Genomic DNA, 66977 nt, shown 5'->3' with positions numbered 1-66977 from the left:
CAGGGAATTGCAAATCAAAACCACAATAAGTTATCACCTCACACCCGTCAGAATGGCTATCATCAAAAAGACAACAAATAAATGTTGGTGAGGATGTGGAGAAAAGGAAACCCTGTACACTGTTGGTAAGAAAGTAAATTGATCCATATGATCCAGCAATTCCACTCCTAGGTATATATCCAAAGAAAATTAAAAAAACACTAATTTGAAAAGATAAATTGTACCCTAATGTTCATGGCAGCGTTATTCACAATAGCCAAGATATGGAAGCAACTTAAGTGTCCATCAACTGATGAATGGATAAAGAAGCTGTGGCATTTTACTCAGCCATAAAAAAGAATGAAAATTTTCCATTTGTAACAACATAGATGGACCCAGAGAGTATTATGCTTGGTGACAAAAGTCAGACAGAGAAAGACAAATACTGTATGTTTTCACTTATAAGTGGAATCTTGAAAATAAAACGAATGAATATAACAAAACAGAAGCAGCATCAGAGATACAGTGAACAAACTAGTGGTTACCAGTGGGGAGAGAGGTGAGAGGAGGGGCAAGATAGGGGAAGGGGATTAAGACATACAAACTAGTAGGTATAAAATAAATAAGCAATGTGGATATATTATTCAGCACAGGGAATATAGCCAATATGTTATAATAACTTTAAATGGGGTATAAGCTATAAAAATATTGAATCACTGTGTTGTACACTTGAAACTAATGTTGTAAATCAACTATACTTCAATTTAAAAAATAACTAAATTAAGAAACTATACTATGTCAATGAGAAGTCTGCTTAGAGTAAGTCTCTGTACTATTAAAAAGGGCAATTTGAGGTTACACCACTTTGAAGCTGTCCCAGGGTAACATGATATTTCATAAGTGCTGTCTTGACCTAGTCTTGCTGTCATGACTAAAATTTTCTCTTCCCCTTAACTTGCAATTTGTCAAACCCCCATCCCAACTACTTCCCTTATCAGGCTCTTAACACTCCTGAGTTACAATACATACATACCCAACTGCCAGAGGCCCCTAGATAACCACACCCAGGGACAGATCCTTCTTTCTTAGGCCTGAAGAATGATTCAAAATACCCAATCCCAAAGCAGCCTATGAAATCTAGCTAACTCAATACTGTTTGCCATATATAAGCATTTCCTGCAGTTCCAGCTTACTGTTATCTATCCTCAGGTGCAAACCCCTTTGTGACCCTGTGTGACAGCCTTCTCTGGTTTGAAACAAAGAGTTCTGCCTTCCCTCTGTCTCTAAGTTGTGTCCCACCATCAAAAAAAAAAAAAAAACAAAAAACAAAAAAACAAAAAAAAAAACTTTAAATCTTATAAAACATCTAGTCTTACCCTGATTGCAACACCAGCTGTCACCAACTGCCAGCTGCCAGCACTTGAGCCACTATTTGCACTGACTACAGATTACTTCTGCCAAGTAATGCCAATTGCCAACATCTTGCCTTTCAATAGTGCTTTATAAGTTTTACACCATATGCCTATATTTTTACTTAATTTAGTCCTCACAACAGCTTTTAAGGAAAAGAATTATACCAACTCGATAGATGATGTTAAGGCTCTGATCTGTCACCAGGAAGCACAGCCAGAAATAAAGACAAATCTTTTGGTTCTTAGTTTAGTGCTATTTCTAGCACAACTTTGTGGCCACCCTACAATTTAGCACTGTCTTTTAAATTAAAATTTTCTTACTTAAAGAGTACACAAGAAACTGTTACCTCCTTTTGAGGCCAGTCCTTCCCACACCTTCAATATCAAGGACAATAGGATTTAAGGGAAAGTCACAGAATTCCTTAAGCCTTGACACCATCACCACCATTGCCATGTAAAGATAGCCCTTCTAGTCTTAACTCTGTCCACAATAGAATTGAAAAAGTGTCTAAGAGCTCAGCACATCTCTAGTGAGATCCTCATTCTACCACACACACTTCATCTACTCATGCTAACCAACCTTTACACCTCATCTCACCACTGACAAGCTGACTAGACCAGTCCCAAGAAGGGGGCTATAATTAGAACTGATTATTCACCTCCCCCTGAGAGTACTAATCCCATCACGTCCTATGTCTCTGTTTACAACACTCACCACAAGAATCCTTGGCCTCCAGATCATCCCTCATCATAGATATTCTTACCCTATCACAGTTTTCTACACTGCCTAATTTGAATCAGACTCTAAAACCACCCCTAGAATTCAGGATCTGTCATCAACAAATTCCTTCACTATAGATTGAATGCTTGTGCCCTCCCAAAATTCATATGTTGAAACCTAATCCCAATGTGATGGTATTTGGAGGTGGCCTTCAGGGCAGTGATTAGGTCATGAGGGAAGAGCCCTCATAAATAGGATTAATGCCCTTATAAAGCCCCCTCACCCCTCCCGTCATGTGAAGACAAGAAAGAAGACACCAGAAAGCAGTTTCCCACCAGACACTGAATCTATCAGTGCCTTGATCTTAGACTTCTCAACCTCTAGAACTGTGAAAAATAAATGTTTGTTCTTTATAAGCCACCCAGTCAATGGCATTTTGTTACAACAGCCCGAACAGACTAAGACACCTCTATATCCTTCAAACTCTTTGCTAGATGTTTCTTTAACCTCCTTTTTCTAATTGAAACCTGGCTACTCCTTGAGGAAAAAGGATGCTTCCCTTGCAAGTCCTCTCAATAGGTAGCTGTTTTTTCTCCTACAACTTATATAGCAATGCTTTTCAAATGGTTAATTGCACCCCATGAGTGGTTTATGAAATCAGTTTAGTGGATAGCAAATAGAAAACTTTTAAAATAAAGTAATGGAATATTAAACATATCATTCCATGAAAGTTTTATTTCAGTTATATAAATGATAGCTTTCAAATATGTGTATTTTTTCAAATTTTTTTGTATACAATATATACAATTTGAAAGCCACCGTTTACGCCCTCTAGGGTTAGAAGTGGAGTAAATATTCTCTTTGCTCTTCATTGCTGCCTCAAGTACCACTTTCCTCCTTCCTCCCTAAATAATGTCCTGCTCCTTTGAAGCACATGCCATCAAGCCATTCCACACACTACCTTTCCTTGTGATTATCACCGACCACAGTCCTGATCATTCTTTCATTAAGGACTCCATCAACTGGCTTGCTATCTCACTCCCTGTAACCCCATCATCATTCCTAAGGACTTCGCTATCCACGTGGACAATCCATCTTACGCTGTGGGTTAGATTGCACAAGTATGATCATTAAACTACTGAAATATTTTCATAGCCACTGGTGCCCTCAGAACTCTGCACAGCGCTATAGGCTAAATTCATCTTGATGGATCCATGCCCATGCTAGTACTGGTAGTTAAATATTTCTATTACTATCCCTGCTAATACCCAGCCTCTCAGCTCCTTGACTTTCTCTTACCTTGAATGATATTGTCCACAACATCAGCTACTCACTCTCACAGTCATACCTTATATCTAGTTATTACCAACAACTGCAAGCCCCACGCTAATCTCCAGTTAAAGCATCTCACTCTGCTATCCACACCTTCAGCTAACTCCAATCCAACCAAATTTGTCTATCGCAGTGAAACTCAGGAATAAAATTTATTTTTCATCCCATATTTGCTCTGTCCATCACCCCACTAAAGTCCTTTTTTCACCCAGTATCCAGCTTTAATTTCGAGGTCTTATCACTGATTGACTTCTCACTATGTATTAAGCTATTTATTTTGACAACTGAAAAAAATGCACAATGTGAGAGTTGTAAGTTAATTTTTATTTGGGGCAAAATGAGGACTATAGCCCAGGAGACAGCCCCTCAGAGAGCTCTGAGGAACTGCTCTGAAGAGGTAGAGGGGAGGTCAGCATATATGTGATTTTGGTGAAGGGGAATATATGCAATCAAGCACACATTTTGGCAGAAGTTTGCTGCTAGTCACAAAAAGGCTGCTGCTAGTCACAAGGAGCAGGTGTCTCCTTTAACGATTTTAGTGCTTTTCTAGATATGAAAAGATGCAAGAAATTAGGCTCATAAAATCTTCTCCTGAAAATACCTAACTATCTGAAGGCCTGTTCTGCCAGTTTTTTCCAGAGCAGAGTATTCCTGATCTCTGCCCTGAACTCCTTTCCGGGTGTGTTGAAAGTCAGCGACTGCAGTGGCTCATGACCTAATCCTTATAGTGTCAGGTGGCGAGGGATAATTTTTAGTTGGCAATTTACATCTACCTCATTTATTCTTCACAACAACACTACAAAATAGGTATAATGACATTCATCTTATTGATTAGGAAACAGGTATATATACATAAATCTGCCCAGGATTACAGAAATAAAAAGAAAGAAATTTTAAATGTCTGAACCACTATTTCCTTAGATGTAAACCAGGGATAAAGATGATTTATCTATCTCCCTGAGTTGTGAAGATCACATGTACACAAAAGCACTTTGCCAACTGTAAAGTGCTCTACAAGTACCAGTTACAATTATTAACTACTGACTAGGGGACCCTTACCTTTTCTCTCCACAGGAGTCCTAACCTGACAGTTCCCTCAACCTTCCTCTTTTCTATATAGTCATGGACACAGAGGAAGCAAACAACTCCACTGCCCTGCTGGTAGAAAATTCATCTCTGACATCAAGCTTCAAAATTTTGAATAGAAGAACAGCAGTGTCATAAATGGTGATTAGCTCCTAATTAGCAATTGAAAATATGGTTTATTATAGCTGAACTGGCTTTTTATAAGCCAAGCTGACAATTCATTACAATCAACTGACTAATAAAGAAACTTTTATAAAATAATCCGAAACTGGTAAACACCTGCATTATACTTTCTTATTCAAACCATGGCAGAACAAGAGTTCAGAAATGAAGGAGCCAAGGCTGAGAGGCAACAGATTGAGTCTCTTAAGGACTTTTGAAGTCCTACAGAGAACTTGGAACCTTAAATGTCTGGGACCTCTCCCTGAGTCCCAGGAAGAACACTGCTGTGTCCTAAGGAGCTCTGTACTCCACACACTAGAATCTGGCTTTGGACTCAACTCATCCCACTCTGTTGTTCTGAACTCTATCAACGGGGCAGCCCTGGATGGCCAAGTCTCCTTAGAATGATATAATTAGACCCATCAGGTATATCACTTCTTTATAACACTAAGTACAGTGACTCTCTATTACTTGACATGGTAAATTAAAAATCCTTGACCCACTATTCTAATCTTTCTATCAATTTCCCCATTTCATTTCTTCTCTACTCTAGATAAGCACCTCCACATCTGTGTGTTCTTCATCCCAAAGCATATGTTACTGTCTTCTGATTCTATCCAAGATGCTCTTCCTTCATTTCGCTTTCAAAGATGATCTTGAAACTCTTCCACGAGAAAGTCTTAAAAAGATGGAATCATCTACCTGCTACTCACTGCATATTTAGTTACTCCACCTTGTAACATTACGTAGGAGTTTGGAATTATCCATATATTACTGTAAAAGGTAAAGTACCACTCTGGTGACAGGTGCACCAGATTATAAGTCTAAGGCCAGAGCCCAATACCTAATTTTGCCTTTTGGCTCACTGAATGCCTCTAAACCTATGCTGAGATCATATCTACACCTCACAGTTTGTTCACTGATAGCTAAAGAGATGGCACATTATAGCTAATAAGCTAAATATAAAGGTATTCTACATTTTCCTCTGTGATGTTTAAGACAAAGTTCTGGCATAAAGTAGATGTTTATTAAATATTAATGACCCACTATTGTGCCGTCAGGCCAAAGACTACTATTTTACCTCCTTTTTCTTTTCTTTTTTGATATAATCTGCCAGCTTTCCCCAAATATCTCTTTCAAGTAAAATCAGGTTTATGTGCTTGGTTTACTTGAATTTAGTTTAATGATATGTGTGACAGAGGCAATGCTAATTGTTCATTAAACCCCATTTCCTTTTCTACTAGAGTGCACACACTTTCCTTTCCAGCCACCTCTGCAGTTGGGTGGGGCCATATGACCATGCACCTGAATTCTGGCTAAGGAAATGGGGTGAAAATAATGTACACACTTCCAGGGCTGGCCCCTGGTATCTCCAACAAGTCAGCCGCAAATTTCCTCCCTTCTCTGAGGCCCACAGATTGCATGACTCCAAAGTAACAGGAGATGGTGGAGCCACAAGATAGAAGAAGCCTGGTCCTTCTATGATGTCAAGGAGCAGACACCTACTCACTGGCCCCAATCAACCTGCTACACACTGTCACTTATATGAAACATAAGCCTTTATTAAGTTAAACCACTGAGATACTGGTATTTTTAGCCTATCCAGATGAACACACCTTTATATTTCTCACCTATGGTAACATCAGTGAAAAGAACCCCGGAATTTAGTTCCAGGACCTGAGATACAAATCCTGGCTCTCACTTCCTCTACATACCCCATGATCTGATCCAGAATATGGTCTATGCCCTGTCCCAACTGCATGCCTAGCACGTTCTTCTCTTTCTCATTAATTGAGTCCTCTCCATTCTTCTCTACTTCAAGATTTCTGTGAGGCCTTCTCTGACCTCCCTCCCATGCATGGTTCACTTCTTTGCTCCCAGTACAGAGTATATTCCTCCATTTTAGCATCTGTTACATTTTATTGCAAATATGTGTTGAGATGTGTTTCTACAGACTGAGTCCTTGAATCCACAAACAATTCCTTTGGGATCTCTGACTTTCAGGATTTAGTTACATCGTGTGGCACATAGCAAAAAATAAATACATATTAAAGGAGTGTTTTCACCTATGACATTAAGTGAGTCACTTATTTCTTAAGTCTATAAAATAAAATTTTACAGAATTGTTGTGATGACAAAATAACAAGTGTGATTTGTAGATTATAAACAGATTCTAATGGTAATGTGTTTATTCTGTTTTGTAGGCCCTTTCTAATCTTTCCAGTCGAATCCAACTTAATGCTCTGAGGTAGTTCTGTCCAGTAGAAATATAATGCAAGCCACATACATTATTTAAACACTTCAGTAGCCATATTAAAAAGTTAAAAGAAGTAGGAGAAATAAATTTTAATAATACATTTGGCCCAATATATCTAAAATAATTGTTTATTAGCTATTTTACATCTTGCTAATTAAGTCCTCTAAATCTGGTGTGTATGTTACAACACCCCTCCATTTGGACTGTGACTGGTGGCTCACGCAAATTGGACAATGCAGCCTCAAGGCCTAATTCAGTCTTGGTGAAGTCAACCTGACTACCCCTCATTTAGAATTAGTGACGCCTCCTCAGCACTCTCTCCAGACCCTTATCAACACCCTCGCTATCTTGAAACCTAGAAGGTGAACTCCTTGAGGAATTCCAGACCTTTGTCTCAAGAAATCGCTCTCACAACGACTGTCGGGGATGTAACGAGCGGTTATTAAATGTCCAGGTAACTAACGAACCGGGTGCAAAGGGCCCCACGGGAGGCCGAGGGGCCTGGACAGGAAAATGGTCAATCAGGGAGAGGGCGCGGGCAGGCGGCCGCGGCAATCCTGACGGCTGGGCCCGCGGCGTTCCGCGGCGGCGGGCGCCGAGGTGCGGGGCTGGGCTGGCCCGGGCTCCGGAGCCGCGGCCCCCCGTCCCCGCCCCCTCCCCCACTTCGCGGCCGCGGCTGCGGCCGCCGCCGCCGCCGCCGAGCCCCGGAAGCGGGCGGGGATTTCCTGTGCCCGCCCCGCCCGCGCCCGCGCCCGCGCCCGCCGGCCGCCGTCTCCGCCTGTCGCTAGCTCCGCGGCCGCCCGGCTCCGACGAAGCGAAGGGCGGAGGGGAGGGGCAGGCAGCGCCCGGGAGGGAGGCACCCGGACGCAGGCCAAGCCGACCCGGGTGAGTGGGGCCGGGCCGGAGGGAGTCATGGCTCGAGGGAGGGACGCCCGGCTTCCTGGGGCGGCGAGTGGGGTTGGTCACCCGTGGGGGCAGGGGGGAGGGTCGACGCGGCCTCCTGGTCGCTGCCTTTCCTGGGGTCGGCCCCACTGACATTCTGTGCCCGCCCCTCGCCTGTCTTCCCCGTCCCCAGCGTCGCTCTCAGGCCCCGCGGGTTCCCGCCGCTGTCACTGCGCGCAGGTTACCCTGTGGCTCCTTTTTCTTCATTTGCTCCTGCCCCAGTTCACGGGAAACCTGTTTTCTGACCTCACTTCCCCGCTCCAGCTCTGCCTCTCTCAGGTTCTCTGAAATCTGAGCCTCTCCAGGGGCACAGTGACTAGGAGGGAAGAAGCAACCTTACTCTAGAACGGGCGCCCGTCCCGCCCAAGCCCCGCCCGGGGCAGGGGCTAGGCTTCTCTGACAGCGCGACTGTCCCTGTGCCCTTGGGCTTCTCATTTCAACAGCATAGCCCTTTCTCTGTCCAACAGCACTCCTGCAGAAACCAACTTCTGCAGGTGCCATGCCCCCCTGAAGAAAAGGGGAAAATGAGAGCCCTAAAACCCTAACTCCTGTAGGCCTGGGATCATCCTGGAACCGGGAGAAACCAGGTTAGAGCTGACACCTTAACTGCCCAGGTGTTGGTTCTGAGAGAGCCAACATCTTAGCAGATACAGTCAGAGGACAACTACCTGCCGCTTCTTGTGCTGAGATTTCTGCTAGCACTTCCACAGGTTTTCTGTCAGTACTATGGACAGGCTCACATCTGGCCTGGGATAGAGGCTTCCTATCAAGGGATTCTGCTGCTAGGGAGATAAAGAAATGGGTTTGAGACAGGTGTCCAGATATTTAACTAGAGATAAAGCCCAGAGGGAGGACTTTTGAAGGGAGCTAGAGAATAAGGAAGACTACTGGTGAAGGGGGGAATCCATGCTTTACATTTTAAAAATGAAGTGAATACAGGGGCTGGAATTCAGAATAGAGAGCTAAAATGGAACTTCCCCTTTATTGCTTTATTGGGAATTTTCCTTTCTCACGAGAAATCTCTGAAAAGGAAACCTCCTAAGCTGGGAATCAGTCCAGAATGCTCCCATGAGGCCCTGAGACATCTTTGGACTTCCGAGATGAAAAGGGAATTTGTTCTCTTCCTGTGCATTGAGTTTAGGGTTTCTACCTAACTCTTTTGTCAAAGACAAATAGCCAAGAAAATAAACAACTTGACATCTGTCATTACCTATCCCGGGCTCCTGGGTTCTTGCAAATGTTATTGGATGGATGCAAGTGAGCCAAGATCATTACCAAGGTTCTGATCTATTGCTGGAAGCCTTTCACTGGCTCTGATTGCTTGCTACTGAATAAGAATCACAAATATATGAAGTTGCCAAGCAAACAGAGACTCTGCACACTTTCATCGACTGTTCCTCTGCTGTAAGGCAGGGAGACCCCTATCACAACACAGGTGAGACCTGTCCTGCTCCTAAGATGTCCAGACAAAAGAAGAGCCCTCAACCAGGTCCTGTGCACTGCAGGATTATTAAAAATTTTTTTCTTTATCTAATCTAGATTTCTTCTCTTGTTTGCAAGAGAAGAGATCTATATAGAAATACAAAACATCTCTCTTTTTATTCATAGTTTCATTCATCAGCCTTCTTCCCTAGGCAAGAGAAAACTATGTCCATTGTTTTGAACTTTTCCCTAATGGCCATAGTCCCCATCCCTTTCTTCACTTTTGTTTATTCTGATGGAATATACTCTGGCTTCATCATACCCTTCTTTAAAATTGAATACATTTTTCTAATGAGATCTGACTGGTGCTATCCTGTATCTGTGGTTTTTTCCTGTGTCTTAAATCACAGGGCTGTTAATTCACCTCAGGTCATGTTAGCAACAGCTGCTTCCCCTTTTACTACCTAGTCCAAACCCTTTCTGTTCTTTTTTTCTTTTCCTAATTAGACATCAGTTCCCCACTGACCAGCAGTTTCTCTTATCTGTTTGCACTGCTTTAGAATCTTACACCTACTTTCCAAGTTATTGATCTTTCTACCATATTTACTACCAGTTCTCATTTTCTACGAGAGTGACAGGTTATGTCTTTTTGTCAAGGCTTGCCCTAAGTGAGGCACCATTTGGTTCAGCCTCATAAAAAATACACTTTGTGACTAGGACTTCTACCTATAGTAATCATTTCATTCTAAACTAATTGATGAGAATGGGATTTGTGGCAGAAAATCTTATGTGTGAGTACATCCATTTTTGTGGAGTGCAAGTCTGTGTGTATTCCTTCCTGCATATTTCCAGATTTCTAACTTTACTGTACTTTCAGTGATTGAAATTAATTCATAGCTTTTGGATTTCCAGGATTGTTCTTTCTTTTTTTAATGAAGTTCTTCCAGCCTTCAGGGATATTTTGCTTCTACCATGAGGTCCCCAAAATAACCATTAGTGACTTTGCTATGTAGCACCTCCTCATTTCTGGCTCAGGTTCAGCTGACTGGAACACCTCAAACTTTTAAAGTTCATCTTCCATCGAGCTCCTCTTAACTAGTTTCACCTTTTATCCATGGGCTGTTCTCCATAACTCTCTTAGGAATATCACCCCTTTCCACTTTCACAGAAACTGAATGAAACTAATAACTGATATGAATTTGTTCCAGGTCACAATTTAGGTTTACAGCAAAAATGCTTTCAGAACAGACAGCATCCCTGGGGACAGGATGGGAGTCAATGAATGTCCAGATGGATGGAGCAGAGCCCCAGGTGGAAAGGGGAATCCAGGAAGAAGGGCCATGGAGAACAGTACCAGGGGCGCTGGAGCACCTGTGCTGTGACCTTGAAGAGGAGCCACAGTCCCTTCAGGAGAAGGGTGAGAGCCCAGAAGGGGTATGTGTGGGGAGCACAGTGCAGAGAGTAGTCTCCGAATTGCTAATGAAAAAGCAGAGTCAAAAATCCTCAAATTGCGATGGACTGAACAGCAGTCAGTACCAGAACTAGGCCACAGAAATATAAGGAACTTCTAGGTCCTAGTCACAGAAATATAAGAAGCACCTGGATTCTGCAAACCATGTAACAGGGATCTCCTGTTTCTTGCATAATCACTCCCTCCACATGCTACGTGGTTAGTGGTAGTGAATATGTGAGACAAAGAAAATGACAGAAACACTGATTACTGTTGGAAAACACACCCCGTAAAATGCACTTTACAAGATGAAAATTACATTCAAATAATAGGAATTCAAACCACAGCTGGTCTAGCAGAGATAGATGATATAAAGACTCTACTAAAAACCACTCAATACCCTTACAGGACATTTTGAGGGAAGGTATCTTCTACTACATTTATACATTTGAGTCTTATCAATGGATATAGATATATATATAGATATAGATACAGATGCAGATATAGATAGGGCCCAGGCTCTAACTGGGAAAGGGTGGATGCTCCATCTCTAATGGGTCCTCTCTCCCCTCACCAGCTCAGTCAGCTCCCTGGGTTCCTGCCATTCCCCAGGAAGGGAGCACTGGAGATTGGGAGATGGCAGCTGCACTTCTTGCGGCAGGATCACAGGTAGGCTATGTTCTTCCCTTGGCCTCTCTAAGGGTCTCACCACTGCTGCCTTTCTGTAGCATTAGCATAATTCCATTGATTAGTCATTTCACATGACCACTAGTATGTTCATCTTATATGTGAACACATTTTATCCCTTTCCAAGGGGCTCATAATATCCTTTAAAAAATGAATGAGGGCATGACAAGAAGAAGGGAATTCCTAAAGGTTAGGCTGGGTTGTTCGTTTTTTTTTTTTTTTTGTATTTTTTTTTTAATGGATGGCTGTGCTACCCACAGGGCGAGTTTAAGAACAACTCATTAATGTCCTTTAAGAAATAAATCTGGAAAGGTTGGGAAAAGAGGACCTGAAGAAAGCTTGGAAGAACATAAAGTTGTAGACAGGATTGGGTGGATGATGGAGCATTTATGGAAAAGAAGATAGAAAGATATAAAGAGGGGCAGAGCCAGAGAGAGAATACAGGTTTAGATTCAGAAGGCAGAGCCATGGGAAGATAATAATAATAGTAGTTGTATCCATATTCCCAGAGTGCTTACCATGCTTGCTGTTCACTGAGTGCTTTATGTAAAATTAACTCATTTAACCCTGAGAGAAACTCAATTATCCCCATTTTACAGATGAGAAAATTGGACAGGAAGAGATTAGGGCACTTGTGTAAGGTCATACTGCTAGTAAGAAGCAGGGCTAGGAGTCATTTGGGTCCAGAGTCTGGGCTCCTAACCACCAAACTATGCTGCCTTAAAAGATAAGGATATGACATATTAGGGGGAGGAGGCAAGAAAGAATGTTTTATCTACATTCATTTGTGCTGATAGGAAAGGAAAGGTCAGGTGGAGGAAGAGCTAGTACGTAATTTCTGCAATGAAAAGAGTAAGGAAGATGAGAAGAGACTGGGCAGACACCTATTACTAAACAGAGGTACTGATGAGTTTGTGGTGCCTCCAAATTATGGTCCTAACTTGGGAAACTCCTCTAGAAACATCATCCTCGATCATTCACTGACCACTAGCTACCCCTTTCCTCATTTCCTCTTCACCAAAGCCATGTGCCCTGCCCAGGGACCTTTGGGCAGTTCTTCTAGATCCTCTTTTGCCTTCTCTCCTCTACTACTACTTCAGCAATTTATACTGAGATCACATTGTCCTTAAGGAACAGCTACTGACAGATGATGCTGCATTTTGTTTCAGGGCCTGGTAACCATCAAGGATGTGTCACTGTGCTTCTCTCAGGAGGAGTGGCGGAGCCTGGACCCTTCTCAGACAGACTTTTACGGAGAATATGTCATGCAGGAAAACTGTGGGATAGTGGTCTCTCTAAGTAAGCATGACCTTCCCCAGCCACTAAATGCTTGTACTCTGGGAGGATGGAGCTATGCTGCTGGGCAGTGTCTATTTAGTGTTCTTTTCTCGGCAGGGTATCTGTCTAGGCTTCCATGAGAGAAAGAGCACCAGGGCTAATCCAAAGAGAATGGAAGTGAGGTGTGAATCAAATAAATAAATTAAATAAATAAATAAATAAATTAAATAAATAAATTAAATAAATAAATAAATAAATAAATAAATAAATAAATAAATAAATAAATAAAATGATGCTGAATTGTAGGGAAGAGAACTTTAGGCTCTTCTTGGTTGGGAATTGGGAGGTTTTTTCAAAGCAGAGAGAAGGACATCTAAGAGACAGAACTGAGTCCTTGGAAACTCAGAAACTATGTAGGGGAAGATGGGAACATTGCGGGTGAGACAGCCATAGTAGGGCTAATTAAGTGAAGTTATGACCAGAAAGGACAGTTGCATTGGAAGTATTTGAAATTTGAACGGAAGAGAACACTCATTGGGAAGAGAGTATGATTTTCTGTAAGAAAGAGGGATTTAACAGAAATGAGATGGGGGAACAGGGAAAGGCTTGTATCTGGCCTTCTTAATCTAGAGTTCTAAAGAATAATCTAGGAAACAAGCTTTTTCAGAAATGAGAATTATAGTTGAACTAATTGACATCTCTGTTTTCCTTTCCCATGGGCAGGATTTCCAATTCCCAAACTGGATATGCTTTCTCAACTAGAAGGAGGGGAGGAACAATGGGTCCCTGACCCCCAGGACTTAGAAGAGAGGGACATCCTGAGGGTCACATATACAGGTAATGACGTAGACTAGACTTTCAGCTATGGCCTTACCTACCCCCTTTTGGAGTTTCATCATTACATATTCCTCTAGTCCTTCCTCTGCCTCAGAGAGTTATAATGTTGACAGGTTTAGGGATCTTTTTCTTCAAAAGCAAGACAGTGTAACAGAATGGTTTAGAGGGCAGGCTCTGGAGCCAGACTTTGTGGATTTGAATCCAGGACTATACCTGTGGAAACTTGGAAACATAATTAACCTCTTTTTGGGTTCTTCATCTATAAATTATTGTGAGATTGAAATATGTTACCATAGTAGATCAGTACCAGGAACATAGTAAGCACTCAATAAATGTTAGTTGTTTTGTTGTTCAACCTAACACCCATGGTGGAAATGCCTTCCACAAAGTTTCTAGTATTGCTGACAGGTGGTCACCCAGCCAGTGATGATTGCAGCGCATTCTTTAACTCTCTCCATGTATACTTAGGCAGGAAGATGGTAATTAACAATTTTTTTAAAGTGCTAAATAAATAATAGTAATAAGTAACAACAGCATAGACCATTTACTAAGTGCTTACTATATGCAGGTACAATGCTATCTGTCTTATAACGTCTATCTTATAATTATTCCCATTTTACAGAAGAAGTGAAGGCCTACAGAAGTTAAGTGGGAAAGCTGAGACTCAAAATAGGGTATCTGCCTCCTAAGCCTAGGCTTTTAACCTCTATACCTCTTGCACTGTCTTGTACACATTAAAAATCTGTTCTCTCAGCCTTTACGGGGTGAGTGAGATTTAGGCCCTAACAGGCATCATACAACCTCACCTGTGAGTTGGGTCCTGGGGTACTCTCTTGTGACTCCCCTCTTGGGGTCGGTATTTTCCCTTCTCCACAGGAGATGGAAGTGAGCATGAGGGGGATACCCCTGAACTAGAAGCAGAACCTCCCAGAATGTTATCTAGTGTGTCTGAAGATACTGTTCTCTGGAACCCAGAGCAGGATGAGAGCTGGGATTCCATCCCCAGGAGCTCCAGAGGAATGCTCCTGGGCCCACCTTTTCTTCAGGAAGATAGCTTCTCAAACCTTCTGTGTAGCACAGAAATGGATTCCCTGTTAAGACCGCACACGTGCCCCCAATGTGGGAAACAGTTTGTGTGGGGCTCCCACCTTGCCAGGCACCAGCAAACACACACTGGGGAGAGGCCCTACAGCTGCCTCAAGTGTGAGAAGAGCTTTGGGCGAAGACATCACCTGATCCGACACCAGAAAACCCACCTACATGACAAGCCTAGCAGGTGCTCTGAGTGTGGCAAGAATTTCCGATGCAACTCCCATCTGGCCAGCCACCAGAGAGTGCATGCAGAAGGCAAATCCTGCAAGGGCCAAGAGGTTGGAGAGAGCCCAGGGGCTAGGAAACGGCAGCGCGCCCCACCAGTGCCAAAGTGCCACGTGTGCACAGAGTGTGGGAAGAGCTTTGGCCGACGGCACCACCTGGTGAGACACTGGCTGACCCATACCGGGGAGAAGCCCTTCCAGTGCCCTCGCTGTGAGAAGAGTTTCGGCCGTAAACATCACCTGGACAGGCACCTGCTGACCCACCAGGGACAGAGTCCCCGGAGCAGCTGGGACAGAGGGACATCTGTCTTTTGAAATCTGTTTCTGCTGCAGCTGTGGTCACATCTGTCAGCTGGTGCTACCAGGAGTCTCTGCCAGAGCTGCCCCTCTCCTATAGCCCAGTGGCCAGAATCATGAGCCCTGGCCCCATCCTTAGAAAGATGTGGTTCCACCATTGGCCAGAGCATTTCTCACCAGTTCTGTGAGATGCCACATGAAATAGAGTTCTTTGGGCAAAAACTTTTGGGAAACAGTGCTTCCTCCATGGGCTGATATTCAGCCTTAGCCCTCTCTCCAGGGTAGAGAAGAACCAGCAATTTGTGGCTAAGGCCCATTCTGATTGGTTGGAGCCTATGCCATATCCGTTGTTAAATATTTTGAGTATCAGTTTTGTATAACTATTCTCTTCTATATATGTAGAGAAAGACCATATGAACATATTAAAGGCTCTGAAAACATATGGAGTAGAGCAAATGGTTAAACCTCTTTTAATGCAGTGTTTCCTAAATTTACTTGACTCAGTATCTTTTTCATCTCACATCCCACAGAACTGGTGACTCCATTAAACACACTGGTGAACACTGAGTTGAAGAGTAATGAGGAAGCAGGAAAGAGATAGTGATCAGGCACCCAGAGCCTCCTTTTTTTATCCAAATGAAAGCTGAGGAGCAGACCTCATTCCTGTGTGGGCCCATCACCTTTATCCTGATCATCTGAATATACATCCACACCTCTCACCTGACCTGCTGAAAAATAGAAACAATAACTTTCTCACCCCCTTATTCTTGCCCTCTTCACCCTGCATATACATATAGCAGCTGAGAGATTACACTACGAGTGCTAAGAGATGGACCTTATACTCTTAAGTAACCCAGGCCCACACAGAAGAAAAATGCTTTATCCCCTTGAACAGACCCTTCTCCTCTTGACCGTGTCTTTATGTGTCTATGTGCATCTGTGTGCAGGGTCTTTGAAGAGAGCATGCAAAGTGCAAACTGTATAAGCTAGATTTTCTAGAGGCTGTGTTCTGGGGATGCGGGTAGTGGGGATTGTATGGGGTTTTCTGTTTTGTTTCAAGATAGTAAGCTGAGTGATTAAGGGAGCCCTAGTGGAAAGAGTTCAGTTGTGGGTGTTGACGTATAAAGCCTTCTCCAGTATCACTGAGATCAAGACAGCCATGGATATATATGTCTAGGTTTGAATCTCTGGGCCACAGATTCTTTTTGCCTGCGTCGGAGAGAGAAAGAGACATCCTCAGTGAGGTGAGCTGTTTCTTGTTGATTTCAGACAAGGTGCATATAGAAGCTTTGTGCTGAGTGGGTTTTTTGTTCTTATTTTAAGTGCTGGGAATTTATGGCAGCAGTCACAGTGCTTGCAGGTTGTCATCACTCTTGTTTGACCTTGATTGCCTCATCAAGGGGGCATAGTTATTCTTGAGGACTTCATTCTCCTAGAAACAGAACTTTAGGGGAAATGGCTGTGGCTTAGCTTTTTGGCTGATGCAGGGTAGTGAGCTTTCCAGCTGATTTTCCTCCAGTTCTGAAAAGGTGTCTACACTAAGACTCTTAACTACAGAACTTGCACAAGTATTCTAGCACCCACTAGTTAATGAGTTGGTCATTGTTTCTCTTTATTGATGATGTGTTAATACCAATCTTATAATTTATAAATTATCTTGTATGTAAGAGCAGTTTGTGGGTAGGGAGGGAGAGGCACAGAGGATGGAGGTGGGATATTTTCTCTTTAATACTTAGATACTGGTTTTCTCTTAACACACTTACTTCTCAGCTACAGTTGGTGGAACTAACCAGAGAGGCAAGAGAAAGTGAGCTGCAACAATCTAGTTTAATGACTCTTCCATTTGCTTAGGAAAAACTGGGTTAATCATAGTTCCTCAGAGTCCTGGGCTCAAATGGAGCCGAAAATAAGGTCATTTTGCTGACTGGGCTTCTTAGAGTGGATATGACTTGAGCAATCCTGCCCCCACCTCCTTTCTGCTCTAAGCAGCATTCCTTCTTGCCTGGAATGCACTTCTCTTGCTTATGTTCCTATGAATAGAGCAAAATGGCCAGCCCTTTGTAAGGCATCCTTTGTCCTAGGTCCTAAGAGATAGAAGCATTTTAGTAGAAGGATCAGTAACAGGAGATGCCCTAGGGAAATTGGACCCCATTGGTAAAACTGGACTTTATCATTTCTTTTACCTTCCCACTATGCCTCATTCACTAACACAAATCAGCTCTATGGGAGCAATGATTCAAAACCTTTTTTGGATCACAGACCCTTTTGAGAATCTGATGAAAACCAAAAACTCACTTTTGAGAAAAAAGATGTTAGTAATCCTTCTATTTTGCTTACACATTTAGCAGGTTCAGAGCCCATCCATGGAATCACTAAACTGAGGTCAAAGAAAGGGAGTTACCCTGACCCAGTATGGTCATTATATGTTTGTGACAAGAATTATAAGGCAAGGATCACTAAACATTTTAAGGACTAAGATACCAGAGTCAGTAGGATATAGGATATAAAGAGAAAGTCTGGTCTTTAATGACTTGAAATGTATTACTTACATTCTACTCTATGTCTATATCTATATCTATATCTGTATCTATATAGATATATGACATGCTGACAAATCGGCTCCTCACAAACCTTGTTTTAAAGACCCATAGGAGGTGACTTTCCATGCCATCAGATCTCACCTCTTAATAACCAAATGTTAACCTCCAGTCTTTGATTTCTTTTAGTAATTGTAAGGAGAGAAAGTGAAGCCCCCAAAGTCTAGATACAGTCATTGTACCCAACTGAAAGGCATTTTGGAATCCTAGGGCCTTCTACAGAAGGGGCATCTTTTAGGTCATTTCTGGTAAACCAGGGTCTTCTCTACCTCCATCCAGAACCAGTTCCCTTGGACGAAAAATAAAATAAAGCAACAGCCATCAGCTGGGTGAAGAGATTTGAGTGATTTTTTTTCCCACAGGGAAACTCCCATCTTCCTCCCAACTCTCTCTGCCACATATCTACCCTATCCTATTCCATTTAAATAAAAAATGTCTCTGTGTTCTCTCTGGGAAAAATGTAAAGTAGGAAAGACCATCTTCAGGAACCTGTCAGCTTTTTCCATCTGTGGTGCCTCTACCTTGTTCAGAGCTCAAGTATCCTTGCTTTTTTAAACCATCAGAGTATCTCTGCAAAGAATTCCTTACAATGGACAATGTAACCCAAAGGGTTAGCTTTCCCAGAGCGACTTACATTTTAAGCTGTAGCTCTGAGAGTGGAAGTGGAAAGAAAAGCTTTTCCCGTGTTAAAGTGATGTTATGTCTTCAGGGTTCAATCTGGGACAAAATCCTTTCCCTTTCCAGAACTTCTACAATCAAACCACTATTTCCTATTTCCATAAAGGGTAAAGTGAGCCCTGACTCAGAACCAGAGGTGCCAGAAGATAGGTTCTTTCCATCTGTCTACAGGTGGGTGTACTGGGTGGGGATGAGTGGGGATGAGCAACAACAAAAAAGTGAAATCTATTCCCTTAGATCCCCTGAGCTGGCAAAGTTTACTTCTATTCCTTGGAGTGCTATACTAGGCCATGGGTATCAAAATGCAGTCTTTGGACCAGCAGCATCAACATCACCTAGGAACTTGTCTTAAAAATGCAAATTCTTACCCCAGACCAAATTAATCAGAACCTCTGAGGATGGAACCCAACATTCCGTCTTTTAACATGCCTTCCAGGATATTTGATGTAGGCTAATGTTTGAGAACCACTGGCTAAGAGATTCAAATTCCATTTCAATCAGCGGTCTCTCGCCCTGTTCAAATAGGGAGAGATGGAATCTTCACACTTCTGTTATCAAAGATTTATTTTCTGCAAACTCCCTAGGCTAGTTGCTCCTCAGTTCTGTTCCTCTTGAGTCCCAAGGTTCTTCCTCACCCTCAAGTCAGTGAAGGAACTGAGTTAGTCACAAATTTCTGAAACTGGTGGGGTAACTACCAAGCTGTTGTAACTGGTTGGGGCTGGAGCTTCTAAAATGGGCACTGAGGATTTATGGGTTCAGAAATCTGAAGAGATAAAAAGGAACAGATACCTCAAAGAGGGTAAATGCAATGTAAAACTGAGAAACGGACATGCAAAGAAATGGTCCTCCTTTGCTAGTCCTTTTTCAGGCTTAATAAGTTGCCCTGGAGGCAGGTGGGGTGGGCATTCAGGTAGAGAGAAAGGCCAGCTGTCCCAAGCTGTTAAGGACCCAAGTTTTCTTACCTCACAATTGCACTGGAGACCAATGAGATGCCATGCAAGGGATTTCTAACCATGCTTTGGCCTACCATGTAGGACAAGGGCAGCAGGAGGATCAGAGAGCCCCGAGGACATAAGAGGAAACCAGGCACATTTAGTAAGATATGACACAAGCAAGATTTGAACCCAGACTCTGTTTAGTAGGTAGAGGTTGTAACCAATTAAGCCATTGTGCCTATGTCAAAAATGCATTCTACTGCTTTGAAGATTCTGTCCAATTTAGGCTACAGGAAGGGATCTGTCTTGCAGGCCTCTGTTACCTCCTCCACCTCCTCTCCTAGGCATACCCATGAGGACTGATGAACTGACAGTTGCCAACCTGCCACCTCTGTGGGGCTCTGGGTCAAAAGGTTAGAGTCCAAAACTCTAGGGAAGGGGATCAGCCCCTGTCCCCTAAGGCAGAAAAGCTTGGCTACTGCTTTCTTCAACCCCAGGCCTCCAGCTCTCTCCCTCTCTCCTTTCCTGTCACTGCCTCCATTTGCCTAATAAGCAGAGCTCTTCCTCCACTCTTTGCTCCTACTTCTCTTTTTCAGTTGGTTTTGTTTTGTTTTGCCTGCAGAATGCCACACCTTCCCAAGGGTATTTGTTCTACCCAATCTCTATCCTTCTTCCTTCGTAGTTTCTCTCTTCAAGCCTCTAGCCAGTTGCATTCCATCATGAGCCCACTGCCTACTTTAGCCACTAAGCAAGGTCCATTCCTCATACTTCCCACTTTCTTCCCTCAGATTCTTGGCTTGGCTGTACTAGCTCAGCTGCTGTCTCCCCACTCTACCTCTCTCTCTCATACATACCTCCCCATATCCGAACTTGGCCAGGGTTGCCTGTACTGCCAAATCCAGGCCCTTTACTCCATTCCCTACAGGCGCTTCTTCCCTTGATGTAGCTTCCAAAATGGCTTTCTACTTTTTGCGATTTTGATTTACTCATTCCCTTCCTAGCTCTTCCTGAGAATCAGTTTTAATTTGACGAGCCATTTTTTGTGTCCCTCCTATGTGCTGGGCATGAGAGATCAAGTACGACCGCGGTCCCCATACTCAGTATGTTCCTCAGCCGACCCCGCCACTGCCACCACTTTCCTGCCACACCTCATGACACTGTGCGCCAAGGCACCCTCTTATGGAGGCTTTGGGTATGTGTACCCACTTGCCATCCAGCCCAACTGCCCCTGTGCCTGCCAGATTTCTAGCTATTGTCTGAGTTGCTTCTCTCTAATGGACTGTGACCTGCCCACAGGTTACCCAATGAGGACTTACATCTGTATCCGTAAGGATCTATAATATGCTCTTATGGTCCCTGTCAGTTGAATAAAGGATGTATTGGCTGTGTCACTGATTTCCTCTGTCCTCTCTTCTCTCCATTCTCAGCTCTTCTCTTCTGATAAAGGGGCTGCAACAGAGTGGGGAACACCGGACAGCTCCAGGGCAGTCATGCAGCAATGCAGGAGTCCCCTTGCCGCCCCTCCCAAAACATAGACCTTAAGACACCACAAGTTAGGACTTCCCACGTCCTCCTGGAATCTTCGCTCCCAGAAGTCACTCCCTAGTCAGCTGGGGATGTAAATCATTCTGGAGACTAGAAGATGCAGAATGCTGAGCAGGCCCAGCCAAGGGTGAGGTGAGTGAGGGCCTAGGGTACAAATTTAAGGAGACCTTACATCTCAGCATTGTTTAAGTGCCAACCCACCCTTGCAAGACCTTTAGGGTGCTATGCCTGAGGTGGTGGTGGTGGTGACTGAATTGACTCCCTAAGGCAAACTGGCAGTAACTGGAAGTATGGGGGGTAGCCACAGAAGACCTGCATAAATGGGGTTAGACAGGAACTGGGTCCAACAGACACATTCAACTTTGAAGATGAAGAGGATCGCCATCTGGTAGAGGGTATCAAGAGGATAGGGTAAGAAATAGTGTGGAAGAAAACATGGAAAGCTGGTATGGGGGAACCACCAGCCTGTGACCCACTGACTTGGCCTCTTGCCCATAGAGGTTTGCTGGGATGGGGAGGGGGAACTTCTTTACAGGCACTGGGTGCAGCCCAAAGACTTTGCTCTCCTCCCGGGGAGCTGCGTTAAAGACCTTCCATCCTACTGCTTAGGGGGTGATCTTAAAGCCTCTGCAGCTTTCTGAATGCCAGCCAGGCCGTTTTGCCACCTGCCTCCGTGCTTCATGTGTTTCCCTTTTTTCTTGCATTTACTCCTACTTCCCCGCCAGTCACCTGGAGTAAAACTTTTGACAAGTCTGGTCTTTCCCCTAATGAAAAGGGGAGGAGGAAGGAACTGACAAAAGGGGGGAGAGAAACAGCTTTGATTGTTCTTTGAAGGGCCTGTTCTCTCAGCCAGCTCCAGTGGACTACTGAAATCCTCACTTCCTCCTTCTTATTCTCCTACCAATGTCTTTCCCAAATTGACAGGACTCATGCTGAGTCTTCAGTTTCTCTCTTCCAAATCCTTTGGCTTTTTTTTAAAAAGTCCTTTCCAGACATGATGTCTCTATTAATTCCCCAAATGACCTGTTCTCCCATCCTTGCTAGGCACTTAGGTTTTGGCTAGAGTGCTCCGCAGCCTGACCAGACAGCTTTGTCATGTTAGAGGCCCCCAGAGAAGGAAGAATAGGAGAAACCTACTGTTTTGAGACCACTGACAAATGGAGATGTTTGCATGTTCTGCAAACACACTCCCCCTCAATGTGTTTGAGAACACCTTCCCCTACAAGAAACCTCTGAGTTATTAAAACACTTAAGTGTATAAATTCTAAACTTCTGACCTTTCCCTATGTAAAAAAGATGTTTTGTAGAGGTAATGAGTAGATGGTGAGGCCCCATTCAACATCTCTAATTGTAGTGAAGAGAGCGCTGGATTTGCAGTTAAAAGTCAATTTCTAAATTGTACATATTGTAAACATTAGCTTTTTCTCTTAAAAGCTAAGAGATTGAGGTGAAGTAAAATAATGCACAGGGAAGTATAAACCACCTTATAAATGAAAAAAACTATAATTGACAATTACACAGAAATTTCTACCTCATTTTTGAAGAAGATACAATTTATATGATTCTGAAGACAAATACAAAAAAAAGACACAAGTGGTGTCCTCTACAATTCTTATCACCTTCCCCTCACAATACAGAACCACTTATATTTTTGTGTGCATCCTTCCAGAGTTTATACAATTACAGAGAGATATATTTTTCTTCATTTTACACAAAAGGTCATTTGGTATACTCAATGTCTTTCTTTTTTTTTTTTCACTTAATCTTGGGGAGTTTGTCATAACAATACATAGAGAATCTCCCTCTTTTTATAGCTGCATGCTGTTTCACTGTAGGGAAGCCTCACAGTTTAACCAATCCCCTAGTGATATAGATTATTTTTTTGTTTTGTTTTGTTACTGTAATGGTGCTTAAATATCTTAGACATAAGGCTTTTCACAAATGCATTAATATATAAAAGGTAAATTCCTTTATAGTGGTTCTGTTGGATCAAAGGATATTTGCATTTGTAATTTTGAAAGCCAAATTCCCTCCACTAGGATCGTGAAGATTTACACTACCACTAGCATTGTGAGTGCCTGTCTCGCCACAGCCTCACCAATGGAATAGATTTTCAAACATTTTGGATTCATTAAAAATGCTATCTTACTGTTTTAATGTGCATTTCTCTTATGAGTAAAATTACACTTTTTTCATATTTTTAAAGGCCATGTGTATTTCTGTTTTCTCAACAACCACTGAATATTTGATGCTAGAGGACATCTAAGGTTTGTTACAATGCTTAAGTCCAACAATTTTCTGATCATCATTGCACTAGACAGTTGAGATAAAAGGAAAACAAAGAACTGATGTCAGGGATGTTCCATTTGCTCTGACTAAAGTTAAATACTCAAATACACCACTAGAATGTAAGTACTGAAAAGTGGGGATTATGTTTTATCCATCTTTATTCCCAGCAAAGGGTTCAGAATCTTGCAGGCACTTAGTTATTTGCTAACACTAGGGATAAGATTAGCTATTCTTGGGAATTTCTTCCACATAAGTACCCAGTTAGCATTATGATCTGGATAATCTGGATAGCATATTACCTATGAGTTAAGGTCATTTCTTATGTTTCATGAGTACAAACACCCTAAAGCTCATCAATGAAAAATAATCTGAAATGATCATTGTTAACTATGTAAGTTCAGGGTCTGGTACTTATACTTTAGTTTACTGAGTGAATGAAGTTTGCTTAAATGAAGAACTCATTATAATACAAGCAGAAGCTTGATGGTTCTTAGGAAATTTAGAAAACAAATTGTTGCCAGTGTCCTTTCCATTCTAAATTAGGGGAAAAAACGTTCTAATTCTAGACCATCTAGTTCTTTAGGTTAAAAACATCGTGGGACTATAAAGGGGCAATATATCTGGCTATCATAAGGGCATTATATTAACTTTGTTCTGATTGTGTTCAATAGACAATGTTTCTAGTTGCCTATCTTAAGATGGCTATTTTCTGATTGTTTGCCTCATTCTGCCACTCTCAGACAATTCAAGTGCACAGTAAACCTAATTACATCAGGGGGAGATTTCAAAGTTCAAATCATCTATAGATGAGATACACTGCAAGCATTTTGCTGTTACTAAGCATAAGCTTAAAGCAGTGATTCTCACTTAAGGGTGTGAGAGTGAATATTAGCATCACTTAAGTTTGTTTTAAATACATATCCCATTCCCCCTTGTAGAAGATACCAGACTCTCCTGAGAAAAGCTTGGTCAAGTATACGCTGAAAAAGCTCCCAGGTTATTCTTATACCTCCCCACCTCTCACCTGCACTCACTTCTTTTCAAAAATAAAAAGCACCTCCCAGGTGCTTTCCTTTTCCCTACTCCTCCTGCTTCAGCTGGAAACAGTAAGTTATTTCCCTGAATCAACTACTCTGATGTTTACTTTCCTAGGAACCATTTCTGTGTCTTGCCATGGCCTATGGCATGAGAGCTATTGTCACATCCCTGCTTGCTGAACTGAAAGAAATCATACATTTACTCCATATTTGGTATTTAGTGCTTAATAGTTTTTTTTAAGAACAACAAAAGACCTAGCTATTCATTATTTAACATTTCCCATCTTGTATTTCTGAAAATGCATTCTGTAAATCTTAATAGTTTCCTCACTAGGAGCTAGTACTTTCCCAGTTGATAATTCCCTTAATGAATTTTGTCAATCAAAGCATATACCATAAGTTTAAGTCCCTCTTATCATTTTGCTGACACTTAAAATCATCTAAAATATTCCTCGTCCAATTCTACCTTTTTTTTTTAAACAGAGGAGGAAACCAAGACCAGGAATGGTTAAGTAAATAACTCAACTAAGGTCAGAGTGGCAGAACTTTGACTAGAATCCTGGTTTCATTAAGCACTGATCCAGTATAGTTCTCCACTGAAGCACATTATCATTCCATCGTGGAATTATTTATACTCGTTTTTAACTCTCAGTGATAAGCACCTACTGTGTGCCAAGCCCTGTGCTAGATGTTTTCACACACACACAGTCATTTAACTGAAGATTAACATATAAGGCGTATTTTCTAAGTTAAAATAATTATCAAATCAGGGCAAAAACTACAAACCTATTACAATCAATCTTGGAAGAAGGGACTTTTTCCTAAAAGGAATTTCAGGTAAGAACATGTTGGAGCAGTGGGACCACTGAACCTAAAGGCTGTCTATTCTTCTCATCCCAGTGATGCCCCCACTTCTCTCCTTACATGCCCTTCTCCCCAAAACTCAATTTGGATTTGCTAGGGTGTCTAACATTAATTCAACACTTTGCCTAACCCCATCAAGTTGCTGGCTTTCTTCTACCTATTTTCTTTCTTTCTGAGAGGCATTTTCCTGACTCCTGAAGCAAGAACAGAATCTCAACTCCGTTTTCTCGTTTCACTTCCACATGCTTCTGCTACAGGTCTTACCTCAAACACCCACTCCTTCCCTTCTACATGCTGCAAAGAGGAAACAGACACAATGTGGTGGAAAGGTCTTGTAAATAGTTTTGCCCATTTCAATGAGTGAGGAGATGCTCTCATTGGAGCTTATGGGGAAAGGCATCAGTGCCTGGAGGAAGGAAGGTTGTTCCCACTCTATAGATTCCGGGCTGCATTCCGAAGACCTTCAGATTTAGTGGAAGTCTTTGTGCGAGCAGCCCTTGGGTCATGGGTCTTCTCCTGCCCATTCGAAGTCCGGTCAGTTTTAACCGAGGTTGACTTCTGGATGGTCCGTTTTACCGGCTTCTCTGGGTCCTGCTTCTTCTCTTCCCTGAGCTTCGAGCTTGGCCTCTTCTCTTGAGTCCGAGGCCTGATGTCTTCCTTCCTGGTCCGTCCTCTCCTCTCATCCACCTCCTTGGCCCTCCCTTCCTCCTTAGCTCTGGAATCCACCGGGTCCTTGGCCCTTGGCCTTATTCTCCTCACCTTCGAGTTCGCCCTCGAGCTCCGTCTCCACACTTCCCTGGCCTTCCTGGCGGCCCTGCGACGCGGACAGCGCCTGCGTGGCCTCCGCGTCCTGGGAGGGGGCCTCCTTGGAGAGCGAACACTCTCCTCCAACCTCGGGCGTCCCGGCTTTCTCTTCGGTTTTGGAACCTTCCAGACCCTGAAGTAGCCAGCGGCGTTGCTGCCGCTGACCCGGAGGAGGGTGCCCTTCACATCAGACCTGGACGCTTCGCCCGAGCGGCGGCCGCACTTCCTGCGCACTTCGTAGCCAGCATTTCCGAGCTCCTTCTTGAGGGTGGCCAGAGTCAGCCCTTTGTGTGCAGCGATGGCTCGGAGCAACAGCTGGGACACTTTGAGCACGGAGCGCCGGCCCCGCCTCGGCGGGCCCCCGAGGGTTCTTTCCATGGGCTGCTGGGTTTTAACTTCAGCACCCTGGGACTCGCTCGTGGACTCGGCCCGCTCATCCATGGCCCCGCTCCCGCTCCCGCGGGGCCACTGGCTTTAGACCTCTCTAACCAAGGGTGAGTTAAGGCTGAGGCCAGGCCGCGTCACAAAGGCAGGTCCTGGTAAGAGGGCAACAGACCCCACCCAGGTAGAGGCATTTCTTACTTTTAACAACCAATCAGATGCCACTTCCTTCTAGGTCTAAACCAATCCGAATTTTCAGAGCCTATGCACACCGAAGAATCATCTTTATAATCTCCAGGATTTCGTTTCCCTCTCACACTTCTCATTGATCTTGATCTCGACCGCTTTTGGAAGTTCACTATTTTTCTGTGGTCCTGCAGGCCATCTACCTGTATTCCCCTAAAGTGAGGGAAACTGCTCCCAACCATCCACCAGTAATACACTGCCTTTAAAAAGTAAATATGGTAGTCTGTAATACACAACTTGGCCTAGAAACTCCCACTTTTAAGTCCCACCAGATATCTGCAGTCATGTCTCCCTGGCTCTCTGCATGGTGGATTTTGTGCAAGTATGAAAGAAAAAACACTGTGGTCCATCTACACTAAACATAATTCCCACGCCTGGGAAGTTCTGATGTCTCATTCAATTGGGTTGGAACAATCCAGATTCCAAATATCTTAAGAACACTGGTCTAATCATTATTCTTTAAACAGACTTTGTGCTTTTCTACTTCTTGTCCTCTTCTTGTCACATCCCCATTCTCTGTCTTGATAAATCCTGCGCATCCTTCAGAGTCCTGCTAAGTGCTTTCTTCACTGAGGCTTCCTCAGACTCTTTCGAACAATTTCTCCTATTAACTACCACAATTACTTCTGCAATCCTATACTGCTTTTTCTTTAAGTTAATTTGGTATTAGGGGGCATACAATGTGGCACAATATTTTAAAAAAGAAAAAAACCTGGACCTGGAAGACATGGATACATACCCTAGCTTTTAACAGCCATATGACATTAATAATCACAACATTTAAAAATCTGATTTCTTTGTCTTAAAAAAAAGGCTTAATAATCCCTTCCTACTAATATCACAGAACTGTTACAAAGGTTCAGAAGAGGTGATGGTAGATGACAAAGGACTACTCAAATATAAGGCATAAAATAGCATAAAGTTAATAGCACTCTGAATGTTTATGTCTTTTCAATGATATAAAACGGTCAGACAGTCTTTGAGTTTCTATGCCCCATGCAGTACCTAATTCTATCCTTCATTATATATTGCAAACATTGGATTGAGTCTGCTTAAGCTCCTCACTGGTGAGGAGGCTTTCTCTGGATTAGAAGGAAACTCCCAGAAAGTCAGGAGAAAGGTGCAGAATGAATTTCAAAGGGCTGGAAATGAAGGCAACCAAGGAAGCTAGTTTCTCAAAGACCTCTTATTTTGGACAAAGTTTAGTTGGGAATAATTCAAATAATTATTCAAAGAATACCTCCAACTGTAAAGCATACCATACTTTTCCAGAGGACATTCACATATAATCAGCAGTCACAGGCTTGACTGTGGCATAGTTTCTTCCAGGAATCAATGTTCTAGGAAGCTGCTTAGACTAGTGCTTCTTAAACTTTAATGTGCACTCATAAAGTGCAAATTCCAATACATTAGATTTGGGATGGGTTCAGAGGTCTTATCTTTCCAACTAGCTCCCAGGTAGTTCCTGGTTAAAACACAAGTGTTGGCAGGTAGGGGAAAGTAGACAACAAGAAGGGAAGTGGCAGGATAAGACTGGAAAGGTGAGTTAGGGCCAAAGTGTGAAGGATGGATACTATAATAATGACACAGATGTCAGTGGTCACACAGTAGTCAGTAGTAGAGTTTGGACTCAAACCTAAGTCTACTTAATTCTAAGGCCTGAGTTCTTAACTGCTATGCTAGGTTTCCTTTTCTCTAAGGTTGACCCTCCCTGTCCCCTTATATATCTCCATTATAGAGCAGAGGGAAGTTTATCTCTATGATCACAGCTCAGAGTTAAGAGTATCTATGAGCACTTACTGTACCTTCTCCCAATCTTTAAATCAAGACAGAGTACTGTGACCCTGAGGATCTCCAAGGGCCAGGGCTAACAAGTCAGCACACAGACAGTGCACCAAGAAAGAGTTGCCAGACGGAGAAGCAGAACCATATGGTGCTGGATTTCTCCCATTTGTGTAGTCTTTTGGTCTGACTATATTTCTTGGTTGCATAGGCCAGTGGCCACAGCATGGGGCAACCACCAGAGAAAAAAGGAGACAAAAGATTGTCATTCTAAGTGGGCCAGAAAGAGAAAGAAAAATGCCATAAGACTTCATTTATATGAGGAATCTAAAAAATAATAACAATAATAAGGATGTAAATGAAGTAATTATTATTTTGATGTCTTGAATATGTGTAAGCACATTTGACTGTCCTTTATGATTGGATTATCACATTCTGTTAATTCTTACTTTGTAGTTGGCTTTATTCCTTTGATAACTACGTAAGTTTGAAAAGCTAAAGATCTAATCTGTTCTTAGAAACAATAATTAGTACAAATATGTATATTCAAAAATGTGCAGTATACTGTATATATGTATTTACATGCAATATAATGTGTATGTGCAAACTGCAATAATTCTACATAATAAAACTGAAAAAGGAAAAAAAAATAATTCTTTTTACAAAAAAAAAAAAAATTATCCAGAAGAGAGTAAAGTCTCATATGTAAGAATCCTAAAATATGACTTTTTGGAAGAAAAGGACCAGACTAGAGGGAAAGTGCCTAGTTTGTTGACAACTATTATTTTGGCACCTTACAAACTTTCAGATATAGCAGCTCCTTCTTCCTAATTCCACAAGTAGCTTTCATCTCGACTTTCTTCATATGCTCCTCACCTGGGTCTTTCTTCAGGAATTCGTTGCCTTAATTAAGATCCTTAAGATACAGATACCAAGTCTCTTTGTGCTTGTAGTTGGATAAGATTGAAGAAGGCACCGAGTTCTAAAAAATTGAAACAATATGTTAGATTAATTCTGCCCTGTCTGCAGCCTCTGAACCCCAAGTTATTTTTCTTTCCAAGTAATATTCATATACTGTTTTTCTGATTCATTAATGTAGGTGCATTGTAAAGAATGTAGAAAATACAAAAAGTGCTACATACAAAAAATAACTAATAAATAAACTGTGAGTATTTCTAAAGGAGCCTTAAAAATGTAAGCACCTACTCTGAAGAAATTAGGGCAGACCTTTTTTTTCTTTCAGTAAGAGAAAATTAAAGGTAGGGCAAGAATGCCCAAATAAGTAAGACTCCAAGGAGGACTGCTCCTCCAGTGGTCACAAAAAAGAAGGGGTTTCGAACCATAAAAGAAATTATCCCAAAGAAAATGGAATGGGCAACACTTCTCCTGCTTATTCTGCCCTCTCTCTGTTCACTTTACCTGCATTGATCACGAAACAGATCTCCATCTGCCTCTTCCATTCCTGGAAAATCTTTATCTTCAGAAAACCTCCATTACCAGGTCTTCTAAAAAGTTTTCAAAAATTCTTAATCTTTCCCAACTCCAGAAGTGAGGGCTCACAACGGGAAGACCTGTGAGTAATGCAGGCAGAAGGCCAGCTACGGAGGTTGAGGGGCCCTCAGGAGGCCAGAGGAGTCCACATTAAAATTATTGTTTCCAGGGACTCTCCATTAGGGAGAGGGCAGAGCCTCCCAAAGCTGCTGTGCCCACAGAGGAAGGTAACTCAAGTGCCTTAAGGACCGGGAAACCACACACCAAATAACAGTTAAAACCAGTAAGTAGTGCACTGCTTCACTCTAAGAGGAAAAACGAAACAAAAAGCACCTCGAACGACCTCTGTTCCCAGGAGCCCCGCGGCGGGGGAAGTAAACGTTGGCCAATGAGGGCAGCTTTCCCTGGCCCCGCCCCTGCGGCGTTCCCGCCTTTTGCCTCCGGTGGGAGGGAAGAGGTTTCTCAAGCACAGCACAGGCGTTGTCAAGGGAAGGTAACTGCTCGCAAAAAGCACGTGCTGCGAGGGACACAGGGAGCCAAAAAAGCCAAATAGTTAAGGGACGAAAAGTGTCTATTAGGGTGAGGCCAAAGAGCGAAAAGAACACAGAGAACGAAGGTTATTTCTGCCAAGCTGGGGAGAGCAACACGCTGGCCGAGTGGAAGGCTGAGGAGATTCCTGAGGTGAGAAAGAGCTGCTTATCAAAGGTCTAGGCTGGGCGGAGAACAGAAAACAAGGCGTTTAGTCAGAATGAATGGCGTGGGCAGAGCCACAAGACATCCATTCTCCAGCGTGTAGAGATTTCTGAAGGGTTAACGAAAAATACCCTTTCTCTTCCTGTGTTTCCTCTGTCTTTTGACTTTCTTTCCCGCTACAGGTTCTCCATTTAAGCGTGCTTGTAGTGGCCTTGAGCACTCAGGTTTTCTCTTTACCTCATTCCCCTGCCCATCAGCAAGTTTTTGACTAGCCATGTTATTAAAATTAACTCCCAGTATTACTGCTAGTTTATGCAAGGATGTGGAGAAAATGGAACCCACATGCACGGTTGGTGGGAATGTAAATTGGTGCAGCCAAAATGTGTAAATGATAAAGGTAACAAGATACTTGTAAATATAAATATCCTCAGAAGAGTTTCAGTTTTTGTTTTTGTGATGGTGGGAACTAATTTTCAGACTTTGGCTATGGATATCAGAATCACTCGAAGGACTTGTTTAAAAAACACATTGCTGGGTCCTACTCCAAATTTCTGATTTAATAGGTTTAGGATGCGGCCCAAGAATTTACATTTTATTTGTTTTTGTGTAATTAACATATAGCATTATATTAGTTTCAGGTGTACAACATAATGATTTGACATTTGTATAGATTGCAAAATGGTCACACAAAGTCTAGTTGCCATCTGTCACCATATATAGTTAAACATTTTTTTTCTTATGAGGACTTTTAAGATCTTCTCTTCTAGCAACTTTCAAATATGCAGTACAGTACTATTAACTCTAGTCACCACGCTGTGCATTACATCCCCATGACTTATTTATTTTATAACTTGAAATTGGGGAAATTTGGACCTTTTGACCCCCTTCATTTATTTCACCCTCCCCTCCCCTCCACTTCTGGCAACCACCAATCTGTTCTCTGTATCTATGAGCTTGCACTTTTTTTTTTAATATTCCACAGATAAGTGAGATCATATGGTGTTTCTCTTTCTGACTTATTTCACTTAGCATAATACCCTCCATGTCCATCCATGTTGTTACAAATGGCTAGATTTCATTCTTTTGGCTGAGTAATACGCCAGTGTGTGTGTGTGTGTACACACATACCACATCTTTATCCCTTCATCTATTGATGGGCACTTAGTTGCTTTCACATCTTGGCTATTGTAAATAAAACTGTGATGTAATTAGGGGTACATATATCTTTTCTAATTAGTGTTTTTGTTTTCTTCAGATAAATACCAAGGAGTGGGATTGCTGGATTATATGGTAGTTCTATTTTTAATTTTTTGAGGAACCTCCATACTGTTTTCCATAGTGGCTGCACCAGTTTACATTCCCACCAACTGCATGTGGGTTCCATTTTCTCCACATCCTTGCCAACACTTATTATCTATCTTTTCGATAATAGCCATTCTGGCAGGTGTGAGGTGATAGCTCATTGTGGATTTGGTTTGCATTTCCCTGATGATTAGTGCTGTTGGCATCTTTTCTGTAACTCTTAGCCATCTTTATGTCTTAATGATTTGTATTTGCATTTTTGATAAATTCCCAGCTGATGCTATTGCTGTTGTACTGAGAACCACATTTTGAGAACTACTGTCTAGCATATCTAATAGGTAGAATTTACTGAAGTTCAGACATTGTACTAAACAAATGATTTATTTTACATGCAATTCCTATCAAAACTGTAACAGATAGGGGTTAATATTTCTCTTATAGAAGAGGAAGCCTGACTGAGGATAATGACTGATACTCATTCTCAGAGAAGGCTACTGAAGTTTACAAAAAACACACCTCTCTACCTTCAGGCCCATCACCAGCTTCACATTCTTCTTTGATTTACAGAATAAGCAGGCAAAGAACACTATTCCCCTATGGTTTAAAATACCTGTGCTGATAAAGACTGGCTTGTAGACCATTGAAGTAGACTAGTGAGCCCAGAAATAAACCCTCCCATATGCAGTCAAATGATTTTTGATACTTGGGAGATGGAGAGATGCTGAATTTTCTCATCCCTTATTGCACATCTAGTGTTAGTGGGCTTTAATGTCTGAGAGGCACTTGGAGCCTGACCTTGAGATACATATGAATCTTGCGCTAACTCCTGTTTACTGGTTGGACCTTCTTAGAATTGCTTCTTGGTTACATTTTCCATTCTCTTCTTTATGGTGGAATTACTTGGATAATCTCAGATGGGATCTGCAACTGTCGGATACACTTCTGTCAGAATTTTAAAAGGCCTGGCGTTTGATCATATTCTTCTTAAAGTTCTGTGTTTAATTATTAAATAATGGCTCATTCTGAGAGGAAGTTATATATTTGGTTTTGAGCATTCTGCATTTGAGTTATTAAAAGGGGATACTCCAGAAGAAAGTAAAAATTTGAAAATTAAGCTTCAGTGACAGATAGGGCTATAAAAACAGTTTTAAATATTTTATGATGAATAGATTTATATCTGAGAAATATATTACACATTTTTCCCTGATGTCATTCCTGAAATCTCACCCAATGCCTGACCCTTTCTGGCAAAGCTCAGAATTGGAATAAAGCCAAGGATTAGGGTAAGGATCAGCAATAAAATAAGAGGCCCTGATGCTTGGTAATTAAAAATAACAAAAGCTTTTTAAAGCAGTATTAATATGTCACCACGTTCACTAAATCTGTTTGGAACATGGCAGCAGCTGTGCATAAGAGTAACCAGACTCTCCCTTGAAAGCCCATGTAATTTTAAAGTGTGTCGTTGAGTCTGGGTACTTTTGGAAAATCTTGCTTTCCCATGTGAACTCTTCTCTGCATAGGGACTATCTTTTGACAATCATTTTGCCAGGCCAGCTAATCTAAATTAGTATCAGTTGACATGTTGTAGGCTGCTACATTTTTTAAAGATTCTTACTCATTTTGAAAAGAAATGCCTACTAATTAATCACAGTTTGGAAATACTGAAAATTAGAAAGAAGGAAAAAAATTACCCAAGCCCCACCATCTAAATATACTATTCATATTTAGTAGTATTTCCTAAATCTTTTTTTTCCTTTGGAAAGTCTTTTAGAAACAGAACCATATGAATGTATAATTATGAATGCTGCTTTCTTTTTTTTAAACATTTTTTATTGATTTATAATCATTTTACAATGTTGTGTCAAATTCCAGTGTTCAGCACAATTTTTCAGTCATACATGGACATATACACACTCATTGTCACATTTTTTTCTCTGTGAGCTACCATAACATTTTGTGTATATTTCCCTGTGCTATACAGTATAATCTTGTTCATCTATTCTACAATTTTGAAATCCCAGTCTATCCCTTCCCACCCTCCACCCCCCTGGCAACCACAAGTCTGTATTCTCTATGAGTCTATTTCTGTCCTGTATTTATGCTTTGTTTGTTTGTTTTTGTTTTTGTTTGTTTAGATTCCACATATGAGTGATCTCAGATGGTATTTTTCTTTCTCTTTCTGGCTTACTTTGCTTAGAATGACATTCTCCAGGAGCATCCATGTTGCTGCAAATGGCATTATGTTGTTGGTTTTTATGGCTGAGTAGTATTCCATTGTATAAATATACCACCATTTCTTTATCCAGTCACCTGTTGATGGACATTTAGGCTGTTTCCATGTTTTGGCTATTGTAAATAGTGCTGCTATGAACATTGGGGTGCAGGTGTCATCCTGAAGTAGGGTTCCTTCTGGATACAAGCCCAGGAGTGGGATTCCTGGGTCACATGGTAAGTCTATTCCTAGTCTTTTGAGGAATCTCCACACTGTTTTCCATTGTGGCTGCACCAAACTGCATTCCCACCAGCAGTGTAGGAGTGTTCCCCTTTCTCCACAGCCTCTCCAGCATTTGTCATTTGTGGATTTTTGAATGACGGCCATTCTGACTGGTGTGAGGTGATACCTCATTGTAGTTTTGATTTGCATTTCTCTGATAATTAGTGATACTGAGCATTTTTTCTTGTGCCTTTTGATCATTTATATGTCTTCCTTGGAGAATTGCTTGTTTAGGTCTTCTGCCCATTTTTGGATTGGGTTGTTTATTTTTTTCTTTTGAGTCATATGAGCTGCTTATATATTCTGGAGATCAAGCCTTTGTCGGTTTCATTTGCAAGAATTTTCTCCCATTCTGTAGGTTGTCTTCTTTTACTTATGGTTTCCTTTGCTGTGCAGAAGCTTGTAAGTTTCATTAGGTCCCATTTGTTTATTCTTGCTTTTATTTCTACTAGGAGAAAATTTTTGAAATGTATGTCAGATAATGTTTTGCCTATGTTTTCCTCTAGGAGGTTTATTGTATCTTGTCTTATGTTTAAGTCTTTGATCCATTTTGAGGTGATTTTTGTATATCGTGTAAGGGAGTGTTCTAGCTTCATTGTTTTACATGCTGCTGTCCAGTTTTCCCAACACCATTTGCTGAAGATACTGTCTTTATTCCATTGTATATTCTTGCCTCCTTTGTTGAAGATTAGTTGACCAAAAGTTTGTGGGTTTATTTCTGGGCTATCTATTCTGTTCCATTGCTCTATGTCTGTTTTTGTACCAATACCATGCTGTTTTGATGACTGCAGCTTTATAGTATTGTCTGAAGTCTGGGAGAGTTATTCCTCCAGCCTCTTTCTTTCTCTTCAGTAATGCTTTGGCAATTCTAGGTCTTTGAATGCTGCTTTCTTTACTAAACGTTATGTCATTATTATGTACTTAGAGACATAAATATTGACTTTCAAGTGTTTTTTTTTTAAATTAAATAACAGAAGATTAAGTAAGATCAAACTTAAACAACTGTGTAATATTCCAGAGTTTATTTAATTATTCTCCTTTGGTAGTTATTTAGGTTTTCCAGTTTTTATTATTATAAACATGCTACAATAAATATCCCATTATATTCCTCTTTGTGTACATGTGCGTATAATTCTCTAGGAGAGACTTTAAGAAATGGAATTCCTGATTGAAAGGTATATGCATAAAATATTTTGGTAGATATTGTGAAATTACCCTCCAAAAAGTTTGGACAAATTTAAATTAATACCAACAGTATTTTGGTGTTTTAATTTGCATTTTCCTATTGGTGCGGTTGAGCATCTTTTCATGCATTTATTTATTTTTATTTCTTCTTTTGTGAATTGTTGTTCCTATCCTTCCCTAATGTTTTATTGGATTGTTTACTGATTTTATTATTGACTTGTAATTCTACAAGAAACAAAAATGACAGGTATCATCATATAGGATGAGCTAGCCTGTAACTAGTCCCTAGGCCCAGGCATTCCCTACCTAACATAAACAACTAGAGAGAACACCAACATCAGACAAGGTTATTCTGTGACTCTGATGGAGCAAGACAAAAATACAACCACTAACCATGTCTGAGCACAGATAAAAACAAGAACACTGTACAAATCACAAAAAATGACCAAACATGTCCTTCTCCCAGGTAACATGAGGGCCTGCTGCTGCTTTACCAATTAAGCTGTAGCTCCATTCAGTTCCTCTCAACTCCTAGATAATAAGATATCCAATTGTAGAATTGCCCCGATTTCTGACAGACTCCCCAAACCTAACACAAGCCCAAATCACAAAACAATCCCCTCTTAATCCCCTCTTACTGAAGTGTCTCACAGGTTCTGCATGGCGTGCAGTCTTTTTTGTTGCAGCTGGTATTAGACCCACTCCGTTTGCCTACCAGTGTGTTACTTTTGGCTGGTGGGCACAGACATCTGGATGTTGATTGCTCTTATACATGACACATATTTTTCCTTTGTCTTTCTCTTGTCGCTTAACCTTGCTTATGGTATCTTCTGTTATTGATAAGTTTCTAATTTTATGCTGTCAGTTTTATCAATCTTCTCCTTTATAACTTCTTAGTCTTGTGACTTGTTTGCCTGCCTTAGATCATAAAAATAGTGTCCTATATTTTCTTTTAATATTTTTACTTTTTTTTAATGCTTAGCCCTTTAAACCATCTGGACTTTAATTTTGTGTGCAGATAATGAGGACTGAAGTTATCTCCAAATCTAAGACACTTCAGGACTTAATTTACACCCATCGCTTTCTATGGGCAGTTTTCCTTGAGTCTCGCCCTCCATTTCAACAGTCTCGGTTAAGGAGTTTTTGCATTTTGTTCCCATACCACACATCACAATCATTATTTCTGCCTTAGAATAGTTTGCTTAAGAGAAAGGGCAGCATTTTATTTATTGTTTTACCTCCATGTCTAATATGTTGCCTGCACAGGAGTTTAATAAATATTTGTCGATTGCTTGTCCTCTTTACTTCATCTCCTAGAGAACAAGAGCCAGATATTATTTGAAGGGCCTCTACTGGTGCTTGTTGATTTGTGAATGAAGGAAACCAGAAATTTTTGTCCCTGGGCTATTTTTGTTGCCATGGTAATGGAGCCGTTTTTGAGGCCTGCAACAGAACTTGTGCTTTATGATTGGAATAAGAAATTGACTGCTTATCTCACTTCCGTTAACAAATTTCTACTACCCCCGCTTACTACACTTAAAACTAAAATTATGCAAGCTACACGAATGATTTCTGTGCTAATTCACCAAAGCCCCTTTCGTGGGGTCCTAGGGGTACCACAAAAGAAGATGGAGAAAGACTGGGCGACTAGAGTGGGTAAAAAGCCGAGAGCTCCAATCTTCTTGCTCACCATTTCTGGTACTCTGAAGGCTGGATGGGTCTAACGCAATACTCCCATCGCTCCCCACCCAACCCCCAGCAATCTGGTGCTGATAGAGCATGCGCACCTCCTCAGCAGGGAAGCAGAGCGGTGGCTTCTGGGAAATGTAGTCTCAGGGCCTCTTGTATCCTGAGTCTGAGAGAGAATCTGAGAGGCCAGTATGCCTCAAAATGATGTCGTGGTCATTTGCCTCTGAAGGAAAGGCTGTTGTGCTCCTTATTAATGAGACATAGAAGAATAAGAAATGGGTGCGAGGATAGCTATAGACAATCTGAAGTAGAATTTGGCAGCCTCCTAAATTTCACCCTCCTGAAGAACAGACCCTTCAGGGAGACCCTACTCTTTATTCTTCAGTGTCTTTCCTTGAAACTACTGAGGGTTCCAAAATCTGACTAGGACTTTTATTTTGTTCACCTAAGCATTAGGGTGGGGAAATGGGAGGTGGGTTTAGTTTTTGTTCCTTTCTTACAGAGAGTGTCAACTGGAAAGCCCAGATATGTGAAGATGCTCAGCACAGTACTTGAGGCAAAGAAGCCAGTAGATAATGGTGTTTGTTGACTCTAACATGAGAAAAGGCTCTGGGAATACAAGTGATTACCCATTATGGGTTGGGGACTTGGAAGGGAGGAATATATGGTGTGGGTCAGAGGCTCCATGAGTCTGTCCTTGTCCATAGCTTGACTCCCAACCATAGGTCTTAGCCAGCTTTCTCATTTCACAGAAGAGAAAACTGAGTGATAAAGGGCCCTGTGCAAGGTCACACCACTACATAGCAAAAGCATTGAATCTAGTGCCCAGGACTCTCCCTCCAATAATGTACTTCCGAGTGAGCCAATGAAGTTTGGAGAACAGCTTCTCACACCTTTGAGCGTGGGTAAGGGCCAGGCAGGCAGTGTCAGTGAAAGGTTATGTTAGAATCTGGCTTTTCTGCCTAGACAAATGGACGTCTCCTGCTCCTAGAGAATATGTTGTGTAGTTTGGCAATATAAAGAGAGCTTACCCTGCCTTTGAGCTTCAGGACAAGAAGATTAACTGTTTGAATCCCCAGTGACAAGTTGCCTGGGACCCATGAAATTGGTAAAGTGGACATATTCAATTGTATCATACAGTCCAGCCTAAGCTGTATTATTGGTTCCATTTCATGTCTCCTCCTCCTCCTAATGATTATTATTATCAATTCTAAACTAACCTCTGAAATGGTGGCTTTAGAGGATTTCATTCTTTCCTTCCTAGATACCGTTAGAAATTGAATTCCTAATTGAGTGATGACCCCCAGCATGGGAAATGGAAAGAACAAAAGCCTTGGTCTTAAAAAAAAAAAAACCTAGATTCATGTCCCAGCTCTATCATTAAATATAACATAATCAAGTTACTTCTCTGAGTTTTCTCATCTGTTAAATGGGGATAGTAATACTTCATAAGGCCGTGATAGAACACAAATGAGATTTTTATGAGCGTAAAGCACTGACACATGGTAGAAGGTATATTGATCTTAAGGATTTTGAACTTGATTTCTCTCCAGTCCCCCGATGCCCCTGAATTATAATTGAAGAACTGAAAAAGTAAGATACACAAATAAAAGTTTTTAGAGGAAGTTCTTGGATAAGAACTTTCTCCATGAGGGAATGGCAAATAACAGAAATTTGGAATGCTATCACATAGAATGAGATAGTGTTTAATTTCCATAGAACTCCTGTATTCACAAGGGTGCACTTCTGAAGTATATATCTCTTTTCTTAAAAGCTGGCTTCCCTCTGGCCTCAAATTGTTCTATGAGCTAGATAATGCTTTCAGGGCCAGGCATTGGAGCCAGAAGAGTACCCTGCAGTGAAACTCATGGGAACAGAAATTCAGCCTGACTAGGAACTCTTTTGGCCCTAAGATTTTCTGCCATAGCTTCTTTGAATTAGTTCTGACTCAATTCTGGCAGTTATGTGTAAAGAAGTTGAGGTCAGATCCACACCAAGGAACAGATTCTGCCCAAGAAGATCTAGTCCTGGGTTCAGTAGCAGCATCCAAAGAGTGGTGAGGAATTTGTGACCATGACATAAGTGAAAACTTGCAGAAGGAGTCCCGGAAGCTCACACAGTAGGTGAGATGGGCACTCTGATGATCAGAGAGGGAAGGAGGCTAGAAGGGAAGAGTTGGAGAAAAGGAATGGAGCTCATTGCCTCTTTGTTTCCCATAAGAACACACACAAATGCAGTATGTGGAATACTTGTAAATGTTTTTGAAAATTTCCTTCCACAAAACAATGAGCAGTGAAGAAGGAGTTTATGTCTGGGCCAGTGTCCTTCCTTTGTGTTATGAAGATTTATATTTCTTTTGGGCCCCTAATCTTTTGAGGGAAGAGGTTAGTGATTTTTTCCTGAGGTCCATTAGCCCCCAGTATTGATTTGTCTCTGCATGGATTTATTAACTATTGAAACACAGCAGAGGTCATGAAGGGAATGAATGAAACTAGAGGTATAATTCAGGGCAACAAAGTAGAGATTGGAAGGTCCTGCTAACTCTCATTACCCTATATCTCAGTAGATCCTAGCTCACGCTTTAGGCCAGAATCTTTGGGAAGTTTCTTTACTGTCCCTAGCCCCTGAAAACAGGACTCTACTTTCTCTCTTCCCTTCTCTTATTCCTCAGGTCTATGCAAAATTCAGGCCAGTTTTCCAAGAAGCCTTAACCCTGAATGCTACAGCAACAAGGAATGGAGTTCAGGTCACAATCCAGAAAAAGGACTAGGGAGTTCTTTTGGTGGAGTTGGCATCACTGAATTCCCCAGTAGCTAAAACGGAACCATAACCTGAAGAACTGCCCTAAGAAGAGGGGTCTTCTGTATCCCAGATGAGAGGGACAGGGAAGGCATAGGTAAGTGGAAGTTTCAGAAGTTTTGTTGCAGAAGAATGCGTTACTGGGCGAGAGACCGAAGCAGCACTCAGAGAGTTGGAGAACTCAGGTTCAAAAAGCCAGCAGCCCAGAGGAGTTAGCACTTCAAGCTCTGGACCCTGTCTGTAGGTTTACACAGGCCTTTTAAGGCTGCCAGTTTTACACGTTGCAACATCATATGCAAATAAAGTACAACAGAAGTTGACCAACCAGGAACAAGCTTTGTAGAAATAGCTCAATCAGGAGTGAGCTCCATGCAAATGAAGTACTATAAATGGACCAATCAGAAGTTAGAGAAGTGGACCAATCAGAAGTGAGAGTAATAACCAATCAGAAGTGAGAGTAATAACCAATCAGGAGTGAGAGTAATAACCAATCAGAAGTGAGCTCAGGGAACCAATAGAATTCTAGGTGTAAGTTAGCTGCTTTAGAGGTAAAAAGTGAGATAGAGTTTCTGGGCCAGGGAACCGGATGGTGCTAAGAGGAGAGCAGCGCCGTGCCTAGGGGTCCTGCCGGTCTTTTTACCGGGCTTCCCGCCTCAGTTTAAGCCTAGTTTAGACTAACAGGACAGAGAACTGTTTGTGACCTCTATCCTTCATCCCCACCCAAAAGTTCTTAATCTCACTTTCTGAGAAGCATATTCATATTGGGACCACCCTAGGGCTCACGAAAAGGTTTTGAAGGCAAACTAACTTTCTAGAGTCAATTTTATAGAGAATGAATCTAGATTTCATATTAGTAATGAAAAAATAGATTTCAGTTTTCATTTTCCTAGGGTTTCTAGTAGTACTACCTTTGGGGAGATAGACCCTCTTGTAATGAAGAAAATCAGAATATTGCTCGTTTCTAATTGCTTTTTCTTTTCTGGATCATCTACCTTCCCAGTTTCCCTCTCTTCCTACTGACAGTAATACTAGACTGGAAGATAGCATCCCTACTTTTCTTACAGTCAGGGCCTCAGTTTTTCTTTATTCTTATTGAGAAGATGACAAACTATAAGTTAATGATTCCAAAATCATAGTGCTGGGAAACGGGGACTGCCATAAAATTTCTGTGATGAAATTTGATGAAAAGCTTCAATGGTGAAGCTAAGGGATATGATTTTCTGATAATTTAGAGTGTGTGTTTACTTATATGTGTGTGTATTTCTGGAGTATGATTTCAGAAGGATGCTGAAAGAGGAGAGATGGTCCTGTGTGTACTCATCCTGTATTACTAAGCTTCTAGGTTATAAGTAGGCAAACCTTTTTTGTAAAGGGCCAGATGGAAAATATTCTTTACTTTACTGACTGCAGTTACTATCACAACTACTGAGATCTAACATTGTAGCAGAGAAAAATAGCCATAGACAAAATGTAAACAAATGAGCATGAACACTGAAAGACAAATTTCATATAATTTTCTGTCATAAAATACTATTCTTTTGATTTTTTTCAACCACTTAAAATTGTAAAAGCCAATTGTACCTCATGAGTCATACAAAAACAGGTGGCAGACAAATTTTGTCTAAGGGGTGTAGTTTGCACACCCATATTCTATGTCCACGAGATTTCATTGTGCGTTTTAGGACATAAAGAGGGGAGTGTAAGCCAGGCATTTACAAGGTGAGAGCAAGCTGGATATTCAGAGTCAATGTCCAATTTATATATAGACCAAAATCAGGTATTATGGCCTCTCTTGGAACCCAGGGATTTTAAATATTACTTTTGATTTTGATTAACATAATACATGCACGAAGTTTAAAGAGTTATCAAATAGTACTGAAACACTCAGTGTAAATATAGTGGCTCTCTACCCTACTCCTCTTTGCTTTTCCAAATCTTCCTCCCCAGAGGCAACAACTTTTGACTGCTTTTCTAGCTGTGTCTTTTATACATCTCTGTTTACTTATCTCCAGATTGCTAATCTTGTTCATTCATGCATTTTTGACATTGTCCTTTGTCATCCAATTATGGTAGATAGAAATAGTAGAGAGGATTTAGCTCTGGTGTGTTTCCATCCTCTCGGCTCTTCCTTCCACATCCTCCCTGTAGAGTTATAGTATAGTTTTTGGTTAAATCAGTGTTCAGTATTTACATGATTATTGTCTGTCCAGATATTCCCATCAGATTATTTTAATGTGCTATGTTTACATTCTTAAATCTTTCCCCTAAGTTAATAATTGCTTTGTTTTTTCACAATTTCACAGTCATATTTCTTTTGCCAATTGCTGTTTCCTCTCATATCTTCTGATTATCTCTCACTATAATTTTCCACAGAGTAATTTCATCAGCTAATATATCAGTCCAGAGTGTGTGAGTGTGTGTGTGTTTGTGAGTCTATGGGGGACTGAAAGAGAGACAAACAGGCAGACCAACAGACAGACCCTAAGACACTTCTAAGAGATTCATTCTGCCCTTATTGCTTCTTGGTCCTGCTCTGCAGCTGTGAGCCTGGGGCTTCCTTTCACTGCCGTCCTAGGAATTCCCTTTGGCTTTCTTCTAATTTAGATTCCCTGGTTCCTGAAACTTGTGCCCATATCTTTTTTTGGTGGAATACACTTAACAGAAGCTTGTGAAGATTTTTTAAAAAATGGAATAATGACAGAGGGAATGGGGATGACAGCCCTTAATATGTATTACTTTTGAGTAGCACTGCTCCAATCTAGTACATAAGTCTCATCTAAAGGCTTCATCATCGAGGATTTCTTTTACCTGTCTCTCTTATAGATCTCCTGTCTTCTGCATCCTGTATCTTCCTCTTTTCTTAGTTTAATTCCTTTTTTTTTTTTTTTCGGAGTAAACTATCCTCTAGTATCTTCTAAGAAAAAGTGAAAGGAAGGTAAATGTAAGAACTTGCATGTCAAAAGTTTATTTATTCTACCCTCACACTTGATTGGTAATTTCATTTGGTATAGTATTCTACATTGGAAATAATATTTTTCTTTGATATTTATCCATTGTTTTCTAGATTCTGGAGTTGCATTTGAGAAGTATAAAACCATTTTGGGTTTATGATTCTTTTTATCTTATGATTTCTATTTTTCTATATTTCTATCCATCTGGAAGCTTACAGAATTTTCTCTACATTTACAGTACGGTCCCAGGGTACTGTATTTTTACAGTAGTGTACTTCAGTGTTTTTTTTTAATTTTCTTTATCACACTGAGCCTTTTTAGATCCTTTAATCTGCAAATTCATGCAGTGCTAATAAATTGTTCAATTCTGAGGGAAAAAATTTTAACTATTGATGGTTTTCTCCTGTGTGATAGCCTCTTTGGCTCTTCATCTTACTTCCTGGGAGTTATCTTTAACTTTATTTTCCTTCTTTTCTATTGAAATTTTCATTTTCGTTGTTATATTTAATTCTAAGAGCTTTTGTTTTTTAAGTATTTCTTTTTATAGCATCCTGTACTTGCTTCATTGATGTATATCATCTCTCTGGATGTCTTTGGGTTTTGACTTTGGTTTTCTTCTCTCTGAATATTCTCTGTTTCTTCTAGTTGCCCTTTTTTTCCTGTTAGTTTGATTTGGTCTTTATCTTTATTTTTTGCGAACTTTTCTTTTTGTGGGGAGGGGGAGTAATTAGGTTTATTTTTCAATGGAGGTACTGGGGATTGGACCCAGGACCTCATGCATGATAAATACACACTCTACTACTGAGCTGTACCCTCCCCCCCAACCCCGGTCTTTATCTTTCATATTGGAAGGTTTCTTCATTTACCTAGTAATACCTGGTTATCTGTTCATATTTAGAGTAAGACTAAAATATGGGTGAAATTCCAAGTGCTTTGGTGGGACTTACCAACTCTGAGCTTTTTCATTGTTTAATCTTGGTTAGGTCTTTGGTTAGGAGGCAATGATATCAATATGTTTAGGCCTTTCCTTATACTGCTCTGATTCCTCAGAGAAGACACTTCAGTCTTCTACTTGGAGGCTTAAGACCATGCTTCTAGCAACTAGGAGTTAAGTGGGGAAAGAGATCTGGGCATCTTAGCATTTAGGAAGCATGTGTTTCTTTAATCTCCCTATTTTGGGCATAGTATTTGTTCGTATTATTCTTGTCTCAGGTCATTCCCTGACCACCCAATTTAAAACGGTATAATGTCTATTATTATCTGAATAATATTATGTTTGTTTACTCATTGATTTGATAGTTAACTTCCCCTTCCTCTGGAATCTACAATCATAAGAGCAAGGGACTTATCCATCTTCTTCATTGCTGCGTCTCCTGCATCTGAAAAGAGTGTCTGGAGCATAGTAGTTGCTTGATAAATATGAGACTGAATGCCAGATGTTTAAAGTTCTAGAGAATATAGTAGTCTAGAAGCTCACTCTTCACCATCCCCTGATGAACAGGTAAAGGAGGGAGCCCATAAATATGACAGTCTGTGAGGACTTGGGTATGTCTTCCAGAAAGGATGGAGGAGCAAAATTTCTCTTCTTAGTCAGAACTAAGAGCAAGCAAGAGACCTGTTGAGATATTGTTTCACTGGATAATGATTTGTGCTGGCTTTTTTTCATGAAGCAGGAGCTGAGTTTAATTTGATATAAGTTAGAGTGAATGACCTGTGAGGAGAAAAAGAATTACAAGAATTTACTAGAAATAATTGAGCAGTGATTTATTACTAAGGGGAAGTCTGTGCCAATAGGAAGTCTTTGCCCCTTCTGTTCACTCTTGACTTTCCTTCAACAAACATCTTACCTTCCATTTCACTTTCACCTCTTTTGCTTATTGCCTGCTCTTTTCCTTATAACTAGAAACCTTTCTATCACTTATACAATAACTACTTTGGTTATAAGGAGAGATTTGGTTTCAGTGTTAAACAGCACAGAAGTCAGGAAATACTGCCACATTCCTCAAGTATTAAATCTCAAGTTTACTTACATTTGTGTATTTAAAATTTTTCTATAGATGTTTGAGGAAAACATCCAGCTAAGGGGGAAAAAAGTGAGGAATTTTGAAATGGGACACTTACCTGCACTGTGAGCAGATCTCACATAGGGGAATCAGAGGTAAGTCTTGTGAGATAGCACTAGACAGGTGCTTTATCTAATATTGATTCCTTATGAAATTTCACTGGGCCTATTCATGACTGATCTCATCTTAGACTCAGAAGTAAGGAAAAGTGACAGAATGGGAATCATTAATTAATTGAGTCAGTGTCTGAAAACTAATATAGGACTTTCTGGTAAATTCTGAGTTAGCTAATGTTACTTAGGCTCAAAGCTTAAGTGGGGGCTCTCTCTTTCCCCCAATCCCCAACTCTGAATTTTGGAACCTATACTCTCTGGTATGCTTGCAAAGAGAAAAAAAATAGTGTGGCTCCTCAAGAGGAACTCTGAGTCCACTTACGCATTTAGCTCTATGTAGAAGAGGAATGTTAATCAGAGTAGCTGGCCTGCCCCCTAGGCACCAAGGTCAGTGGAGGCAAGAAGGTGCATGGAGTCTTTAGACCTTACATATTTCCCATGGTTTCTAAAGCTTCATGAATGAACATGAAAACATAGGCTCTTTTTTCACTGATGATGAATACACAATCCATTTGACTATCATATGATACACATACTGCTAAGAAGATTCTTACTATTATTTTAAAATAAACTTGCAGTAATGACTTCCATGTAATAGACCAGTGTAATATACTGTGGAAGGAAAAGGTGATCAAGATCCCTGCAAAGTAAATTATGAAGTACAGCTAGAGAGTTGATATATTCCTGAGGTAGGACAGAAAAGATGTATTGCTTGCTTTGTCAGCTGAAAGAAAACCACTTCTGGTGATCTTAACTAACAGGTATCAAGAAAAAATAAAAAACCCTTGCCAGATCAATAGCTACATACCAGGTACCAGGGGATGTATTATTTTGGTCAAGCATTGAAACCACATCTGGTGCAGCAGCTGCAGTTGGAGTCACCACCTGGTTAAGCTTATGAAAATCTACTCTCATTCTCCAAGATCCATCCATCTTCTGCATAGGTCACATGGGAAAGTTGAATGGGGATGTGGTGGGAATCACCACTCCTGCATCCTTCAAGTCCTCGATGGTGACACTAATCTCTGCAATCCCCCCAGCAGTGTGGCAGTGCTCTTAGTTTACTTTTTTCCTAGGTAGAGTCCGTTCTAGTGGTTTCCACATGCATTTCCCACCATAATAACCCTCACTCCAAAGGTCAGGGAATTAATGTGGGGATTCTCCGAACTGCTGAGTATGTATTCTTGAAATGAAGAAATAGAATAGGTTTGGTGACACACTGTGCCCTCTTTCAGATGGATCTGAGCTAAAACTCCATTGATCACTTAACTCCTGTAAGCCCCTATTCTGCCTGAGGGACCACAGTGACATTTTGGGTCTCCTAGAATTTGTGTCAGTTCAAAGTCAGTGTCAGTAGTCCCCAAAAGGTCTGATTATTTCATTTTCTCCAAGGCACAGTAACTCTGGTAAAAGGCCATAAGTCCCTTTGGGAAAGGCCAGGAGAAGGATTAACAGTATAAATTTTATATATCTTGAGAGGTCTATTATGAGGAATTGGCTCATATGATTCTGAAGGCTGGGAAATCCCACAGTCAGCCATCCGCAAGTTGGATACCCAGGAAAGCTGGTGGTTTAGTTCTAGTGCAGGTTCTAAGGCCTGAGAACTGAAACACTAATAACGTAAGTCCCAGTGTAAGGTCAGGAGAAGACAAATGCCATAGCTCAGTCAGAGAGAAAGTTCTCCTTCCCTCTGCCTTTTTATTCTTTTCAGGCCCTTAGCCGATTGAATGATGCCCAACCACATTGGAAAACACAGTTTGCTTTACTCAGCACACCTATTCCAGTGCTAATCTCTTCTGGAAACACCCTCACTGATAACCTAGAAATAACATTTAACCAAATATCTGGGCATCCTAAGACCTAGTCAAATTGACACATAAAATTAACCATCACACTGCCATTTTTGCCTATTGCCCCATTAGCTCAAGTTGCCACAGCAAGCCTCTCACAATCAGAGATTTCAAGGTAAAATGTAGGTACACATCTTTAGGAACATATATAAATATCTGCTCCCCCCTCCCCTAGAATTTGATGGCAACATCATCAATTCCACCATTCTGTGAGCATCAATCAGGGATTTAGACATGAGCTTCCCCTTTCTAAATACAGCCCCCAAAACCTACTGGAGATTTTCTTGGGACTTCACTCCTCACTTGTCTTGGGATGGTGTTGGAGGAGGCTGCTGTGTCCTCTGTGAGGATGAAGAAGCTGCTTAGGATGATAGTAGCTGGAGGAGGGACTAGAGCAAGCAACCCCAGGCCTGGGATGTTCTGTCATGTTTCCCTCCAATTTTTTTTTCATACTCTTGCTCTAATCTCAAGGTACTACCAGAAAAACAAGAGTCTAAATTTGTGAGGATGGGAGTAGGGGCTAGGAGCACAGATCTGCTCCTAATTTGCATATCCAATTTGCAAGTCCAGTTTAGAGAATAGACAAAGATCTCTCTCCTCTCTAGTTCACATGCCTTGCTCTAAATCATGTTAAAAAGTTTTTATTAATTTCTTATTTTTGTTCCTTTGATTTTGCAAGGCATCGTTGGACATTAAAAACAGATCCTCTTCACTTTTAGGAATTTATCATATAGAAATAGTTGTTTAACTATGCCAAGGATATATGTACAAGATGTTCATTTACTTATAACAGCTTTTGGAAGTTTATAAAACTAATTATCCAACAATAAAAGTATGATTCAATAACTTATGATCCATCTGAGGAGCCAATACATTCAATAGTTGTTAAAAGCATGGGCTCTGGAGCTAGAATGTCTGGCTGACATTTTGGCTCTACTGTTTACTAAAACTCAATTTTCATATCTATAAAATGAAGGTACACTAGTCTCTACCTAATATAGTTATTGTGTGACTTTGAATAAATTATTTCCTCTGCTTGATCTCGTTTTTTCACCAGTAAAATAAAAGTAGTAGTATCTACCTTCCTGGAAAGAAAATAATGACTGTGTAAGTTGCCTAACTTAATGTCTGACATTAATAATAATAATAATAATAATAATAATAATAATAATAATAATAATATCTCAAATTTATTGCAGCCTTGTAATGTATGAGACATTGTTCACTTTATATAAATTGATGGATTTAATCTTCATAAGATATGTGACATAGGTATTATTATTAATCCCATTTTGCAGATAAGAAAACTGAAGTAAAGAGAGTTTAAATAATTTGCCCAAGGTCACAGACTTTAATAAGAGTTAGATACTCTGTGTGGGATAGCTGCTGTTTAACAAATAAGGCACACTACTATCTGTTGGGATACTTTTAGTTGAATGTAATATAAATTCAACCATAAGTGATGCAACAATAAGTACATTGTTAAATCACATAACAGGGACTTTAGAGATGGATGATTCAGAGTTGGTTAATTCAGCAACTCAGTAACCAGGTGTTCACTAAATCTTTTTGCTCTGCCATCCTCACTTGGTGTTGGTTTGCCTTCTTAGTCTGGATGCCCACGTGTTTCCAAGATGGCTGACATGGTTCTAAACATCAAATGCAAAAAACCCAAAATAACCAAAAAAATCGCCACTACATTCAGAGGAGCAGGAAGTTCTCCTATTTTTGTGTCCCTTTTAAGAATGAGGATAATCTCAAAAGTGTCCCAGATGATTAGCCTCACATTTTTTTAACCAGAATTTTATCATACTCTAATATATAAAGTAACCCTTGGCAAGGGAAATAGGATAACCATAATTGGCTTGGGCTAATTAAGATTGATCCCCTAGAGCTGGGAAGGGACCCACCTACCCCTGAACCATTTGGTTACTAGGAAGACAGGGAAGAAAATCAGGAATCTTATTAGAGAGAATGAAGGGGGCCAGTGTTGTTCACATTCTTGTTTAATTCTTTCCCCTTAAATGTGGACTGGACCTACTGACTTGCTCCTAATGAATACAGCATAGGGAAAATGATGGTATATCACTTCCATGATTAGGTTATAAGAGACTTCAGCTTCCACTGGGATTTTCTCTTTCTGGCTCTTCTTGAGTGCTTACCTTGATGAAACAAAGTAGAGGGGCCCATGTGTCAAGGAACAGCCTCTTGACAACTACTAGGGAGGAAATGAGGGCTCAATCCAAACCTGCAAACATCTATTACATTAGATAAATATCCAGTGTCCTGTATAGTTTCTTTTCACCCTTATAAATCCATTCCACACCCTGCTCAGTGTTCCCAGGGGATGATGTGTATGGTTTCTATCATAGGCTCCCTTGCCCTCTGGTTTCCATTTGGGTTCTACCATTTGGCTAGAGATGAGAGGTAAAACAGAGAGTGAAGTCTGAGTGTTTATTCTCCAAGCAGTGAGACTTTATTTGGAAATAAAACTGTGAGTGTGACTTTACTTGGAAATAGGGTCCTAGCAGATGTGATCAAGTTATGATGAGGTTGTACTGGATTAGGGCGGACCCTTATCTAATGACTGGTGTCCTTATGAGAAGAGGGAGATTTGGACACAGACACACAGGGAAAAGGCCATGTGATGATGGAGTAATGTGTCTACAAGCCAAAGAATGCCAAGGATTGCCACCGGCCACCAGAAGGAGAGCTGTATGGAGCAGATTCTCCCTCAGAGCCTCCAGAGGGAACCAGCCACGCCAACATCTTGATTTTGGATTTCTAGCCCTCAGAACTGTGAGAGGATAAATTTCTGTTGTTTTAAACTACCCAGTTTGTGGTAATTTGTTATGGCAGCCCTAGGGGACAAATAAATTGATCAGTCATTTTTCTTTGGTGTTACATTAGAAAATCATAACTCTGTGGTGAATGGCTCCATTACATTTTAATGTGTTCTTCCTGATTATGATAGTAATACATGCTATTGAAGCTATGAAAAAGTTTAAGAAAAATAATAAGTAGGAGATATTATCCATAAGACTTCCATGGTTATCATTTTGATATATTTCCATTTATTCCTTGCCTAAATATGATTTTACATAGCTTTTTCATATGATATATAGATTCTTCATCCTGATTTTTTACTTAAAATTATAGGTAAGTAGGTATTCATGCAGTAAACAACTCATAATCAAATATTTTGATGACTGCATAAAATGTCATTATTAGGTGTTCCATATTTTACTTAACGGTTTATCTATTGCTGAATAATTAGATTGCTTTTACTTTTTTGTTATTGGAAACAATCTGTGATACAGGGTACAATGAGATGAAAGTCCTGTTTCCAGAAGGGATTTAATCTGTCTATTGGTGGTTGGGATGGATTAGAGAAATGCACTGTTAACAGGGATGTCCCAAAGTCAGAGACCAGCCTCTCCTGACTAATCCAGAAGTGACTGCAAAGGAAAGATTAGGATGGGAGTAGAGAAAGCCTTCCGGGGACAGTCCTTAAGTTGCACGGCAGGGAGAGTTAGCCCTGGAGTTGCCAGGCTACTCAAGATGTTCAGAACAAGATCTTTAGGGATATCTCCTGGACATATGCTCTTTGTTCATGCCTTTAATAAATCCCAGCTGCTCCTGATCCTCTTTGGGTTGTCACTCAGGGAGTTGCTGTAGGTATCTTCCTAACTAACCTCCTGAGACTCATTTAGAGTAAAAGCAAAACTCAGGCTGGTCTTAATTGATCTGAAGTAAAGCTGCCTATTGGGATGTCCACACTTGGAACCTCTGGGAATTTCTAAGTAACAAATGCTAATGAGGTCCTGAGGGTCTCAGTTTGACTATTCCTTCTCCACCCCTTATACCTACTACCACACACATCAAAGGAGGGAGGAAGAGGGACTCAGTCTAGGCAGAGACTGGCTGGGACCCAAGTGCCTCTTCAGAGTGCTCAACACTATTACCAGGTTTCCCCAGGGAGAAAAGTTTGCAAGTTCAAAGTAGTTTCTATTGGCCTTACTGAGATGTACTGGGAAATGTTCTGTATTATAAGTCACTGGGGAAATAGTAGGATTTTTACTTGAGATTATTAAATCTGGAAAATGATCAATCCATTATTTGTATCTTTCTTTGGTTTACTTCAGAAAGTGAAATGTGGCAAGCTCATACACTGGCAAAGAACTTTTGTAATGAGATTGGAAAACTTTCGAGCATGGTAGGCCCCTCCCTCCCCAAGAAGCTGAGTCATAGGGAAATTATTCAGGTATCCAGTCCATGGAGACCCCTTCCCCTCATCCTAGAAGAGAAAATATTCAAATAAGCCCCTCATCCTTTCATTCAAAACATATATTCAAAGAAAATATAGGCAAAACATTCTCTGACATAAATCTTAGCAATGTTCTCCTAGAGAAGTCTATCCAGGTAGTAGAAATAAAAGCAAAACTAAACAAATGGGACCTAATTAAACTCGTAAGCTTTTGCACAGCAAAGGAAACCAAAAACAAAACAACAACCTATGGAATGGAAGAAAATACTTGTAAATGATGCGGCTGACAAAGGTTTGATTTCCAGAATATATAAACAGCTCAATACAACTTAACAACAACAACAACAACAACAAAAAACAACACAATCCAAAAATGAGAAGTCCTAAATAAGCAAGTCTCCAGTGAAGACATACAAATGGCCAATAGGCACATGAAAAAATGCTCAACATTGCTAATTATCAGAGAAATGCAAATCAAAACTGCAATGAGGTATCACCTCACACCAGTCAGAATGGCCATCATTCAAAAGTCCACAAATGATAAATGCTGGAGAAGATGTTGAGAAAAGGGAACCCTCCTACACTGCTAGTGGGAATATAGTTTGGTGCAACCATTATGGAAAACAGTATGGAGATTCCTCAAAAGACTGAAAATAGACTTACCATATGATCCAGCAATCCCATTCCTGGGCATATATCTGAAGGGAACTCTAATTCAAAAAGATACATGCACCCCAATATTCATAGCAGCACTATATACAACAGCCAAGACATGGAAACAACCTAAATGTCCATTGAATGATGACTGGATAAAGAAGTTGTGATATATTTATACAATGGAATACTAGTCAGTGATTAAAAAAAAGAATAAAATAATGCCATTTGCAGCAACATGGATGAAACTGGAGACCGTCATTCTAAGTGAAGTAAGCCAGAAAGAGAAAGAAAAATACCATATGATATCATTCATATGTGGAACCTAAAAAAAAAAAGAAAAAGAGGACACTAATGAACTTACCTACAAAATAGAAACAGACTTGCAGACATAGTAAACAATCTTACACTCAATGGTGAAAAACTGAAAGCTGTCCCTCTAAGATCAGGAATGAGACAAGAATGCCCACTCTTGCCACTCAAGATAGTATTGGAAGCCCTAACCAAAAGCAGTTAGGCAAGAAAAAGTAATAAAAGTCGTCCAAATTGGAAAGGAAGAAGTAAAACTCAGTATTTGTGAATGACATGATTTTATATATAGAAAACCCTAAAGACACCACCAGAAACTATTACAAATATTAAGTGGAAGAAGAGATCAAGATGTTGGAGTAGGAGTACTTTGAGTTTATCTCCCCACAATGAACACATCGAAAGTACATCCACATGTGTAACAATTCTGACTGAAAACTAGCAGAAACTGGCAGGACTCCTGTACAACCACAGCTGTAAGAAAGATGCATGTGTAAGCGGGTAGGATGGGAAGAAAAGTGATCAGGTCAGGACCTGTACTCCATAGAGGAGACTCAGAGGATAAAAGAGATTGCGTTGGGTAGACACCTGCCTGAGGACTGAACAGGGGAGCAACATGCTGAATGTCCCAATCCTGGGATCCTATGCATGGGAGACAAGCCCTCTTGGCTGGTTGGAGAACTACTGAGACAGATAGAAAGGCTAAAGAAGCCTGGACTCCAGTCATGAGGACTGTGTGGATGCTTGCCCCCAGGCTTTGAGTTTCCTGTGACCATTTTACCATGCTCCCCAGCCTGAGGTGAGTAAATGCCTCAGTCCCACTCACTCCATGCCACAGTGCAGCACAGGATCTAAGGTGGCCACAATTAGGGATAAGATGCAAATTGGGGTTGCATCTGAGCAGAACCACAGATGTCTACACAGGAAGAGCATCAGACCTCTGTAAAGGCATGAGCCCCACATGGTTCAGCACTCTCTTCCTCTGGAATGAACCTTCCATTGCAGGGAGAAGGAAAAACACAGCCAGCTTGAGACTGAGCGTTAGGGCTTCTGCTCCAGCAACTTGGGCTTAGATCCTGCCCCTGACAGGACCACAAAGGCCACTGAACAGAGAGGAAGTCCTATCTCACACTCTGTGCTGGACCTATTCCTTACATCTCCATCCCTACCTGCTACCAAGATGATAGGTTCCAGCAAAGGATGATAGGGAAGATGTGACTGGCACCCACATTCAATCCAACCCTCCCACCAAAGGCATTGGGCACACACAGTCTGCATAGGGGTGCTCCCACATAAGAACACCCCTTCAAGATCACATAAATTCACAGAGGCAGAGAAAGTTAAGTAAAAAGGCAGAGGAATGACACAGTAGACCAGTTGGATGTAACTGATATCTATAGGAGCCCAGAAATAGGCCCATGCACCTATGATCAATAAATCTATAAGAAAGAAGACAAGAATATACAAGGGAGAAAAGACAGAATCTCCAACAAATGTTGGGAAAACTGAATAGCTACAAGTAAAAGAATGAGATTAGAACATTCCCTCATACCATATACAAAAATAAACTCAAAATGGTTTAAAGACCTAAATGTAAGACCTAAAACCATAAAACTCCTAGAAGAGAACCTAGGCAGAACCCCCTCCAACATAAATCATAGCAATATTTTTTGAATCTGTCTCCTAAGGCAAAAGAAAGAAAAGCAAAAATAAACAAGTGGGACATGATTAAACTTAAAAGCTTTTGCATAACAAAGGAAACCATTAACAAAACAAAAAGATACTGAGTGGGAGAAAATATTCGCACTGATAAGGTGTTAATATCCAAAATATGTACACAGCTCATACAACTCAATATCAAAAACAAACAACTCAGTCAAAAAATGGGCAGAAGACCTGAATATACATTTTTCCAAAGACAACATACAGATGGCTGACATGCACATGAAAAGCTGGTCAATGTCGCTATTTATTAGAGAAATGCAAATCAAAACCAAAATGAGATATCACCTCACACTTTTCAGAATGGCTATTACCAAAAGTCTATAAATAACAAGTACTGGCAAGGACATGGAGAAAAGGAAATCCTCCTACACTGTTGGTGGATGTAAATTGGTGCAGCCACTATGGAGAACAGTATGGAGGTTTCTCAAAAAACTGAAAATAGAGCTACCATATTATACAGCAATTCTACTCCTGGGTATATATCTGAAAGAAAAAAACCACTATGTCAAAAAGATATATACACCCCAATGTTCATAGCAGCATTATTTATAATAGCCAAGACATGGAAGCAACCTAAATGTCCATCAAAAGATGAATGGATAAAGATGTGGTACACACAAACACATACACACACACAGAGTGGAATATTACTCAGTCAACAGCCAAAATGGAATATTTGCTTTAATGTACATGGACCTAAGAAATATGCTTTGTGAAATAAGTCAGACAGAGAAAGACAAATATCGTGTCATATCACTTTATTTGGAATCTAAAAAATAATACAAATGAATGTATATGGAAAACAGAAACAGACTCACAGGTACAGAAGAGAAAATAGTGGTTTCTAAATGGAAGGGGGAGAAGAGATAGAAGTATGGGTTTAAGAAACACAATCAACTATGTATAAAATAAATAAGCAACAAGACTATATTGTACAGCACAGGGAAATATCGCCATTATTTTGTAATAACTTTAATGGAGTGTAATCTATGAAAATATTGAATCACTATGTTGTACACCTGAAACTAATATAAATTTGTAAATCAACTATAGTTCAATGTAAAAAGAAGAAAAAAAAAAGAAAACTTGCACTTTGGAAAACTGTCAGTTTATATTAATGCTGAACATACTTATAAAAATAGCAATAATCAAATGACTACAGTAAAGTTGCAGTGTACAAATCTTTATGCAAAAATATGTTGTGTTTCTATACACTAACAGCAAACTAGTGGAAAGAGAAATTAAGAAATTAATCACATTTACAATCGCATCGGAAAGAATAAAATACCTAGAAATAAACCTACTTAAGGAGGTAAAAGACCTGTACTTGAAAAACTGTAAGACACTGATGAAAGAAATTAAAGATGACACAAACAGATGGAAAGATATACCATGTTCTTGGATTGGAAGAATTAGTATTAATATAAACTATTCTGTATAAATCAGTCTACAAGGATATATTTTACAATATGGGGAATATAGCCAATATTTTATAATAACTATAAATGGAGTATAACCTTTTAAAATGTTAATCACTATATTGTGCACCTGTAACATATAATATTGTACATGAATCATAATTCAATTTTTTAAAATTAAAAAATGAAGTATATGGGAGAATGTGTGTAGGTTAAAAAAAAAATTCCATTTACAATTGCAACAAAAAGAATAAAATACCTAGTTATAAATTCATCCCAGGAGGTGAAAGACCTGTACACCAAAAACTAAAAGACATTGTTGAAGGAAGTTGAAGGAGACACAAAGAAATGGAAAAATATTTGGTGCTTTTGGCTTGGAAGAATTAACATTGTTTAGATGTCCATATTATCTAAAGCAATCTACAGACTTATTGCTATCAGTATTGAAATCTCAATGATACTTTTCACAGAAATAGAACAAAAAATCCTAAAATTTATGAGGAACCACAAAAGACCCCAAATAGCCAAAGAAATCCTAAGAAAAAGAGAGCAAAGCTGGAGGTATCACTCTTCCTGATTTCAAATTATACTACAAAGCTATAGTAATCAAAACAGCATATTATTGGCAGAAAAACAGACTCAGATCAATGGAGCAGAATTGAGAGCCCAGAAATAAACTCATATATATGAACAACTAATTTATGACAAAGGAGTTAAGAACATACAATGGAGAAAGGAAATTTTCTTCAATACAGTGCTGAGAAAAGTGAACAGCCACATGCAAAACAATGAAACGAGTCCACTAACTTACATCATACAAAAAAATCAACTCAAAATGGATTAAAGACTTGAATGTTTTCTCCACTTCAATATTAGAGTGAATGTTTTTTTCTAAACTTCTTCCCCCCCAAAAATAAAAGCTTCAACTTTTGACTGACTACATTTGATAACCAAGCACAATATTAACTTGGGAGATAAAACAAAAATCTAATACAAATTTGCAAAAAGACAAAAAAAAAAAAAAAAACCAAAAAAAGTCTCCTCAACAATTAGGAGGCAGTGAAAAGTGGCAGTTTCCTAGGATTCTGGGCAAGGGTTTCTACTTCCTATTTCATATGCTTCAGGAATTCTGAATTCTGAATTCCTGAAGCATATGAAATATTACGTATGCAAACTTTTCATCTTACTTCTTTGACCACCTTTCTAACCAAAAAACACAAATTACAGGCTGCATTTTTCAGTGAATTGTTTGTTGTGAAAAAACATTTCCCCCTTTTAACATATATCAATTTTTCCACTTATAGGGAGAAATCTAAAAAATTTGCAACTATACTGGAATTTTCAGACACCAAAACACAGTTTTAACCTCAATATCACAAGGTTTTCAGGTTGACAGTTGATTCAAAAGGTCCTTCAAAATCACAACTGTCCATTTCTCTTTCATACACGTACAACACACCCAAACAAGTGCAAATGTCTGTAATGCTGAGAACTATATCTAACAAGAGAGTGGTTGTAACCTCCAGCTTCTGCTACTTCAATGACTGTTTAGGCAGCACCAAAAACAGTAAAATAAGGATCAGTAGGAAACGTGTTGAAACTGAGGTCATAATGTTGGGGTCTTGAGGTGGCTGGATTTTGAGAACTTAAGAGTCCTAAGGAATAGGAGATAATGTGTATTTCTATGTGGCTTGAACTACACCCTTCCTAGAGTTCTAGATACTGAGGCTAAGAGTTCGGTGTGACAGCACAGCCATTACAGGAATTGTGAAGAGGGTGGAGTCTCCAAACTACATTTCCTATAATCCCAGAACAACTTTTCCATCAGTTCTAAAGTTGGGTGGACTTTCTTTTGGTGGAAGAGATTTTAAATAAATCTTAGGCACTCCACTCATTCCTCTCTTCTTTTTTCTATACAAATTTTCTGGATGGCCTTTACTATCCACAAAAGCTTCCCAGGGGAGCATGAGTGATAGATCTGTTTGGAGTTGGTATTTATTTTTCTACTTACGGTATTTTGAAGTTTGTAGCACTCTCTGTCTTCTGCTTATTGTTGAGGCAATATGTTTTGTGCAGTTTTATTTCTTTTTTTTGACCTTTATTGTTTTTGGGGTATCTGGAGAGAGAGTTGTTTTAGACTAGTCAGAATCCAGCCATTTTGGTTTATATTTTTGCTACTGAAAAGCCCTTCTTTGGTCTAGTATCTTTTCTTTGTCAACTGTCTGTCTTTTCTCTCTGGCTACTCTTAAGAGACAGAAGCCAGAAGATCTTCTCTTTGTATTTGATATTTTGAAATTTACTTCCTTGTTTATTTTTATCTATTTTGTTTGAGATTTGTTATCCCTTCTAAATTTAAGGAAAAAAAATTTTCTTTAACCTGGGAAAAAAATCACTCAGCCATTATCTTTTTGAATATTGTTTCTTCTTCATTCTTTCTAGTCATTACCATATGTTATTTTTTTCTCATTTTGTTCTGCCATATCTCTTAACTCTCTTTTTAGTTTATCTCATTGTCTCTGAGTTGTGTTCTGGGTAATTCTTTAGCTCCATCTTATACATTTTCTAGCTGTTTCTTCTATTATGTGTAATGCACTATTGAAATGTCTAAGTTTTTAATTTCAAAAAATGTAAGTCCTACTTGTTTCTTTTCAATATACCTGCCTTTATCAATACTATCTTGTTCCTTTCTCCTGTTTTCAACTTCAGATTTTATTTATTTGAACATGTTAAACATACATTGTATTATTAAGCCAAAAAATTCCACTATCTAAAGATACTGAGGAGTCTGGTTTGATATTTCTTGTTTCTTTTAACTGTTGCTCAAAGTGATTGCTTTGTAATTTGGGATCATCGGCTCATGTTTACCAGAATTCACATGTGGAAATTCTGTGCAGTCTATTTCGTGAGAGAATTTATGTTTGTTTCTGTCAATTTCTCCAGAAAGATACCAAGTCAGAACCATCTTCTCAAAATTATTTACCTTACATAATTATTTGGCTTAGAATTATTATTCTGGGACTAGGTATGTAATATAAATTCAAGAGCAAAAGTTTGTGGTTCTAAATTATCAAGGAAGATTTTTTTCCCCCGAAACCCAGGCTAACATAGACAAATATCCATGTTGCTTTCCTTTGCCAGTGGGAGGATTTGTTCCTTGACCACTATTACTGAGTGTGTAGCACTGTGAGGGTATAAGTTTTAGCCATGATCTCATTTCCAACTTCCTACATTGTTCAGGTCCAAAGGGCTTGCCTCCTATTCTAGTGTAGTCATCTGAAGCCTATTTATTGAGATCCACAAACATTCCCTGGCAAACATGGTATTAGTACCTGATTGTCCTTCTGATTTTTAGCTTTTTCTTTATTTTTGCCCACTGAAGATTTTCCTTATTTTCTTGAAATTTCAGCAAGAACTTTACAAGGTTTTAAAACTATTTTATATAGCATTATTTGAGTTTTATAGTTTTGTGGGGTGTGGGGATGGAAGGGTGGTTCAGAAATGGAAATCCTACCCCAAATCTTTTTATTAGGATATAATATATATTCAGTAAATTTTACACTTTTTAGTGTACAGTTGTATGATATTTGACAATAGTCTTCTAACCATCACTGCAATCAAAGACACATAACTCAAAATTTCATCATCCATCATCCCCCCAAGTTTCCTCATGCCCCTATGTAATCAATTTGGTCAACTCTTCCATCTACCCCCAAGCCTTGGCAATCAGTGAACTGTTTTATGTGCCTATAGTTTTGCCATCTCCAGAATGTTGTATAAATTAAATCATACAGTATGTACCCTGTTGATTCTGTCTTTTATTTTTATAGTGCATTTGAGACTCATCCGTGTTGTATATATAGCAGTAGTTTTTCCTTTTTATTTCTGAGCAGTATTTCATTGTATGGGTGTACCACAGTGTGTTTACTCACCACTTGAAGGTATTTATTCACCACTCAAAATGTCAGTTTTTGATGATTATGACTAAAGCTGCTATAAATATCTGCATACAGCTATTGTATGAACATTAGGTTTTTAATGCCCCTGAGTAGAAACCTAGGAGTGAGATTTCTAGGTTGTATGGTTAAATGTATGAGACATTAACAACTGGTTTTTTTTAAACATTTTTTATTGATTTATAATAATTTTACAATGTAACAACTGTTTTACAAGAAGTTGTACCATTTTGCATTCCCACCAGCAATGTATTAGCAATGTATGAGTTTCACTGGCAACATTTCTTTGTCAGCACTTAGAATTGTCAGGCCTTATTTTATTCTATAATTCTAATAAATGTATAGTGTTGTTTTTCTGCATCTATTGAGATGATCATATGATTTTTATCCTTTGTTTTGTTAATGTGATATATCACATTGACTAGTAAAACTGTCCTTGAATTCCTGAAATGAATCCCACCTGATCATGTTATATAATTTTTTAATGTTAACTTCAGTTTTCTAATACTTTGTTAAGGTGCAAGAATTCAATTACTTAGCACTGAGACAAAATTTGAAATCCTGAGAAGGTTAAAACCTACACTATAAAAAAAGTGGGAGAATAGGTAATTAACAAATGGAATATGTGAAATGTAGGGTTTCACACCTATTCTATAAAGTACAGGACACACATAACTTAATAATGTTTAAGTAAATATTCATCACCAATGATATAGTTGTCAAAGAACTAACAAGGTCATCATACACAACTTCTTTTCCAGAGTGGCCCACCAGTGAGACCATCCTCCCTGGACAAGTTCTTCAAACACCATGAGAGTTTCTTTGTTATTTGCCACATGTTTCAGTGACGAACATCATTACCAGTCAAGCAACAGAATGAGGTAGGATGAGATTTTCAGGATATTGTCCCATTTATTTATACAAAGGTTTGATTTATTAACCCTTGATGGTAGTTAACAAGTCACTAGACACCAGGTATCATAGAATATTCTTTCTGGCACAGTGAACCTCAAGTAGACATTTATACTCCTATAGGTCCTAGTTATTCCTTAGGCTGAACTTCAGTTTCTTCTTGGTCAAGTCCTAGCTGTTTGAAGTTTAGCTTACTGACTTCTCTTGACAAAATTCTGACCTCACCTTCAACATGTCTACTGGGTCCAGCATTCTGAGCCACATCTTGGATTAAACAGTTCTCTCTACCCCTCCCTGCCCTTTCTGGGCTCACAAGAGGAAAAGTTCTAAGTACAAGTTCTAGGGAATCATTCCAAAGTAGCAATGGTGGGAATGGCCTAATGCCTAAACACTGCCTTGACCTATCAGGAAACACCTAGAGGGAATCCAGAGCTGAAAAGAGTGGCAGTAATGACATAGGCATCTTCTAAAATTAAGACAGGTAACATAGAGATGTAAAGACATACAGAAGAGAAGGGAGTTCAACCAGAGGTAGCTCAATGGCTGACACCCACCATCAGAGATGAGAAGGGGAGAAGAAAAGATTAAGAAGTAGAGTGGAAGGGATCTATATGATACACCTTAACTCCAAAACAAGATGAAGAGGAGAGATTTCATATGAATATAATGACTTCCTAAAATTTACAATACTGAATAAAAGAGCTGAGAATTCTGAATGCTTATTCTCTGAAGATGGACAAGATTTAGTCCTGGATACATATGAACATATGAAAATCCTCTGAAGGTCTATCCAGAAAGATTGAATTTGTACCCTTATCATAATTCCCTTTTCTCACAGGAATGGTTTGATCCTTTTCACCCAGTGATGTACTGCTCTAAATTCCAATCCCAGCAGGAAAACTGTCTCCTGTTAAGAAGCATCCAAGAGCTCACAACCAGGTCCCATCTCCAGCATGCACAGCATGGGTGGTTAACACAGCAGCAGCCTGGGGAAGTGAGTCTATAAAGAGGTAGCATAATTGAGGAGCTAAGCATGATTGTTTCAAATTATGGAAATCATTTTCACCTAAGGGAAGATCCAGAGGGTTAGCATGTTTTTATTTTCCCTGAAAATTCAACCAATTCATTGTTTTAAATAGATCCTGTAGTTGAGCCTTTTTTTTTTTTCCTAGAGAAATACATCTTCAAAAGTTAAGTGTTTCCTCAGTATGATCTATAAGCTAACAGCCACCGTACTCTCACTTCAAACACTCCAGTCCTCTGTTTGGCATGGGTTCTGGGCCCAATTGTCTTGTTTTTTCACCTCTGAATACATTTTATTTAAGGATATTCCTTCAGTATTGAGGGTCCTGGAACTTTACTTCACTTAAGGCCAGATCAAACTAGAATAAAGTATAACCACAACTTCCTTAATTTTTTATATTATGATTCCATGTATGTAGCCTACGTGACTGGCATTTTTACCCTCCCATAACACTGCCAATTACATGAATGTTTAGTAAAGGTCCAAAATGTTTACCACCATTCATTCATCTTGTGCAATTATAGCTGTGATCCTGGGTCCAAGTGAGTACCTTGCATTATCCTAAAACTATCTCTTGCTTTTCCTGTCCTTCCTCCTCAGGCAGGTCCAAGCCAGTGGACCTAAGGAATGTCAGCAAAGTGACAGAGTTTATCCTAGTGGGCTTTGAGCAGAGCTCCCCTTCCACAAGGGCATTGCTCTTTGCCCTCTTCCTAGCCCTCTACAGCCTTGCCATGGCCACGAACGGCCTCATCATCTTCATCACCTGGACAGACCCCAGGCTCAACAGCCCCATGTACTTCTTCCTTGGCCACCTCTCCTTTCTGGATGTCTGCTTCATCACCACCACCATCCCACAGATGCTGATCCACCTGGTGGTCAAGAATCACACTATCACCTTTGCCTCCTGCTTAACCCAAATGTATCTGGTTTTTGGAGTGGGTGTGGCTGAGTGCATTCTCCTGGCTTTCATGGCCTATGACCGTTTCGTTGCTATCTGCCACCCACTTAGCTATGCCCAGATCATGAGCCAGCAGGTCTGTGTGAGACTGGTGAGTACTGCCTGGTTCATCGGGCTGATCAATGGCATCCTGCTTGATTACATGACATTTCATGGTCCATTCTGTAGAGACAACCACATAGAAAACTTCTTCTGTGAGGCCCCCATAGTGATCACCCTCTCTTGTGGAGACCCCCAGTTTAGTCTGAGAGTGATCTTTGCTGATGCCATTGTGGTGCTGCTCAGCCCCATGGTGCTCATTGTCATCTCCTATGCCCGCATCCTGGCCTCCATCCTGGGCAGAGCCTCCTCCTCAGGTTGGGGAAAGACTTTCTCTACCTGTGCCTCCCATCTGACTGTGGTCATCTTTTTCTATACCTCAGCCATGTTCTCTTACATGAACCCCCGCAGCACACACGGTCCTGACAAAGACAAGCCTTTCTCCCTCTTCTACACCATCATCACCCCCATGTGCAACCCCATCATCTACAGTTTTCGAAATAAAGAAATGAAAGGGGCCATGGTGAGGGCCTTGGGAGGACCAGCTTTTCCCAGGCAGAGTCTGTCTAGTGGGAAGACTCCTGGAGGGGCAGCCTCTTCCTCCAGCCCTGACAGATGGGTAAGTCTCTAATGCTAAAAGGCTCCAGGAAAGAGCATTCAGAGCTTCCTTTGTACGAGCATCAGACCCGGAAGATCCTACTGATGTCTGATGCTCATCTGTCTGACTTGACTTTAAGCACTGTTTTCTCTTGGACCTTCCTCAGGAGAAGCCGAGACTTTCCTGAGTAATTTTCTTCTATGTTCTCACAACAGGATCTATAAACACATAAGTTCACTTAACTCCATTTCATTTTCTTTGTATAGTACTTTTACATGCTAGTCCCAGCCTGAGTTCCACATATACTAAATATACTAAAAAGGAGTAAACTTTTTTTCTCTTTCAACATCGTTTTAATCCATTTTTCTTTCTCATACTCCACTCTCACGTCCTGAATCTGCCCTCATCAACCCTGCACCTATATGAGAAACAGAAGGGGAAGAGTAAGCAAAAGGGATTTAGGGAGCAGTGTTGACATTAAGAAAAGGCAGTTAGAGAAAAGAAGAAAAAGAAAAACTAAGAATCAGCAGCCTGAACTTCATCTTCTTAGCCTCTACTAGCCCATGAGGGAGAATTTGTGGTGGCATTAAACTACCAACATACCAATTTATGTTTGTGCATGTGTGTGTTGGGGAAGGGCAAGTGGGAGAGGCCAGGTCTCAAACCCCCTCTTCCTAAGTCCTCTAATTTTCTAAAGTCCATAAGTGCTTGATATTTCCCTTCAGATGCAAGTAGCTTGTCAGACTGTCAGTTTCCTTCCCTGTTACCCATGCCCCTAATTAACTCCCCTCTGTCTGCTGCCTTTGTTTTTCTCAAACATCTTTTATTTTATTCCATCTCATTCTGATTCCACCTCACCTCCTCATCTTAAATGGACCGATTTCATTCCCTGTACTTTAAGGTACCCCTCTCCACACTACCTGCACCACTGCAGAAGGCTTTTTGTTTGCAACCCTTCCTGTCTGGTTTCCTCTCGCTTCTCTCCTTCACCAAACCCAGTGTCCCATGAAAGGGCACTGTGTTCTCAGCTGTTCTGTTTCTTTGAAAATTGCATCTTTCTCATGCTCCTTTCATAACAGAGAGGAAAGAAAAGGGGATAGGCCTGTGCTATAGTTTTCTGGTGCTACTTCCATAAGATGAACTCACCTCACTTGGGATGCTGTCAAACAGACTACCACCCTTTCCACATCCTGCATATCACACACTACCAACTGCAGTGACTTGAAGCAGTAGCTTCACTCCACAAAGCTCTATTTTAAGTCCAAATTGATGAATCTCTAGTTCAGAGGACATGTGAGAAGCACTTCTCAGTCAGCAAGAAGAAATGAGACACCATTGTAATCAAGAAGAAACAATGAGCACAGAACCTAAACATACATGCTCAAAGAAAAACTACACCAAGGCAAAGTTAAGCAGGCAAGAAAGACTTTAAGACTACTGCAATAGGAAGGAGAGTGAATTCAACTTTGAGAAATAATACAACATTTCCCCAACACTGTTGTATGTTGACGTAAACAAGACACTGTTCCAGCTTTTAATTCTAATAGGGCAGATAAGAACAAATAATGGTAACACAAAGGGCAAACGTTATAACAGGCCTAAAGAAAATACATTGGAGGACAGATAATAACAGTGCTCACAATTATTAAACACCTAGGTTCTAACAACTTTACATTTAATCTTCACAAAACCCTTGAAGTACAAGTACCACCTGTATTGAGAAGCAAAACTGAGGCTCATTGAGGTTAACTAATTTGCTCAAAGTCATAGGGCATTTTAAATGGCATAGCCACAATTCTAACTGGGCACCACTTCTACAGCCTGCACTCCTTAAGAGGAATCGAGTAACTATCCCAAAGAATGGGGCCGGTTTTCTACGGAGGAGTTGGTATTAGGACTAAGCCTTAAAGAATAAGCAATGAATTAAAAAGTAGGAAACGGGGAGGGGAGTGTCATTGCCAGGGACCAGAAATGCCAGGCAAGAGGAACTGCTTGATTCGTCGCTGAAATGGTGGGTTCAACGTGGATGGCCAAGGGCAGGTAGGGCCAGGGATGCTGCAAAATCAGGCTGAATGACCTAGAACTGCCTTCTCAAGGCCAATCACTTCTCATTCAGGATCCTGTGCTCCTGGCAGCCTGGGCGCCAGGCGGAAACCGACGCAAGGGGTCGGCCGGGCGGGGTGGGGGTAGGGGGTGGAGGGCGGTGCTCTCGCGCTGGTGAAGCAGCTGCCCCGGCCGTGTCCTCCCTGCCTCAGCCTCTACCTTGGTTCCTGGGCCCGGAAGGCACCAGAAGAGCCCACAGGGGCCGCGAAAACCCATGTAAATGCAGTAACTAGAAGCCATCCCGAAATGGGCGTCCCTTCTCATTTCCGAATGCAAAGGCACCGGAGGATGGACCGCGCGCGACCAGGCTCTAGGGTTACCACAGCCCAGCCCAGAGGCCGAAAATATGGGAAGGAAACTCAGGAATTCTGCCCGGAGTCCAGGCTCAACCCGCCCTGCACTCCTCTCATCTTAAGCCTGCGCTATGTTTCCCTGCCGGGTTTGGGACCAGCAGGACTAAACTACCCAGGAGGCGGTCGGGCCCTGACCTAATTACAGCCGCAGAGGAGGTGGGCGGGGTCCGTGCTAAGAACCTGAGGCCAATCAGCCTTCCCCAACCTCTGGGATCGCCGCTATGGCAACCAATGAGCGCCTTCTCCTAGGCCGCCCCTCCCCGGCCGGAGCGCTCTAACCCAACCACTCTGGGAGACACGAGCTATTCTGGGAGACTCCGCAGCCTCCCGCCCCCGCTGGTGATGTGCTCCTCGAGCTTGGGATACCCTCCCAGCCGAGTGCAGTTGTTGAAATGCGGCGCCCCTTTGGCAGAGAATGGGATGGAGTGGGAGCGGAGCAAGGCTGGAGGCAGGCCTGAGCAGAGATCGTTGCCTATCACTTAGAGTCTCGTCCAGGGATCTGTCGCCTAGTTCCTTCCAGGTGATGCTCCCTCCCCCCGCTTTCAGCGGATTGCATAATCGTTGGCTTCCTCTTCCCTCCTTTGGACAACGGCAGGCTTCTCTGAGCTTCCCTGCCTCCCTTCTCAGTAACCGACTCCAAGAAACCTTCCTTGATCCCTTGCCCTTCTGGATTCACTGGACTTTCTTTAAGTTCCCTTCATAACCTGTGCGTTTTCCTAGCACTGTACCGTTATTTACTTTTCTATCTTCCCCACTAGTCTGTGGTTCATTTTTGAGTCCTTAGCACAGTACCTGACTATAGGTGGTGCTGTAGTGCTGTTTCCTCAAGGAAATCCTAAGCAGAATCCAAATGGAGTCACCAAATAAAGGCAAAGCTATTTTGATAGGAGTGGAGAGGGCGTTTCCAGGGCCTTAAATTCCCAAGGAAGCCCCTGAAGCACCATCATTAGTGACTTCAGGTGAAATATTCAGTTTATGTTATGGTTGACCCAGGACATGAAAATTAAATATATCTAGAGATTCTAAGAACACCCTTAAAGAGCACCCTACTTTGATTACACATGTTCGTTTTTATTTTTCTGTCTAAAGACCTAGGTATCTGTTCACCTCTTAAAAGTTTAATTCTTCACCCAGCTATGGGCTTCCAGGCTAACCGGCGTGGACCATATCAACAGATTGCCTTACCTCGGGGTTTCTATTGAGTTCAGCCAATTAGTAGCATAGGCAGAAAGTCAGAGAGAATTAAGACTCTGTGGTGAGGGTATTTAATCCTCTGACTGTTTCCCTGTGAGCGCTGTGCACTCACTTGAGTCCCCTTGCTAAGATCTCATTCCTGTCGCATGCCCCCTTCTACCTAGTTCTCTATTTTAAAGTTTGAACCACCATTTCCCATTACCTCTTCATGCTTAGCCCCTCTACTATTAGATTCTGGGTACTGCCCACCCACCTTGTGACTTCCTTACACCCTGCCCACACCTTTGTAAATAATCCTTTATTAAACTCCTCACACTATTGTAATTTGAGTATACCATCTGCTTCTTGGTGATACCCTTATACAAGACCATTCTCATTTACTTAGGTAATGAAGACAGTTATCTCAACTGCAAACATTTGAAGGCTGTATGATGTAGTAGAAAGAGCACAGGTTTTGAAGTTGGAGAAAAGTCTCATGTCATGCAATCATTCATTCATTTGGCA

The 66977-nt window shown here is 40.7% G+C and overlaps 3 protein-coding genes and 1 long non-coding RNA gene across 5 annotated transcripts; 3 read left to right on the top strand and 1 right to left on the bottom strand.

Annotated features, from left to right (window-relative positions):
• The first annotated feature begins 7234 nt into the window (after nt 1-7234).
• Nucleotides 7235-20783, top strand: ZNF641 (zinc finger protein 641). 2 transcript variants are annotated; one of them, XM_032492712.1, is made up of 6 exons: nt 7235-7403; nt 10522-10730; nt 11341-11432; nt 12620-12749; nt 13452-13565; nt 14442-20783. In XM_032492712.1, exons 1-6 carry the CDS (start codon nt 7396-7398, stop codon nt 15194-15196), a joined length of 1308 nt encoding a protein of 435 aa, XP_032348603.1. In that variant the 5' UTR covers nt 7235-7395; the 3' UTR covers nt 15197-20783. The 2 variants fall into 2 exon arrangements, with proteins under 2 accessions (XP_032348603.1, XP_032348604.1); XM_032492713.1 differs by lacking the exon at nt 7235-7403 and adding an exon at nt 7679-7834.
• A 4129-nt stretch (nt 20784-24912) lies between these two features.
• On the bottom strand, nt 24913-26606 carry LOC102511279 (testis-specific H1 histone). Its single transcript, XM_032492715.1, has one exon. The coding sequence runs from the start codon at nt 26366-26368 to the stop codon at nt 25556-25558; it is 813 nt and encodes a 270-aa protein (XP_032348606.1). The 5' UTR covers nt 26369-26606; the 3' UTR covers nt 24913-25555.
• A 3507-nt stretch (nt 26607-30113) lies between these two features.
• LOC116667578 lies at nt 30114-61031 on the top strand. The gene is made up of 3 exons (XR_004324459.1): nt 30114-30508; nt 44998-45098; nt 60054-61031. It is a non-coding gene; the product is annotated as an uncharacterized LOC116667578 (long non-coding RNA).
• A 15-nt stretch (nt 61032-61046) lies between these two features.
• On the top strand, nt 61047-63433 carry LOC102511060 (olfactory receptor 10AD1). Its single transcript, XM_032492714.1, has one exon. It carries the CDS (start codon nt 61960-61962, stop codon nt 62854-62856), a length of 897 nt encoding a protein of 298 aa, XP_032348605.1. The 5' UTR covers nt 61047-61959; the 3' UTR covers nt 62857-63433.
• Nucleotides 63434-66977: the final 3544 nt, after the last annotated feature.

Source organism: Camelus ferus, chromosome 12 (assembly GCF_009834535.1).
Source record: "Camelus ferus isolate YT-003-E chromosome 12, BCGSAC_Cfer_1.0, whole genome shotgun sequence".
Classification (NCBI taxonomy): Eukaryota; Metazoa; Chordata; class Mammalia; order Artiodactyla; family Camelidae; genus Camelus; species Camelus ferus.
Note: the sequence above shows the minus strand (reverse complement) of the source record. Positions and strands in the feature narration are given on the sequence as shown.

Excerpts from the sequence above, each read along its gene's own strand:
- ZNF641 (XM_032492712.1), top strand. Across the intron at positions 11,433-12,619 it reads TTCTTGCGGCAGGATCACAG|GGCCTGGTAACCATCAAGGA; the intron begins GTAGGCTATGTT and ends ATTTTGTTTCAG. Across the intron at positions 13,566-14,441 it reads CCTGAGGGTCACATATACAG|GAGATGGAAGTGAGCATGAG; the intron begins GTAATGACGTAG and ends CCTTCTCCACAG.
- LOC102511279 (XM_032492715.1), bottom strand. The coding sequence starts at position 26,368 with ATGGATGAGCGGGCCGAGTCCACGAGCGAGTCCCAGGGTGCTGAAGTT.
- LOC102511060 (XM_032492714.1), top strand. The coding sequence starts at position 61,960 with ATGGCCACGAACGGCCTCATCATCTTCATCACCTGGACAGACCCCAGG.